General features: G+C 37.2%; 1 long non-coding RNA gene across 2 annotated transcripts; it reads right to left on the bottom strand.

The window, feature by feature from the left end:
- Window positions 1–31,567: 31,567 nt before the first annotated feature.
- On the bottom strand, window positions 31,568–68,301 carry LOC128776484 (uncharacterized). Of its 2 annotated transcripts, none has more exons than XR_008421530.1 (3): window positions 68,195–68,301; window positions 53,474–53,660; window positions 31,568–31,743 (listed from the first exon to the last, which is right to left on the bottom strand). It is a non-coding gene; the product is annotated as an uncharacterized LOC128776484 (long non-coding RNA). The 2 variants fall into 2 exon arrangements; XR_008421531.1 differs by having other exon boundaries at window positions 53,491–53,660.
- Between the last annotated feature and the right edge of the window lie 3,788 nt (window positions 68,302–72,089).

Here is a 72,089-nt window from a genome sequence, read left to right as displayed (position 1 = left end):
TCACCGCTCCCGCGCGTGCGCAGAAGTACCTCCAAGCTCTGCAACAATCCACCCCAGCAGGCTAGCAGCACCATCTAGTGGAGAGAGGAGCCATTACACTGAGCCCCGCCCAACTGGCCAACTTTGCTCTTCAAGAACACAAGTCTCACCACCGGCCTAGTTTACGGGCTATAAAGCGCTACATAGACTGACTTCTAGGGGAAAACAAAGTAATTTCAGTCCTACTTCAATCTGTTAGGTCCATCTATTCGATTTTCTTTCTTTTTTTTCTTTTTCTCTTTTGCACTCCTTTTCTTTTTTCTTGATTAAAGAGAAAAAATTCATTTTTATTTTCAATTTTTATTAAAAATATTTTTCTTTAATTTTTACTATATTTTTTCCTTTTGTGTAAATTTTTTCAAATTCTATTTTACTTCCATCATTTTATTTTAGTCTACTTCAGTGTATTCACCTTTTCAAAATTTTCAAACAATTTCCTTTTTCTTTTTTCTCTTTTTCGTTTCTTTTCTTTTTCTTGAATGCAGAAAAAGAAAAACTTCATTTTTACTTTCAATTTCTATTAAAAATATCTTTAAATATTTTTACTATATTTTTTGCTTTTATGTAAATTTTTTCAAATTCTATTTTACTTCCATCTTTTTATTTTAGTCTACTACAGTGTATTCACTTTTTCAATTTTCAAACGATTTCCTTTCTTTTTCTTTTGTTAAATCTTTTTTCTCTTTTTCGTTTCTTTTCTTTTTTCGTGAATACAGAAAGATAAAAAATTCATATTTATTTTTAATTTTTATTAAAAATATTTTCCTTTAATTTTTTTTCTACTATATTCTTTACTTTTGTGTATATTTTTTCAAATTCGATTTTACCCCCATCATCTCATTTTAGTCTACTTCAGTGTATTCATTTTTTCAAATTTTCAAATGATTTCCTTCTTTTTCCCCCTCCCTTTTTTTTCTCTAATCTGTCAAACCACTTTCAACACCCAGACCAAAACACACCTAGGATCTAGCACCATCTATTTGATTTGTGTGTTTGTTTTTTTTTCAATTTTTAATTTTATTTTTTATTTTAATTTTTTTAATTTCAATTTTTCTACCTGATTAATTCCTTTTCTCCCTTCAAAATAACAAAAACGAAGGAGTTCATCCCAAAAGAAAGCATGAAGAGACAACAGCCAGGGATTTAACCAACACAGATAAAAGCAAGATGTCTGAACAAGAATTTAGAATCATGATAATAAGAATACTAGCTGGAGTCAAAAATATATTAGAATCCCTTTCTGCAGAGATAAAAGAAGTAAAAAAATAGCCAGAATGAAATCAAAAATGCTATAACTGAGCTGCAATCATGGAGGGATACAGCGGCGGAAAGGATGGATGAGGCAGAACAGAGAATCAGTGATATAGAGGACAAACTTATAGAGAATAATGAAGCAGCAAAAAAAGAGGGAGATTAAGGCAAAAGAGCACGATTTAAGAATTAGAGAAATCAGTGACTCATAAAGGAACAACATCAGAATCATATGGGTCCCGGAAGAGGAAGAGAGAGAAATTGGGGTAGAAGGGTTATGTGAGCAAATCATAGCAAAAAACTTTCCTAACCTGGGGAAAGACACAGACATCAAAATCCAGGAAGGGCAGAGGACGCCCATTAGATTCAACAAAAACCGACCATCAAAAAGGCATATCATAGTCAAATTCACAAAATACTCAGGCAAGGAGAGAATCATGAAAGCAGCAAGGGAAAAAAAGTCCCTAACATACAAGCAAAGACAGATCAGGTTGGCAGCAGACCTATCCACAGAAACCTGGCAGGCCAGAAAGGAGTGGTGGGATATATTCAGTGTTCTGAATCAGAAAAATATGCAGCCAAGAATTCTTTATCCAGCAAGGCTTTCATTCAAAATAGGAGAGATAAAAAAGTTTCCCAGACAAACAAAAATTAAAGGAGTTTGTGACCACTAAACCAGCCCTGCAAGAAATTTTAAAGGGGACTCTCTGAGAGGAGAAAAGATGAAAAAATATAGATAGATAGATAGATAGATAGATAATACCAAAAGCAACAAAGACTAAAAAGGACCAGAGAACACCGCCAGAAACTCCAACTCTACAAGCATCATAATGGCAATAAATTCATATCTTTCAGTACTCACTCTAAACATCAATGGACTAAATGCAACAATCAAAACACATAGGGTAACAGAATGGATAAGAAAACAAGATCCATCTATATGCTGGTTACAAGAGACGCACTTTAGACCTAAAGACACCTTCAGATTGAAAATCAGGGGATGGAGAACCATCTATCATACTAATGATCAATAAAAGAAAGCCGGAGTAGCCATACTTATATCAGACAATCTAGACTTTAAAATAAAGACTGTATCAAGAGAGGCAGAAGGGCATTATATCGTAATCAAGGGGTCTATAGACCAAGAAGACCTAACAGTTGTAAACATTTACGTGCCAAACGTGAGAGTGCCGGAAGCCGAGCTATCTAACCAGCCTGATGGCAGGGCCCAGAGAGTGGACGGATTGGGACTGCAGGGTGGCCCCCCCGACAGTAAAGCTTCAGTAAATCCAGGCCTTCCTAAAAGAAAAAGCCGCTTTTATGTAATTTGGCCTTAATAAAAGTACCTGGGGAATTGTCTGTTGGGGACTTGCCCTCGACAGGCCCCCTACAAAAAGAACCATTGGGAAAAGAAATAAGGTTCCGCAAGGAAACTGTGCGGCCCTAGATTTAGCCCTTGCCAACCCCTATAAAGACTCTTCTACCTAAAGGAAGGATAGCCTCATACATTTCCCAGTCAAGGAAGGAACAAATGGATTTGAAAGCCCCACTCAGGTAACTAAGGAGTGTATCTATGGGCACAGGTTACTCCAACCCCTAGACCCACTTGGCCCCCAGAAGGCATTCCAGATGATGATTGAACCTAGTTGGTTAAGGGACGGTATGGTTCATTAGTTCCTAGGTGCATTGTCTCTCTGAGAATATATAAGGTGTGGGTTTCTAAGGCCCTCTTGGCTCCCTCCTAGAACCTCAGACCAAGGTGAACACTTCTGTTCTTCAAAACCATGAATGGTTCAGGGAAACAACTAAGAGGTCATGTCCCTGTAACTGTTCCACTTGAGGTGTTGAGAGATAAATGACCTTTCATGAAAACAGCAAAGCAAATGCTTTATAGATTATAGATAAAGGTAGATACATAATAAAAACATTGAAAGAAATTAATCAATAAGCAAAGGGCAGGAGGGAACATTACAAGGAAACAATCATGTTATTCTTTAATGGGTGATTACACAACGGAACAATTTTAGAATTGGGTAATGCCAGAAAACTTAGATGACGCATGCTATAAGGAAATCGCTAGCAAATATAATGCCACGTTTGCCACAATAAAGCGGCCAGCTCAACACACTGCTGTTGTTTGTGTCCATTTTTATTTTTGTTTTATTTTATTTTCACTTTTTCACCGACACCGTTCATCCTTCGGGAACCCCTGGACCTGCTGGAACTGGACTTCGGCATGAGAGCATCCAAATATGTAAGTCAATTCATCACAATCATAAAGAAACTCATTGATAGCAATACCATAATAGGAGGAAACTTCAACACCCCACTCACAGCAATGGACAGATCATCTAATCAAAAAATCAACAAGGAAACAATGGCTTTGAATGACACACTGGACCAGATGGACTTAACAGATACATTCAGAACATTTCATTCTAAAGCAGCAGAATATACATTCTTCTCCAGTGCACATGGAACGTTCTCCAGAACAAACCATATACTGGGACACAAATCAGCCCTACGTAAGTACAAAAAGATCGAGATCATACCATGCATATTTTCAGATCGCAATGCTAAAAAACTCGAAATTAACCACAAGGAAAAATTTGGAAAGGTAACAAATACTTGGAGACTGAAGAACATCCTACTAAAGAATGAATGGGCTAACCAAGCAGTTAAAGAGGAAATTAAAAAGTATATGGAAGTCAATGAACATGATAACACCACAATCCAAAACCTCTGGGACACAGCAAAGGCGGTCATAAGGGGAAAGTATATAACAATCCAGGCCTTCCTAAAGAAGGAAGAAAGATCTCAGATATACAACCTGACCTTATGCCTTAAGGATGTAGAAAAAGAACAGCAAATAAAACCCCAAACCAGCAGAAGACAGGAAATAACAAAGATTAGAACAGAAATTAATGCTATCAAAACCAAAAAAACAGTAGAACAGATCAATGAAACCAGAAGCTGGTTCTTTGAAAGAATTAACAAAATTGAAAAACCACTAGCCAGTTTGATCAAAAAGAAAAAGCAAAGGACCCAGATAAATAAAATCAAGAATGAAAGAGGAGAGATCACAACCAACACAACAGAAATAAAAACAATAAGAGAATATTATGAGCAATTATATGCCAATAAAATGGGTAATCTGGAAGAAATGGACGAATTCCTAGAAACATATACACAACCAAAACTGAAACAGGAGGAAATAGAAAATTTGAATAGACCCATAACCAGTAAGGAAATCAAATTAGTAATCAAAAATCTGCCAAAAAACAAGAGTCCAGGGCCAGATGGCTTTCCAGGGGAATTCTACCAAACATTTAAGGAAGAGTTAACACTTATTCCTTGAAACTGTTCCAAAAACCAGAAATGGAAGGAAAACTTCCAAATCCTTTCTATGAAGCCAGCATTACCTTGATTCCAAAACCAAACAGAGACCTCACTAAAAAGGAGAACTATAGACCAATTTCCCTGATGAACATGGATGCAAAAATCCTCAACAAGATATTAGTCAACCAGATCCAACAATACATTAAAAAAAATTATTCACCACGACTAAGCGGGATTTATACCTGAGATGCAGGGCTGGTTCAATGTCCACAAAACAACTAACGTGATTCATCACATCAATAAAAGAAAGGACAAGAACCATATGATCCTCTCAAAAGATGCAGAGAAAGCATTTGACAAAATACAGCATCCTTTCTTGATAAAAACCCTCAAGAAAGTAGGGATAGAAAGAGCATACCTCCAGATCATAAAAGCCATATATGAACAACCCAACACTAATATCATCTTCAATGGGGAAAAACTGAGAGCTTTCCCCCTAAGGTCAGGAACAAGACAGGGATGTCCACTCTGGCCACTCTTATTCAACCTAGTATTGGAAGTCTTAGCCTCTGCAATCAGACAACACAAAGAAATAAAAGGCATCCAAATCGGCCAGGAGGAGGTCAAACTTTCACTCTTCGCAGATGACATGATACTCTATATGGAAAACCCAAAAGATTCCACCAAAAAAAAACTGCTAGAATTGATTCATGAATTCAGCAAAGTTGCAGGATATAAAATCAATGCACAGAAATCGGTTGCATTCCTATACACCAACAATGAAGCAACAGAAAGAGAAATCAAAGAAATGCTCTCATTTACAGTTCCACAACAAAAGATAAAATACCTAGGAATAAATGTAACCAAAGAGGTAAAATATCTATACACTGAAACCTATAGAAAAATTATGAAAGAAATTGAAGAAGACTCAAAAAAATGGAAAAAGATTCCATGCTCTTGGATAGGAAGAACAAATATTGTTAAAATGTTGATACTACCCAAAGCAATCTACATATTCAATGCAATCCCTATCAAAGTAACACCAGCATTCTTCACAGAGCTAGAACAAATAATCCTAAAATTGGTATGGAACCAGAAAAGACCCCGAATAGCCAAAGAGATCTTGAAAAAGAAAACCAAAGCAGAAGCCATCACAAGCCCAGACTTCAAGCTATACTACAAAGCTGTAATCATCCAGACAGTATGGTACTGCCACAAGAACAGACACTCAGATCAGTGGAACAGAATAGAGAACCCAGAAAGGGACCCACAAACGTATGGCCAACTAATCTTTGACAAAGCAGGAAAGAATATCCAATGGAACAAAGACAGTCTCTTCAGCACGTAGTGCTGGGAAAACTGGACAGCAACATGCAGAAGAATGAACCTGGACCACTTTATTACACCATACACAAAAATAAACTCAAGATGGATGAAAGATCTAAATGTAAGACAGGAAGCCATCAAAATCCTCAAGGAGAAAGCAGACACAAACCTCTTTGACCTTGGCCACAGCAATTTCTTACTCAACACATCTCCAGAGGCAAGGAAAACAAAAGCAAAACTAATTACTGGAACCTCATCAAAATAAAAAGCTTCTGCACAGAGAAGGAAACAATCAGCAAAACTAAAAGACAACTGACAAAATGGGAGAAGATATTCACAAATGACATATCAGGTAAAGAGTTAGTATCCAAAATCTATAAAGAACTTATCAAACTCAACACTCAAAAAACAAATAATCCAGTGAAGAAATGGACAAAAGACATGAAGAGACACTTCTCCAAGGAAGACATCCAGATGGTGAATAGACACATGAAAAAATGCTCAACATCACTCGTCATCAGGGAAATACAAACCAAAACCACAATGAGATAGCACCTTACATCTGTAATAATGGCTAACATTAACACCTCAAGCAACAACAGATGTTGGCGAGGATGTGAAGAAAGAGGATCTCTTTTGCACTGTGGGTGGGAATGCAAACTGATGTAGCCACTCTGTAAAACAGTATGGAGGTTCCTCAAAACATAAAAATAGAACTACCCTATGACCCAGCAATTGCACTGGGTCTTATCCAAGGGTTACAGGTATTATCCAAGGATACAGGTATGCTCTTTTGAAGAAACACATGCACCCAAATGTTTATTGCAGCACTATTGACAATAGCCAAAGTATGGAAAGAGCTCAAATGTCCTTCGATGGATGAATGGATAAAGAAGAAGTGGGATATATAGACAGTGAAGTATTACTCTGTAATCAAAAAGAATGAAATCTTACCATTTGCAACTATGTGGATGGAACTAGAGGGTATTATGCTAGGTGTAATTAGTCAGAAAAGGACAAATATCATATGACTTCACTCATATGAGGACTTTAAGAGACCAAAGTGATGAACATAAGGGAAGGGAAGCAAAAATAATATAAAAACAGGGAGGGGGACAAAACATAAGAGACTTTTAAATATGGAGAACAAATGGAGGGTACTGGAAGGATTGTGGGAGGGGGAATGGGCTAAATGGGTAAGGGCATTAAGGAATCTACTTCTGAAATCATTGTTGCACTATATGCTAACTAACTTGGATGTAAATTTAAAAAATAAATTAATTAAATAAATACATACATACATGCACACATACATACATACATACACACACACAATAATAATAATATGCTGACTCAGCCTAAAATGACACTGGTTGCTCACACAGCCCCTCAAAGGGTTGTCCCTGAATCACAATGAGTAAAGAAATACTCCCAGTGGAGAGACCTGAACAACAAATCTGTTTGTCTTCTTTGCCTGGAAGAAAAGAGAACTAAAATTTTGGAGCTGCGTGGACATTTTGGCTAATAGCTTAGCTTAAGGTCACAGACTTGGAAGGAGCAACAAGGGAGGAATGAGTACAGGATGCATGGCTGATGCCCAGTATAAGAACTGTGTGTAAAAACTGTAGCTACCGTGAGATTGACCCTCAAAATGCATCTTCTACAGATCAGGCTCTCAGGGATCAGGTAGACAAAAATGATCCATTCAGTAGAGGTCAGTCTGCCTCCTTTCCCAACTGGCCTGGTTCTCACTAAGGGGCCAGGGCAGCAGGGATAAAATGGTTGCACAGTGTTTGTCTTACCAAGGTTGATTTAGCTAACATTACTACGGCATACCCAACATGTTAACCACAGAGAATACAGTTGATTCCTTGATATGGCATCATTTTCTGGAGGGAAAGAACAGCCAACTGATAGCAAATTAAGATTGATTATATTGGAATTCTTCCATCATGGCAGCAGTAGTAATTTGTCCACAGTAAAATAGACACTTATTCTTAATTTATGACTGCATTCTCTACCTGCCTTCATTCTGCCAACACTACCATCCGTATATTTATTAAATACCTTATTCATCATCATGAAATTTCACACAGCATCGTGAATGAATCAGGGAATTGATTGTTTATTTTTTTTTTCTTGTGATAAGAACTTTTAAGAACTTTTATAATAAAATTGTGGAAATGGTTTTAAGTTCAAGAGATTCACAGTCCCAACAGCCTTTCCTACTGGCAAAAAATAAATAAATGCCCTAGAGAAGATGGTAGAGTGGGAGACTCCTGGTTAGATTACAGTAATAGTGAGTAAAGTAATTGAAAGAAATCTGGATTCAAAACAAAGAAAATAGGGAATGCAGGAACTCAAGTAGGTGTAGGTTCCTACAAGAATCAAATAGGCAATTACGCAGTAAAAACTACAAGGCTAAGATGTGACATACATTGGATATCAGTGAGATGAGCCATTCATGACCATACTGCACAGTATTCCAAGTAGACAAAGAGCCGAGAGAATGAGCAGGAAATGTTCACACGTGTGGAAGTAGAAGGGCAGGAGTTGGGGCACAGAGCGTCTAACTCTGCAGCACTTCAAATGACCTGTACTTAAAACTGAGCCATTAAAGGCCTGTATCTTAAGCGTAGAGACAAATGGAAGTAAACAAGCCTTTACGTAGACTATAGCACCACTCTGAGAACAGCAGTGGTCCAGAAAATTCTCATGCTCTGGTATTGGATTAGGTTAATCGTATATTTCTAATAGCCTGAGGTCCCTAAAGGAGGTTAAAAATATTCTTCCAGTTCTCTGGAAGAATATTCCATCATCCAGCACCTTGACATTTATTTCTAAAATAATAATGTTTCCACTAAAATGCTCAACCCACAATCAAAGATACCTAGGGACGTGAGAAGACATGACATCTGATTGGAGACCAACACAAACATATCAAGCAAAAACAGGTGTCCTGGTTCTCCAGAGAGAAGAATTAATAGATATGGCTTGTGAAATAACTATGCTTACTGTGGGGATAACAGGCAAGTGTAAAGAACTTTTCAGTAAAGAACTCAAAGATTTAAAAAACACTGATATTCCAGTTTTGCAAAAGAAACATTATAGAAGCCAGTTTATAACATAACATATAACCACATATATAACAACATTTAATACATGTGTAATTAATCTTGGGATGAATTCAACGTAGTAGGAAGCACTATAATTTCTGCACAACTAAAATATAACTAGCCAAGGCACAAAAGAATAATCTTATTGTTTCTATTAAAAAAAACATACAAAATCAACTCCATGTGGTTTTGATACTGAGGGATTTGAAAATCAATCACAAATTTATTAATTGTGTTTCAACCCTTAAAGGCATTAGTGTTTCTATCAACTACCAAGCACACAATTGTAGGAGCCACAATAATCTTCATCAACACAGCAGTGGTCAAATCTCAAAGCAAACCCCTTCCTTATATTCATTCTTAATCTAATGATGCAGGCCGTGCTTTTTAAAGATTTCTTTATCCCATATGTTCCACATAAATGTATTAAGCCAATGTATTTTTTCTTTTGTTTTGCATTTTGCTGTAATATGGTAATAGGCCTTGAACAATAAGAACAATAGAAATTATTCACTTGAATTTTCATGTGCAAAAAGGCAGTAATTTATTTCAATAATGTTAATGTATCAGAACTTCAGCTAATGTCTTATCTCCATGTATGTGAATGTATAATTTTCAATATGTACTTTTGTACCACTTCTTTAACATAAATAGATGCAAGACAGATTTAATGGGACCAATATTCTCTCCAGAGTTTGCAGGTATATGCAGACCTAATTGATCAGGAAGTAATACACTTACCAGGAGAAGTTTTCACTATCTAATGCAAGAACCATGAATAATTTTTAAATGACTTCAAATTTTATAACAGTGACATCATCCTTTTATCTTGGTAAAATATTTTGAGATCAAGTTGTAAGTAAAAAGAATATTTCAAAAGTCTATGCTGTGTAACCAAAGCTATAAGCAGGGATCTTTTTGGAAAGAAATATTTGATTTATGAGTGTAGCACCTTATAATGTTTTTCACAAATTTCCTCAAGTGATTATTTTTGTGTAAGTTCACCAAATTATGTATCCCCATTTCTTGTAAACACTCCTAGAAGGATCAGAAGTATAGGAAAAGCACTCTTACTTTGTTTTTAAGGAAAATAATCAAATAAACTACATATGTAAACAGATTTATATAATAAGACATTGTATAAAACATGTTATATGTATTGCATGTAGGTAGTGAGAAATATTGAGCTATCTCAATCTATAAAACCTTTGAGACTATGAATGATTTGAGAATCAATCCCCCATAATAATTTGGACCTTCTTGAGTTGGTTTTTAAGAGCTTGGAATGCAATTGCTCTCCAGTAGACACCCCCTTATCCACAGTTTCACTTTCCATGTTTCAGGTGTCTGTGATCAACCATGGTCCAAAGGCTGATGATCCTCCTTTTGATCAAAGAGTGTCAATAGTCTAACGCCATGTCACAATGTCTGTGTCCTTAACCTCACTTAATTTCATCGAGTAGTCATTTCATCATCTCACATAATCACAAAAAGAAGGGTGAGTGCAGGACAATAAGATATTTGAGACAGAGAGAGACTACATTTGTGTAACTTTTAATACAGCATATTGTTACAATTGTTCTATCATATTATTAGTTATTGTAGTTAATCTCGTCCTGAGCCTAATTATAAATTAAACTTTATCATAGGTATGTATAGAAAAAAAAAACCCATAATGTATATAGGGTTTGGTACAGTCAGCAGCTGCAGGCATCCACTGGGGGTCTTGGAACGTATCTCCCATGATAAGGGGGTGGGGTTAGATTTCTGTATTCAACTTTGAAGTTCCTCACAATTCGCCAGTACATTCACTGCTTCTGTTGTTCAAATTGCCATCCTCTGTGCTAAAATGCACTGCACGAATATCCAAATGCCCAGGCTTTGAGTTTTTTATCCCGTCTTTCCAAAAACTATCACCTGCCTATTCTCCACATAAGATACCACCGAGCTGATCAGGATACAGGATAGCCTCCCAGACCAAACTCTTGCTTTTTCCTATCACTTCTTTTCCAAAGCTAATCATAGATTGATTTCTGGCCATTTTAAAATTCTACCCAAATGGTCTGGCTTTTTTGCTCCACATTACGTCTGTGAGAGTCTCTCTGGATGTGGAGTATTGTTTTTCTGTCATTGTTTTCTAGCAGGCTTCTCAACCTAGGCATTGTTCCCACTTTAAACTGAATAATTATTTGCTGTTGGAAACTGTCCTGTGCACAGTAAGATGTTTAGCAGAATTTCAGGCAGAGCTCTATTCATAAAATGCCAATGGCAGTCCCCCAGGTTGTGACTACCAAAGATATCTCCAGAAATTTCTAAATGTCCAGTGAGAAACAAAATTCCCCCCAGTTGAGAACCACAAGCATATAGTTATTCCACTTTAGAAACTTTTTTTTAATTTTTTTTAACGTTTATTCATTTTTGAGACAGAGAGAGACAGAGCATGAATGGGGGAAGGTCAGAGAGAGAGGGAGACACAGAATCTCAAACAGGCTCCAGGCTCTGAGCTGTCAGCACAGAGCCCGACGCGGGGCTCGAACTCACGGACCGCAAGATCGTGACCTGAGCCGAAGTCGGACGCCCAACCGACCGAGCCACCCAGGCACCCCCCACTTTAGAAACTTACCAATTAATTATCTTTAGACTTTTCTCTCATTGAAATTTGGTTGATTAGGGTTTGGGCAACAATCTGGACTTATTCAAGAATATAAGGCCACTCTAATTATCCTGAGACTCAAGTGGTTTGGTATAAAAATTAGAGTTTACACAAATTTTGTGAGAGCCTGGTGAGTGGTGGTGGTGGTGGAGGAAAAGGAAGACAAATCAAAGGAAACTACTGCTAAATCTGGCACCGGCGAAAAAGATCCGGAAGCAGATCCCGGAGACCTCAACCTGGAGACCAAGGCAGGTAGTTGTCCAAGGCCCCAGGAGAGCCACTGCGTCTCGTGAGTCTGGGAGAATGCTCCCATCTACTGTCCCTTTCTGAATCATCAAGTTAGATTTCCACCCTCAAAAATAATAAAATACTTAGGAGTAAATTTAACCCAGGTGGTAAAAGATCTGCACACTAAAAACTATAAGACACTAAGAAATGAAATTGAAGAAGACACAAATAAATGGAATTACATTGCCTGGTCATGGATTGGAAGAATTAATATTGTTAAAGTGTCCATACTATACAAGCCATCGTAGATTCAATGCAAACCTGGTGGCTCATAACCCCTTGGGAACCTTCCTAGACATAATCTGAACCTGGGCCCTAAAACTGGCTGGGAGAGCCCAAAGAAAGAGGCAGGCCACTCCAAGTTGGTAAGTTGCAGTTTTAACAAGCAAAGGGAACTTAGATATGAGGCTTGTCTTGGACAAGAGCAAGACAAGTGGATCCCTGAACTTGCTCCCTGAATCTTTAAAGTTTATACAGAGGCCTTAACTGAGTTGAGTCACCTGTACCACGCAGGTATTCTCAACACTACATTGCTGTCTCAAAGCTATGTCCTTGGAGCAGCCTCTGGGGAAAAAAGCAAGTGGAACCCATATTCCCAGAACAGGAGAGCGGGGAGGAGCCGCCAAGTGCCCGGGTCCAGTTCAGCGGCAGTCATGTCTTTTTGATGACTTTCACCAACAAAACCGTGTCAAAATTCCAATGGTATTTTTCACAGAAATAGAAAAGCAATCCTAAAGTGCAAATGGAAACACAAAAGATCCCCAATAGCCAAAACACTCCTCAGAAAGAAGCACATCACTGGAGACATAACCCTTCTTAATTTCAAACTATACTATAAGACTATAGTAATCAAAAAAGTACACTCCTGGCATAAAAACAGTCACATAAGACCAATGGAACAGAATCAAGAGCCCAGAAATATACCCACACATAAACAGTCAACTAATATTTGACTAGAGGGCCAAGAATACTCTGGAGAAAAGAAAGTCTTTTCAAATGAATGCAAAAGAATCAAACTGGAACACTATCTAGCACCATTCACAAAAATTATCTTGAAATGAATAAAGACTTAAATATAGTCCTGAAATTGCAAAACTCCTAGTAGACAACATAGGGGGAAAAGGTCCTTGACGTTGGTTTTAGCCATAATTTTCTGGATATGACACCAAAAGAAAAGGCAACAAAACTGAACATTTTATGTGGGAGTACCTCAAAATAAAAAGCTTCTGCACAGCAGGAGACAGAATCAACAAGATGAGAAGGAAACCTATGAAGTAGAAGATAACATGCAAATTACACATCGGGTAAGTGCTTTATATCCAAAATATGCAAGGAATGTATTGTACTCAATAGTAAATAATAGTAATCCACTTTAAAAAAAGGGGACAAAACATTTGAACAGACATTTTTCCAAAGAGGATATACAAATGGCAAACAGGTACATGGGAAGGTATTCATCAGGGAAATATAGATCAAAACCGCATGAGATATTACCTCACACCTCAGAGTGGCTATTGTCAAAAAGATAAGAAATAGCAAGGGCTTGGGAAGGATGTGGAGTAAAGGGAAACTCTGTGCATTGTTGGTGGGACTGTAAATTGATATTGCCACTATGGGAAACATTATGAGGTTCCTCAAAAAATATATATGTATATGTAGGTATATATATGTATATATTATATATGTATGTATGTATGTGTATATATATATATATTATATCTATATGTATGTATATGTGTATGTACAATATGTATGTATGTATATATGTATGTATAATATATATATACATATAACATATTATATATAACATTTGTGATATATATGTCACATTATGTGATCTATATTATTATAAGAGATATTAATTTAAATCACATAAAAGAAAATGTGATATATATCACATTTGTGATATATATAATATTGTGTGATATATATAATATTATGTTATAAACTAACATATATAAATATTATTCAGCCATAAAAAAGAGAAGGAAGTCTCTTTTGTTGCCATTTGCACCAACATAGGTGGACATTGAGGCCTTTATGCTAGGTGAAATACCTCAGATGGAGAAAGATAAATACTGCATAATTTCATTTATATATGCAATCTTTAAAAATACAGAACTCACAGAAACAATAGGCTGGTGTTTGCTAGGGGTGTGAGGTATGATGTAATGGGTGAAAATGGTCAAAGGGTAAAACTTCCAATTGTAAGATGTACAAGTCCCAGGCATCTACTATAAAGCATGGTGACTATAGTTAAAAATACTGTATTACATACTTGACAGTTGCTAACACAGTAAATCTGAAAAATTCTCAACACACACACATACACACACACACACACACACACACACACACACACGGAAACCATGTAAGAGAATGCATGTGTTAACTAGTTTTATTGCGGTATTTTGGAATATATACTCATATGAAGCCATCATGTTGCACATCTCAACGCTATTATATGTCAATCACATTTCCATATACGTGGAAAAATCAAAATAAAACTGTAATTCCTTTTACTCTTTGTCTCTATGTTTTCTACTGAAAAAAATCTCCTGTTACTCTTATTTTTGCTCTGTTGAAGAAAATGTGTTTGTTCATTTGTTTTTACTCTGGCTGCTTTGAAGATTTTATCCTTACCTGTGTTCAGAGTTTTACCTAGTCAAGTGATTTTCTTTGTATTTCTTCTGACTGAGGTCCACCCAGCTTCTTGACATATAGGGTGACACCTTTGCTAATGTTGGAAAATTCTCAGGCCATATTATTTCACTATTACTTCTATTCTCTTGTCTTCTCACTCTGACTCAAATGACACACATTTTAGGGTTTTTTTTTTGTTTGTTTGTTTTTCAGTACCTCAGCTGGATCTTTTACACTTTTTTCTGAATTTCTCATTCTATCTGTATATGTTTTAAAAATATTCTGACTTTTTTATGGTTTCCTAATTTTCTCTTTTGCCATATTTAATGTCTACCTCCTTAATTCTCATTGTTATTGTAATTTTTTTAGTTCTAAAATTTTAAGCTGACTTTCTTATAGATTCCAGGTCTCTAGCAAGTCTCCATCTCTTCTCTTTTTTTTCTTTTTTAAACAAAATAATCATGATTATTTTAAGTCTATTGTTTATAAATAACCTGAATATCTAGATCACTTGGATCTATTTTCATTGTATTTTTATCTTGGTTTCTATGCATTTTATAGACATGTCTGGTGATTTTTAACTATAAAAAATACAGAAGTCCTGGCTAATGATCTTTCTCAGAGGAATAATCTTCAAGCCGGCACAGAGTGTTTTGGTGGGGCACCCAGTGCAGACAAGGAAAGGTTTGGGGCTCTGTGAAGTCAGGACTGTGGTCAGCTCCTCCCACCAAGGCACAGACCCTGCTCCTGGGGCGTATTCTTTCTGGGCACTTAACTGAGAATCCCTGAGTCCTCCTTGGGGCCATACAATTTTTTACTCACCGCTGCTTCACTTTCCCCAGGACTAGAAGACTGCTGAAATATTTGCTCCGGTCTTTAGATCTCAGACCATAGCCTGACACTAGGTGTCTCTTCCTGGACACCAACACAGTTCAGGAAACGCCAAAACCACTGGTGGCAAACTTCACGCACTCTCCCACTCACATCTCTGCAGTTACTTTCCCCTTCTTCCGAGAAGTTCAATTCTTCTTAGAGGGACCCAACACCGATTTCTGTCTCCCCAGCACGGTGAGACCTCAGTAGAGTCCAAGGTTTTCCTTTCTGTTCTGACTCTTCATGCATGTACTTGACAGAACCCTGAGGAAAAACAGAGATGAATGGGGGACTCATAAGTCATTTTCTCTTGTTTCCGGAATGTGGGCCTCTCCTATTCTGTCTGCCTTGTTCTCTGATCCTTTCAAAGATTTGTTTTAGGTACTAACCCAGCCTTTATACTTGTTTAAAAAAGGTGTATTTTGAGAGGCACTACCTTGTTAGGTTTGACAAAAGGAATAATTGAAACTATGTGAGTTTTCAGTCATGAGAAATACTCGGTAAACACATGTTTTGAATAAATATGACATCCCTGAATGCTGGAAAATATCTAGTACAGTTATCTCTATGTGTAGAGGTGTCATTTTCTCTCTCAATGGTCTTGAATTTTCTCTCATTTCTTCTTTCATGCTGTGATGGTGGTGCAATCCACCTTTAACAACTAGAAAAGTTACCATATGAAATTAACCCAAGACTTATTCATTTTGAGATAGAGAGAGAAAGAGATAAAGATGGAGATAGAGAGAGAAAGAGAGACAGAGAGAGAGAATCCCGAGCAGGCTCTGCATCGTCAGTGTGAAGTTCGATGTGGGGCTCGAACTCATGAACCGTGAGATCATGACTTGAGCCAAAATCAAGAGTCAGATGCTTAACCGACTGAGCCACCCAGGCACCCCGGATGAATCTGAGAGTTTTTCAAATGACTGTGACATTTCCAACGTCGCACAATACGCTATCCTTCCTGTTGCGGCAGTTCGGGATTTCATAGTTAACCAATTCCGTATTTGCTGTAACAAATCTTAAGACACCTAGCTTATTTTCCTTTAAAAAGTACCCAAGCATTTTTTTAAGGAACACAATATTTGAGCATTTGTGTGGTCGTTTATTGGTGCCCTATTATGCCTAAGTTGAAAATCTATGGGTGAGTAGCCCTCAGGATGTCAGTAGAATATTTTAAGTGCTGTGAACTGGGTTATTTAAAATCTACTCTCCAACGAAAAGTACTTACCTGAAGTGCCTATAACTCAGCTAGCTCAAGACATAATCACAGAGTGGAAGTTTATATTCCATATGCTAAAGTAGCTCATTGAACAAAAAGGTACATTAATGTCTACTAAGCAGAGAAATCTAGTGTTAATTTTCTTGACTCTCAGCCAGTGGAATCTGCTGAGTCTGTTATAGTAAATATGTGGTTTTCAAAGAATTATCCAGAGAAATCAGCCCATAAGAGGTTTCTTTTTTTTTTTTTCTAGAGACTTTCTTACCAAAGAAAATGCTCGCTGTGATGTGGAAGAAGGTGGTAGTGTTGGGGTATAAAAACTTAGATTATTGTACTTACAATTGCACTGGATTTCATTCCCATTCATTCCTATGAAATAGAAATGGAAGTTTATGGGGATGTGTAAGATAGATCAGCACTTTAAATCGCATCTGTTCCGTTTTACTGCAAGCTGATGTCTTATTAAAATCAAACAACAGCATACTTTAGAGCCAGAAATTATTACAAAACCGCCACACCAGGAAAAAACATGAAACAAACAAAACAAGATATAGTGAATAGAACTACTTATTAAGCATGAAAACGATCCTCATCTGGGATTATTTGGATGCAGTGTTGGAAGCATTTTATTCCTCAGATGTCATTCCTGCAATAAATACTAAATTATCATTGTGTTTTTCATAGCAATACACAGACATCCCATCTTAAGGCAGAAATTGAGGGGAGTGTTATAGACTAGGATGGTTTTTATGAAAGAAAGGAAAAATACAAAAGAGATAAATAAAAGTATTGATTTATGAAGTGGTGTGTAAAAAATAAAGGGGCAGGTTATAAAGGATGCTTGTGGAGGGCATCAGAGTATCTATTATGAGGAAACTGTGTTATTTTATTGGGTTTTTTTTCCAAACATGGAGACAGAATAATAGGTCCAATATAGCCTTAGCTTGAATTACAACAGAGATTTCAACTTCTTTGTTTGGAGAAAAAAAAAAGTCTATTGCTCTGTTCATTTCACGATGACATGAAACACAGGCAAGGCTCAAATCCTGACAGTGTGCATTTTTATTTATCGATACATATAATTTTTATGCAACTAACTTTATGCAGGAGTAGATTAAATATCTATTACTGTAATTCTGATGACTTTTAATAAAGTAAAATTTACTTTTGTGCAACACCTAATTATTAATCATTGGAAGGTGTTGTATTATTTTAATGAAAATAAATGACCTGAATAATGTATGAATATATGAATATGTGAATAGTTAATTGCTCAAATGCAATGATATATGAAGTGTTTGGGTCAAAGTCTGTGGTCAAATACATGTACATGGATCCAACTGCCCTGAAATCCCGTGTATTCCTCTCTTTGCCATTTAAAGAATAACAATCAATTGCATTTGGAACTTCACCTTTGTTAATCTTTAGGTTTAATCTTCTTATTAATAACTTGAAAGCTTTCTCTGAATTCAGAATTAATGGACAATTTCCCAGAACACCCTATTAACAGAATTGCATGTATGGAACAACCATAGAACTAATGTAAAGTTGTGTGGTCACACCTGATGGGACTAAACCCACATTCTTCCACTGGCAAAGAGAAAGGGAAACTCAGAGGAAAAACGCTTTTTAAAAAGGATGACATCTCACATCAACATTAAAATCCAGTGAAGGACTGCCTACTAGGTTTTTATTTAATAACCAATGCTTCCATTCATTGTGAGATGTGATTTACCAATATTTACTTACTACCCACTATATTATAAACTAGACTTCTTATATCTCCCTCCAGCCTGCCTAGACCTGTTGATCACCAAATTTTTCCCGTATTTTGTCTATACTCACTTTTTATATTTCTAATAAACGTCTAAGTTCAAAAGAGTGATACGCTCTATCCAAAGATTCTGATCCCATAACAGACTAGCTTCTCTCCAAAATGTAATATATCTCTACATAATATGAAAACATAAAATAGTAGGTATGACTTAGTCTGCTCGGCCTGTTATAACAAAATGCTAAAGACTGAGCAGCTTCAACTACACTTATTTCTCACAGTTCTGGAAGCTGGAAGGTCTGAGATCAAGGTTGCCTGCAAATTCAGTTCTCAGTGAGGTCCCACTTGTAGACAACGTCCTTCTCAATGTGTGCTCACGTGGTCCTTCCTTGGTACATGCACAGGGAGAGAGAGTAATCTCACTGTCTTCCTCTTCTTATAAGATACTAACCCCCCGTGAGAGGCTCAGTCTCATGACGTCATATAATCCTAATTACCCCCCAGTGGCCCAACCTCCAAATACCATCACATTAGGGGATGGAGGTTCAACCTAACCTTTGCCCTCCTCCAAATACATTGGGTATCGAGAAAAGATAAGAATGGAAAGAAAAGTTGGGACCAAACTCTACTGGGCCTTTTTGGCATGCCAAAGCTCTCGGACTGTGCCAGATGGGCAGTGGGAAACCAACTAAGTCTTCTAGATGGAGAATGAGTTAGGTGATCACATCGTTATAATATTAAAACAATAGCTACTATCCATGAAATGCTTTTGATGTACCTTCTCCATACACTTCTAGAAGTTTTACATGCAGTAACTTGTTTCATGCTTATAGTAACCCTCTAAAGTAAAGGTTAGTATTTTCTTCAATTTATAGGTGAGGAGACTAAATCTTGGAATCCCTTGTGTAAGATCACACAGGGTAAAAAGTGACAGATGCAAGTTTCGGTTTTTCTGACTCCAGGGACTGTGTCACTAACCTCTGCATTATATAAAATCAAATTTCTGGTTTACAAAATGCAAGGTACAGGTAAATGATTAAAATTTTGGTGATAGCCTCGTCTTCCGTTCAAATCCCTCACCTTGGACTTGGGATATGCTTGTTTTAGAGGTGGGGGTTGGAGCTGTGGAGGACAATGGACACCGACTGTACTTTTCTAAACATTTTCCTTGTACCTGAAAAAATAAGTAGAAGTGATAAGGGAAAGCTAAATAATACCTTCCATAAAAAATCTATTACTGCACTCCACTGCATTTAATGCTTGCTCTAAAAAATTATTGATATGCTCAATAGCTTCCTTTTAATTCCTCAAGTAACTTCCAGAGAATTTAGGTGAGGTAGATAATAAAAGAGATAATAAGTGGTACATGAAAGGTGATGAAGTTTAAATTTAAGAACATACTTTAAAAACCTTTCTAATAAGCATTGACTATTTCAAAGCCTTTTTTTCAGTTCATGACACAGGAACAAAATGGCAGCATTAACAGAGATTCAAAATAGGTTCAAATTGAAAAAGAAGTTATACGATATACAGCCATAAAGAAGGATCTTATCTCTGTTTTGATGTTCCATTTCTTATTCCTGGTGACCTTGAAACATCATCTTGGTTCCATCACTTTTGCTCTTCGATTATGATTTCCAAATTCAAAACTAGATCTGGTAGTTTTATCCTGGTTCTTACATACCTTCTTCTTTCTGGAATTTTTTTTTCATTGTGAAACTCCTTTCTCCTGACCTATGTTTAAAACCCTGACACAAATTCATCATTCTGCTCCCCTCTATTTAATACTTCATGAAAGAAGGTAACTTTTCACCAAGGGTTAGCACTGTCATCCAACTGGATTGTGGAACTAATAAAAAGCCCATATCAACAGACTCTCAAGGTATCCAAGAGTTAAGTTACACAAGTTGTAAACAGTATGATTATTAGATGACAATATGTTATTATTATCTCTTACAAATATTTCCAGTTAATAACCATAACCCTACAAATCGACAATTTGACAACCTAGAAAATTATTTACACTACTGTATATTTTTACATCAAATTATTATTTCAGTAGGCACCTAAGTTGTATATACAATTCTAATCTGAGAACTTAACATAAACCTGAAATTGCAATGCGTCATTCAAAATTAGAAACTCCAGGTATGTATGGGAATTTCCCTTCCTGTCACAGTAATTTGTCTTCTCGGTCCCCATATGCAGTTAGGTTACTTAAGTTAGGGTCGCCATGGAACAAGCACCACTAAAGGTAACTGAAACAAATAAGCAAGTGAGTAAGTAAACAAATAATCTCCTTGTGAAAATGTAGCATTTCTATTACACTAAAACATCCACCGTCCAATTATCAGTCCACTTTACTATTTTCTCTGTAATCCCTTCTGGTATAATGGCATAATTTAACAAATGGATCAATAATATTTAGCAAAGGCAAAACTAAGGTATTTAAAGTTCATAAATCAAATCTAAGAAATGCGCAATTGATTATGATATGAACATTTCCTATAATTAATGTGCTCCAGTGAAGGGAAACTATTGGGATTTGACTTAATTTTCAGATTTGAACATGCTGCATTTGGAGTGAATATTTCAACCATAATACAAAGAGGCATCAGCTTATACCTAGTTAGGGTGAGAGTCATACCATTGTATATGGCAATGTTCCACATACTTTATGTCTATTTTTAAATACCCACAGCTCTTTAGTATGGAAATTTGAATTCCAGGCCCTAAGCAAAATAAAATGTTTATCGTTATCCGATTGATTTTTTTTCCAAAACATCAAAAACATTTATCACCCCTGAAGTCTTTCATACCAAAATAAAAATACTTTCCTATTTTAAGACATCTTACATGGATAAGGCACTTGAGTTTAAAATCAATGTAAACTGCCTAATTAACCAATACCACACATTCATAACTTAAAAGGGAGAATTTTAGGGTTTGGCTTAATGTGCGTTTTATACTAAAACTGTGATAACACATAATTTTGGACTGATGTTAGCCTTTTATAATTTGGTGGCAGAGCCTTATTTGATCATCTTTGGAAGTATTCAAAAATCTGGGTAATAGAATCCAAGTGAAGATGAGCTAAAATCTTAAAGGATGTTTTATGTAGAATTATTGCATGATGATATAAATCCATTCACATATAAAATTTTACGTGGAATTGTTGCATAATAATGTAAATCCACTCACATATAAAACTGTATATGCCGGGGCGCCTGGGTAAGCTCTGTCGGTTGGGCTTCCAACTTTGGCTCAGGTCATAATCTCGCCATCTGTGGGTTCGAGCCCCACGTGGGGCTCTGTGCTGACAGCTCGGAGCCTGGAGCCTGCTTCAGATTCTAGGTCTCCCTCTCTCTCTGCCCCTCCCCTGCTTGTGCTCTGTCTCTCTCTCTCTCAAAAATAAATAAACATTAAACAATTAAAAAAAACTGTATATGTCTGGATATACATAAATGTATTTTTTTTTAAGTCAAAGGAAAGTAGTGAAGGATTACATATCAAATTCTTAAAGGTGATTCCTCTGGAAAGAATGGATGTGTATGCATATATATCTGTAGGTTTAGAAAGAATTTATACTCCTCTATTTTCATTTTTTATAAAAAAATATTTATTTATTTATCACTTGTGTAATACTCTTTAAAAATGACTTCAAGTCAAGAATGTATAATTTCTCATATATCAGAATGAGAAGGTAATCAAGACCATTTTCAGTCAATTCTTCTATGTTACAAATTCATTGAGGGCAGACAATTGGTTCCATTTATATATGCACTCCCCTGATGCTAGTGAAATAATTTATACATAACAGGTTCTTGATAATGACATATTTGGTGAGTGAATAAACAAACACAAGCCACCAGCAGGTAGTGATCAGGAAATCTGTGTCATTATCACAGAGAAGCCACTGTGAACTGTAAAAATAAGGACATGTGACAGGAGATCATCACCATGATTACAGTCTGAGGGCAGAGTTCCAGTTCTCGGGTTCGAGGAATCGGAAGAGAAATAAAGTCCTGGCGAAACCAATAGAGAAACTCAGGCAGGGGAGTAAGAAGACATAAATTCTGTCCCTACAACTCTTAAGCGGATCTTGAAACTGAAGTCTGACTATAATAAAGAGGGTTTAAAAAAAATAAACATCTATCTACAGATGGCATTGATTCAGTGCTGAGCCCAAAGAAAAGAAGAAAGTTCTTTTTGTATTACTGTTCCCAGTAATTCCCTAGTCATAGGGCCTTGGGTCAATGTGAAGCCAGTCACCAGAAATTAAGCCGTTGCAGGAAATATAACAGGGTAAAGAGACAAGAAGAGACAGACTCCAAACCTCAAACGTATGAGATATAAGTAGGAGAACCATGGAGGATTTCGAGGTCAAACTATTCTGTGTGACGCTATAATGGTGGATACATGTCATTCATTATACATTTGTCCAAACCCACTAAGGGTACAACACCGAGAATGACCTTAATGTAAACCACGCAATTTGGCTGATAATGATGTGTCAATACAGGTTCATCAGTTGTAACAAATACACCCTCTGGTGAGAAATGCCGATAGTGGGGGGTTGTGGGGAGTGCAGAGAATATATGGGAAATCTCTGTCCCTTCTGCTCAATTGTCCTATGAACCTAAAATGGTGCTAAAAAACTAAGTCTGTTGCAAAAAGAAAGAGACAGAAATGGGAAATTAGCAGTAGAATAATAAAGATGAGGGCAGGTGATTCCTTTTTTTTTTTAAGTTCACTTATTTATTTTGAGAGAAAGAGAGAGAGAGAGTGGAGGAGGGCAGAGAGAGAGGGAGAGAGAGAATCCCAAGCAGGCTTTGTGCTGTCAGTGCAGAGCCTGACACAGGGCCCAATCCCACAAACCATGAGATCATGACATGAGCCGAAATCAAGAGTCAGATGCTTAACTGACTATGCTACCCAGATGCACTGAGGACAGGTGATTCTAAGAATTTTTCATTGGTAAAAATGTTCCATACCCTAGAATAGAGGCTAGAGGCAACCATTTAATGTTTTGGACGTGTCCCAAGTTTTGTCATTTTTTTCCCCACTTCTATCACTATTTTCACAATTCAAAGCTAACTCTCTCTTGACAATAGTATTTCAATCATGTACTAATTGGCCTCTCTGGGTCCAGTCTTTCCCTCTTCCAGTTCATATGCCATACTTCTTCCAGATTTACCTTTCACAAATTTCTAACATCACTGTCCGATTTGAATGTCTCAGTGACTTCGTATCATGCGCCGAAGGAAATCCAATTTATTAACATGTCTTAGTAGGTCTCAGCAGGTTAAGTGTTCAGTCACCACTTAGTTTACAATAAGGGAATAAATAAAACAATAAGATTATAAGTACAACACACACACACACACACACACACACACACACCTTAGTGTATTCTTTCAAGAAATGTTGATTATAGTAAGGAAACAAGTTATACAAAGTAAATACATCTTTTTAATTAGTGCTTTCATTGTCTTTAGGTAAAATCCCAGTAGTGGAATTACTAAATCATAAGGTAGTTCTTACTTAATTTTTCAAGAAGCCTCCATACTGTTTTCCATAGTGTCTGTACCAATTTGGATTCCCTCCAACAGTATTATATTTATTTACAAGAGTTAAGATATGGAAGCAATCCAAGCATCCCTGGAGAGGTGAATGGATAAAGAAGAGGTGGTGTACACACACACACACGCGCGCGCGCGCGCACGCGCACACACACACAATGGAATATTACTCAGCTCTAAAAAGAATGAAATCTTGTCTTTCACAACAACACGGATGAACCTAGATGGTATAACGCTAAGTGAAATAAATCAGAGAAAGACAAATACCATTTGATTTCACTCAAATGTAGAATTACAGAAACAAAACAAATGAAGGGACAAAGAAAAAAAAGAGACAAACAGGCTCTTACACATAGAGAACAAACTGGTGGTTTCCAGAAGGGAGGTGGGTGGGAGGATGTGGGAAATAGATAAAGGAGATTAAAAGTACACTTACCATGATGAACACTGAGAAATGTGTAGAACTGTTGAATCACTATATTGTATACCTGAAATTAATATAACACTGTATGTTAATTATACTTGAATCTTAAAAACAATACGATAAAATCTGGTAGATAAAAAAAAATTTAAACAGTAAATCAGAAATAGAAAACAACATGATTAATTCTAAGGAAGAGACTGTCTCCTGATGAGTGCCTTATAAAGAAACATGGATATGACTGGCTTAGAGGCTGAAAAATTATGCCTGACTGAAACAATTACCTTAAAATATGTTCACTTTAAGAATCAAAGTAGACCATATAACTAATTTGGGGCCAAACTGAAGAGTATATACAAAATAGATATAACCTCTTAAAGAAGAGGAAATCTCAGTTAGGTTTTTCTGATCTAGTCAAATGATAAACTAGCCGTCTGCAACACAAATATCCCAATGTGTGAGTTCTAGTTACATCTTGAGTTGGCCAGAGGAATTAAAGGTAGTGGATTCTGTTTACTCCAACCTGACCAGATGGCTATTTATGGGTATAATAAAATCAATCCTAGTTTTAAACTAATAAATTAATAAATAATAATAAAACAAGGATATGAATAAAAAGAGGCCGGGGAGGCCGGTAAATAATGGCATTACAGCCTTTCCCCATGCTTGCTACAAAGGACTATGTTCCCAGTCGGAGCATCTTCCCTCAGGATGGGTGTGACTGGTGGCAGACGATGTTGGTGGTCATTGGATTATGATTCTGCTGTCAGTGATTATCTTCAGTTTCTAGTACAAAAGGTCCAAGTTGAGGCTCAAAATTTATGCACACCAGAATATATGCATTCGAGTAATCCCACTCCACAGACTCTTTCTGTTACTTGCACTTCCCTTTACTACCACCGGGGGGTGAAGGTTGATTTCTCACTGACTTATTTCTTCTTTGGTGACACTTATTAGAAGCCAGTCCCTAAATGTTAGTGGCTCATCATTTTAGTAAAACAGAAAATGTTTAGAAAAAAAAACTAGATATTAAAATGCTCTAAACTTAGCACTCATTGATTATTCCGAGGTGGTCATTTTTTCTCTTTCATTCTACTACTTAGAATAGGCAAATTTGATCTTTGCTTTCCTTTACCTCGTGGCTAGTATACTATAATGCTTAACATTATGGACTCTAAAATCAGACCACCTGAGGTCAATCTTTGTTCATTTACTCACTGGCCATGTAATCCCATGGCCAAGCTGCTTGTCCTCTGTGATTTCAATTGTTGTATCTCTAAGGTGGCAAGAAAGATAGATTCTACTGCCTAGTTTCTTTTAAGGAGCACAAGAGTCAATACTTGATAAAAACTTCAAGCATTGCCAGGCATATCAGATAAGACCTCTCAAGGTGAGAATTTCACAAATTGCAATCTAAGGGTCCTCTATCAATATTTAATTACTTCTATTAACCCTTCTAGGGAAATAAAGGTTATCAACAACCCCTACATTGGTACAAGCAATGGTCAAGACATCATCTTACTTGACGCATCAGGACTGGGAAACTCTCTTCCCACTTGGCTTCCTTACACCCACTCTCCTGGACCCCACCTACCATTACTTCCCTTAGTCCATCACTGATTCTCCTTTTCTCATGATATGCCGACAAGGGGGTGTCCTAAGATTCAGTGCTCAGACCTTTCTCTTTTCTCCCTTATTTATCTCATCCAGATCATGATTTCCTAGCCCTTTATCAGACGATGTTTCCTAAATTTAAATCTCCCACACAGAACTTTCCCTTGAACTTAAAATTCACGTATCCACTTACTCCCTGAAAATCACCATGTGGACGGCTAATGATAGCCCACATTTAAATTTTTCTTCATGGAAAATCTGATCTTTCCCAAAATCTGTTTCACTCACAGTTTTTCTGATGTTATTGTACAGCAACAACATCCTTTTAGTAGTTTTCGATAAGAGCCTTGGAAACATTCTGGGTTCCTCTTTTCTCTAAAGCCATCTATCTAAACTGTCAGTAAATTTTGTTGCTTCTGTTGTCAACACACACCCCAAATCTGACCACCTCTGTGCACTGCAACCAGCCTGGGCCAGGCCGCCATCATCTCTTGCTTGATTACTTGGATGGCGTTCAAATTAGACTCCCTGCTTCTACCTTTCCACCATCAGTTCACAGCTTAGCAGTGATTAGTGCTTCTAGAATATAATTCCACTCATGACACTCCTCTGTTCACACTCTGCTGATGACTGTCCTTGTCACTCAGTGTGAAAATCAAAGCCTCTTCCTGGTGCTGTAGACTGCCCCTGACCCACTCGTTACCTCTCTGAACTTCTCTTCTTCCTCTTCTAACAACTAAGAAGAATTAATATAATTCCGTGTATACATAAAATAGATTAGCCAATACAAACAATTTATCTGTAACATAAAATGAAAGAACCAAACATGCTGTAATGCTTTGTAGAGGTTGATGGGGGATGGGAGGGAGGGGAGGGTGGGTGATGCGTATTGAGGAGAGCACCTTTTGGGATGAGCACTGGGTGTTGTATGGAAACCAATTTGACAATAAACTTCATATATTGAAAATAAAATAAAATAAAAAAATAAAGCCAAGGAGACAGGAAAAGAGCTTCTGTCCCCTCCAAAATCAAAGAAAAAAAAAAAAAGAAAGAAAAGAAAGCTGATGACATTATTTGAGTGCCTGGACAATGATGACCAAAGTTCACTACTTGAACTTCCTAGTTATATGAGCCAATAAATTTCTCCACTTACACCTTAAAAAAAATGTGGGGGCCTTCTTAAATGTACATGTAGAATGTATGGAATATATAGAAATTGTATTCAACTTTTTCAATAACTTTATTGATTTTCTTGAAGACCACTTAAGGGAGTAATACATTAAAATGGCTTTGAAAAGGCAATTAAAGTTTTTACTACTTTGTCTTTCTTATGCTCTCTTTGCAGAAAACAAGGGAAGGGAAGGGAAGGGAAGGAAGAGGAGGGAGGAAGAAAGAGAGAGAGGAAGGGAGAAGAGTATGAAGAGAAAGTGGGGGGAGAAAGAGAGTGAGCAAAGAAAGAGGAAAGATCTGTAAATATAAATAAAGCTGTATGCCAACATACATTGAATTATTTTACATGATATTCTTATTTTTGAAATACATAGCGCAACAATTCATTCCAAGACAAATTACAGTCACACAGGAATCCTAAGTGTTTGTAGAACCACTTACACATTCAAACAAATGGCAAAGCATGTTAAATTACACCAAATATTTCAATATTGATACCTACTGACACACCACAAGAGTTCCCTAATTAAGGAATTCTTGCTGATGATGACTGCCATAATAGCTAACATCTTCCAAAATGAGTTATCTATAAACAGAGAACCTGCATACAGTTGGCCAATGTACACTTCTACTTATGAATGATTTTTATTTAGAATCCCATATAGACTGGTCAGCCATATGCAAGTATGTAATTCCTGATGGGGTTGTTTTCTTTGTGTTTGAAAACGAGAGCAATCCTGTCCAAATGCCATACCTGTGGGTTATTAATTAATTTCACATTCACCATTATTAAAATATGATTACCCATGATTGAATGTGTTAATGAAAAATAAGTACTTGTCACTGGCAAATGGTATCAAAAGAGCAAGAGGGCATTGAAGGCCACATAACCAAAAATATAATCCATTTGTCTTCTCTTTGAAGAATCCAGTAATGCTAGCAACATGCCACAATATAACTAAATAATCTTGGTTTATTTGCGGGAGAAACATAAAGGAAAAGCAATGACAATGTTTTGGTTTTGATTTTCTTTAAATACTCAAAAAATTCTTATAATACCAAACATGTCTAGAAACATAGGATAATATTCCTCATGTATGGAAAATATGAGAAATACAGCTAAATTAAGAAAAAGTCACATAGTCTGATAAAATACACTGGGGGAATTAGTTCAGGCCATAGGATGAATTGATCACATAAATCTCTAGCAAAATATATTAATAGCTACAGTAAAATCCAATAAAACAAAATTAGCATCCTATGCCTCAGGGCACATTCGACTTCTCTTACACATCCATTTCCAACACCATGTCAGCTTGAGGCCCGCTGTCTGCCAGGAAAGAGTTTGTGTTCAAGATATTCATTTTTCTCAAATGAGGAAGCTTTCTAACATTGAAAAACTCTGTATTAGAACTGTACAAAGCTTGCTTCGAATCACCATGTGGTCATATAACGAGGGAAAAACTTTATGTTTACTCGCCTTCCTATGATGAGTCTAAGAAAAAACTACAACAAAAATAATGTTTTTAACTGTGGTATAATATCTCCAGGGGTATGTCCATTAAATGAAAGAATACAGTGAAGATATTATAAAAACTGTACAACACTAAAATGTTAGTATGACTATCATTTTATTTACAAGAAAAAAATATAAGACAGGGACTTTGTAATGTAGAGTTGGCCAACAAAACATTACTACTTGTCCTAAAATAAAAGTTTAGATGAACGATCAGAACTCTGGTATTTTTACAGAGTACTCTTTTGCTGATATATTAAACCTTCTGATAGTGTTATTAAATTATTATTCAAAAGCTGACTTAAGTTACTGAACAGCTAGTCTTCAGAATGCTTTGCATAAAAGATCTACATTAGTTGTCTTCTACAATGAGAACAGAATCTGTACCTTCTCAAATAGCTCAAGTAGAGTTTACAGAAAGCCATTTTGTTTTTTCTTAAATCTCATTATTTAGGGTCTGGACATCAAGTACCCCAGGCAAACTGAAGTCATCTCTTGGTGATGAAATGAAAGGCTACACTACCTCTAAAGACCAAGACATGTCAGGAATATTCACTGTCAAGAACCTGAAGGAAGAGTTGAGTAAACCATGGAGTTGATGCGATTTTTCCTAATTGTATCTTATTTGTATTTTCTTGCCCTCTTTAAACCTTTAATGAAGTCCTATCAAAATATTGTAGCCTGGCATACACTTTGCTACAGAGAATTGAGACTGGTGTCTCCTTCCAGTACCCACTTCTTAGGCCCAAAGTAAACCTTCCCTCACATCAGGAGGATGGTGACAGTGGTAATATACGGTCATAATATTCTCCAAAAAAAAAAAAGAGGGGGGGAGACAAAAACCTTTCTGACACACAAGAAAAAGAGTATCAGTATAATATGTTATTAGTAGACAAGCAGGGGCAAAATAGACAAGTAGCTTTCCTTCCAGCAAAAGAAGACAACTGGGTTTTGATGGAAAAGAGTTGGGTTTTTTTTTCTTATTTGTTTAAAGTAGGTTTTTTCATAACACCCTAAATCTAGATGTAAAGTTAGTAAGAAACAAGACTAGAAGGAATTTATACATGTACGTATTTGGAATCAGTCTTTCATGGTTTAGCATGTGATTTGGACAAGCTGAAAAACAATGTTTGCAGATTGAGGACAACATCCAATTCATCAGGAAGATCTTGGGCTGCACCTTTAAAACATATTCAGAATCCAAACACTGATCAACAGCTTCCCTTCTATGGCCTTGGTAATCTACTGCAAAGACCTCCTGATGGGTCCACTTCCAGTCTGTTTTAAGCATGGCAGCCAAAATGATCACTTAAAACGGAAGCCCTGTCATGCCATTCCTTCAGCGAAAACCCTGAAATGCCTCATGGAAGCCATATGATCTGCGCACCCTGCACACCCACCCCCCACCCTGTATGTCTCTACCTCCCTCATCTACCACTCTTGCAAATGATGACTTTATTCACTCACTCTCCTCCAGTGACAATAACCTCCTCGTTCTTCCTCAACTGTGCCAAATAGGCTCCCATCAAAGAGTTTGTCTTATTGTTTTTCCACCCAGAAAAATCTTCTTTCCTCCCACATATTTATAAGGCTAATTTCCTCCTTCAAGTATTGGATTAAAGTCACCTCCTCAATAATACTATCCAGATCCTCTCTCCTCGCCTACATCCAAATCTTTCTTGTTCTAATTTTCCATTTTCCAAAGAACTTATATTTTTTCTATTATGCTACATAACTGCCTATTTATTATGTTCAGTATTTATCAGCAATTCTGTCTATCACTCACTACAATATAGGTTCTACAAGGGGATAGACTTTTGTTTTCTTTACTACTACATTAAAGCATTTAAAACAATGTCAGATAGGTAATAAGCACTCAGTAACTTGTTGCCTAATAAATTTAAGGAAACAACAGAAGACGATCCAGATAAGACCAGAAAGGACAGCATCTTAATCCCAACAAAAAATTCCAAATTATTGCAAAAAAAGAAGGGGTTTTTTTTGCATTCATTCTTTTAACCTGTATGTATTGGGTCTAACTATGAGTCAGACAGAGTTGTAGGTGCTGGGGATATAATGGGGAGCAAACAGTAACATGCCCCCTAACTGCTTGAACTTGTGTACTAGAGGGAGAAACAAAAATTAAAGAAACACAAAATCTCATTTGTCGTAATAAAATCAGTGTCTTACAGGGAGATCTGACCTAGGGAGAAATGCCAGGGAGGCTTTCATAAGGAAGTAACAATTGAGCTTAAATCTGAGGGATAAGAATGATTTAATAGAGAGGAGGAAAAATCATTTTTGTGAAAATTGTGTAGCATGCTCACTCTGTGGTGAAAGAAAACACAACACTTACAAGGCACTGAATTCATGCCATTTGTGGCCAGAACTTAAAAGACAAGGTGAGGGTAGAGAGCTAAATAGTCCCTAGTCATGTAACTTGACAGGTCTGCTCATGAACCTTGTAAATCAAGTTGAAGATTTTCATCTTTGGCTGAGAGAAATGGGAACCTGTTCAAGGGTGTGTCTGTGTGTGCATGCAAGTATGTATGAGAGGAGACAGCGGCTAGTTGTTGATAAGATCAAGTTTTGTTTTGAAAATGGTACTGTGACAATGGGATACATGTCAGAATGAAGTCGAACCCCATCCTCACACCTTATACAAAAATTAATACAAAATGGATCGCAGATCTAAGTTAGATCTAAGTTAGATCGCGGATCTAACACTTAGAGGTACCTGGGTGTCTCAGTTGGTTAGGCGTCTGACTTTGGCCCAGGTCATGATCTTGTGGTCCGTGAGTTCGAGCCCCACATTGGGCACTGTGCTGACAGCTCTGGAGCCTGGAGCCTGCTTCAGATTCTGTGTCTCCATCTCTCTCTGGGCCCTGCCCCCACTGGTGTCTCTGTCTCTCGCTCTCTCTAAAAAATATAAATAAACACGTAAAAAATTTTCAGTGTAACACTTAGAAGATGATATATGAGTAACATGTTGAGGCACCTGGGTGGCTCAGTCAGTGAGGCAACCAACTCCTGATTTCGGCTAAGGTCATGATCTCATGGCTTCATGAGATCGAGTCCCACATCGGGTTCTGCACAGTCACTGTGCACAGAACCTGCTTGGGATTCTCTATCTGTCCCTCTGTCTCTGCCCCTCCCCAGCTAGATTCTCTCTCTGTCTCTCTCAAAATAAATAAATAAACTTAAAAAAAAAAAAGAGTAAAACGTTATGACCTTGATTTAGGCAAAGGCTTTTTTAAACATGATATCAAAAGCACAAGGAACAAAAGGAAAATTTGATAAGTTGGACATGGTCATCAACATTTAAAACTGTGGAGATTCAAGGACTACCCTCAAAAATGTAGGAAAAAAACCTACATTCTGGGAAAAAACAAAAGAGATCTATATGTAGAATACACAAAATTTATAACTCAACAAAAAGACAATTGGATTTAAAAATTGGCAAATGATTTGAATAGAAACTACTCCAAAGATGATATGCAGGTGGCTTAGAAGCAAAAGCATGCTCCACATCTTTCGTCATTAGAGAGATGCAAATCAAAGCCACAAAGAGATGCCAATTCGTATCCACTACAGTAGCTTCCATCAGAAGGCTCATAACAAACGTTGGTACGGATGTGAAGAAATCAGAAAGCTCACAGGTTGTTGGTGGGAATATAAAATGGTGCGTGCTTTGGAAAATCTTCCACCATTTCTTCATAAAATTAAATAGAGACTGTATTATCCAGAAATGTCCCTCTAATGTATACACCAAAGGGATTTGAAAACATACATCCTCACAAAAAGTTGGTCACAAAAATACTGCTGTCCTTAGCAGTATTATTCATAATAGCCAGAAATGGGAAAAGATGTCTATCACCTGATTAACAAATAAACAAGTATAATATAATCATACAATGGAGCACGATTTGTCCACACATGATATGCTACATGCATGAGCATATCGTGGATCAGTTTTTTAAACATCATGCTAAGTGAAAGAAGCTACTTACAAAAGGTCACCTATTTTACGATCTTATTCATGATGTGCCCAGAACAGGCACTTACAGAGCCAGAAAGTAGTTTTGTGGTTCCCAGGGTCTGGGAGGGGTTGGGGGGAAATTCAGAGCGACAACTAATGGATACAGAACTTCTCTTTCTAAACGTCTTCTCTTTCTAAATTGATTAATGTCTGGTACATCTCTGTGCATATACTAAAATAACACTGAGGGGTGACTGGGTGGCTCAGTCAGTTAAGTGTCCGATTTCAGTTTGGTCATGATCTCACAGTTTGTGGGTTCAAGCCCCACATCGGGCTCTGTGCTGACAGCTCAGAGCCTGGAGCCTGCCTCAGATCCTGTGTCTCCCTCTCTCTCTGCCCCTCTCTGTTCCCGCCATGTCTCTCTGTGTCTCTCAAAAATGAAAAAATGTTACAATTTTTTTTAAATAACAAAAAAATAAAATAAAGTAGCATTGAGTTGTACGTTTTAAAGTGAGTGAATTGTATGGTAGGTGAGCTATAGCCCGTAAAGCTGTCATATTGTTTAAAAGCTACTGGTTGATGGTCCAGACGGTGTCCAGACTGCCCGGTTGTGAGTCCTTCCAGCGCATCTGGCTGAACGTGGGCTCTTCACTTAAACCGGCTGTGATTGTGGTACCTACCTCGGAGGCCTGTGGTTGGGTCTACAGGAGAGAGCACTTCTCAAATGCTCTACTCCAGTGTTACCCTAACCACGTTAGCAGTCACTGGCCTCCGCACTTGAGCACCCTCAGCAATGCATGCCTGTACTAGCCAGCTCCCTAAAGTGCAAAATACCATTTTGCAAACATCACAAATCGTTTTAAAATACTACTTTGTTTCTCACATGCAACTATGTAAATAAATTCTCCACCCACGTATAGACAAAAACCCACAGCGAGAGAGAAACTTAAAATCACTATGTACACTGCTCAAAATAGGAACGTCTATGAAGAAAAACCAAAAACATTACTGGAAAATAAAAAGTAAGTCTTAGCTAAATGGAGAGATTTACCGCGTGTCTGGATGAGGAGACCAAACACTGTAATTTTTTTTTAATAGTATGTGTTTCCAATACAATTACAAGTCACTTCCTTATTTAGCTATAAACTTCACCTGGAAAAATAAAGAAGCGATAATAGCTAAGAACATTTGGGAAGAGTAATAAGGAGGGACATGCCTTTCTGGATATTGAAGGATTGTAAGCTATAAAATAATTAAAACAGGGCTGTACAAAACAACCCGGTCTAATAATTCAGTACAATAATAATCTGGTGCAATACCAGTTTTAACAGGCAAATTAATAGACTACAGTAAAGTGCCATAAAATAGACCTTCACTGTTTATAAACATTGATTTCATGCTGAAGAAACTATCACAAATCAATGGAGAAAGGACAGACTACTCAGTTAATAGTGTTAACACTTTAAACTCAAATCTGTTTCAAATTGACAGAACAGTGAATATTTAAATAAATTATTTAAAAAATAAAATTTAAAGAAGTATTTAGCTCACTGCTGAACTGGAAGCAATTTGCTAATGACCAAAACAACAAAAGCAATTACAAAAGATGTGAACACACAGTAACCAAAGCTTCTTAATGCCAAAAAAGAACATTACATAAAATTTAAACTTGGTGTAAAAATAGGAAAGTATGCCAAGGTTAATGTTGTTTGTATACACACACACACACACACACACACACACACACACACAATTTTAAAATATGTGAAAAATAGAAAAATGTAATAATAAATAGGTGATTGGGCAGAAAAGCAAATAAGAAAATATAATTGTTTAATGAACAAAAATCTTCAGTTTCTGTAGTTACTACAGTGACTGAAGAAAAACATACTTTAACATACAAAATATATTTTTTAAAACATTATCCAGGGCTCATGAGGAGGAACAGGGAATATAAATTAGTTTGAACATCTGGAAAGCAGTCAGCAGTTTGTATCAAGAGACTTTAAAATGTGTGTAACTTTCAACTTAATTATTCTAATTCTGATATCTTTTCTAAGTATATCATTACATACGTAGACACAAAAATATGTTAAAATATCCTCATTACAGTCTTCTTACTGTAATAACAATCTTGTTATGAATTATATATATAACATATACAAGATATATAATTTATATATAAATTATAAATTATACACACACACACACACACACATATATATATATATATATATATATATATATATATAACAGTCAAATTTTCAATACTTAGTAAATAGTTCATTTAATTAGGGCAAATCTATAAAAAAATTTTTTTCAGTACCAACAATGGGTTTCTGAAGAATTTTCATGTCACGAGAAAATTTTCACAATATATTAACTCGTGAGAAAAACACTATGTGAACTAAGAATTCGATCGCAGCTTGGGCATAGGAAATATATTGAACAGAAATATACAAAATGCAAACATGCTAATGATGTCTATGTTTGATGAGTATAAAGTGATTTTTAGTTTTTCTTAATCTGTTCTCTATTTTCTACAATTAGCAGCTATTCCTGCCCGAACACCGCAGCGGAAAGTAGCTTTTCTGAATATCTATTGTGCTCTTGCTTCAACAATTTTTTCCTTATTTTCTGCTACTTTGCGATTATTAAAATGTGACTGTGAGATGCAGAATTACTTTGAATTTTATTTAAAGGACAAAACAATTATTTTGGCACTAGCAAAATTACGGTGAAATTGATTTTTATGTTGCCGACTGTTATCAACATGGATGAGTTTACGATTCATAAATAGTAATTTTAGAGTCTATAAGTACATCCACATCATGATATTTTCCCCCAACTCTGTCAAGCAATAAATGCTCAAAGAAATAAGTTTAAAAATTATGATTTACCCTTTCTTTAATTTCACACCTTTAATTGGTACTGATTAGGGGGGATATGTTCAAAAAGCTTATGAACAAACTTGAATTCGAAGTGAAATTTGTGAGCTTGAAGTACACATATTTAAATTACGGACACATACAGGAATACCTTGTTTTACTGTGCTTCCCTTCATCGTACGTCCCAGACAGCGCATTTGTTACAAACTGAAGGCGTTTGGCAACCCCGCTTTGAGCCAGTTTTCAGAGCCATTTTTCCAATAGCATTTGCTCATTACGTGTATCTGTGTCACATTTTGGTAATTCTCACAATATTTCAAACTTTTTCTTATTATTATATGTGTTACGGTGATCTGTGATTAGCGATTATGACCCACTGAAAGCTCAGATAATAGCATTTTTTAGCAATAAAGTATTTTTTTAATTACGGCATGTACTTTATTTTTTCAGATAAAATGCTATTGCACACTTAGCAGACTATAGAGTAAACATAACTCTTATATGCACAGGGAAACCAAAAAATGCACTTGACTCATTTTATAAGTGATATTCACTTTATCGTGGCGGTCTGGAACCAAACACGCAATTCCTCAAGGGAGGCCTTGAAATCCGTCTGGACAAAACCACTTTGTAAACAGCAATGAGGTAGAATGTAATACTAATTAATTTGCATTTGCTTAAATTCAAATGCAAATTAAGGACAGAGGATTTCCTCAGATCCCTGTTTCCATTTTAACTAACAATCATCACAATGATGTGACATGGGCATTTTGCTCACATGTGATATTACTTTCAAATAAACAAATACTGCAAGAATAATTTATACAGAACACTTTTTGGTTAAACCATGTAAGTAAGATAAGTGACAGATAATCATTACCTTTCCTGTTCCTTTACCCCTCCCAACCACATCCCCCACCCAAAGCCAAATATTTTGGGCAAATTTAAACACTAAAATGAGGGTAATATTTAGTTGAAACCCCCTCCTTCTCCTAACCCTAAGCCCTTTTTTTTATTATTCAGTAGAATAGCCATAATAGCCAAAAGGATTGAAACAGTATCAACAGCTTAATCTAATCTAAATTTAAGTCCCTTGACTCGCTTATCGGCCTGCATTCCTTAAATATTTGGTTAGAACTTGCTTTAATGAGAATAAATGTCCAAGCATGATTTTTAAAAAGACATTTACACATTACGGTGAAATCTTGTGAAAGATTGGTTCAGCAGACCTTTACAGTCTTTCATTATCATCTAAGCTATTTCAGAAATTGGCTATTGCCCCCCCCCCTTTTTTTTTGGTAATTTACAGTGCATATTGTTACAAGTTAGATTGTTTTGCCCATCTCGTTTTTATTCCAAGTCTATTTCCCCTGAGCAGTCAAAACTACTGTAGTGTAACATTTATTACCATCTACTTTTTATTACTCCTCAATCCCATAGCTATGCATCACTTCTTTGAATTTTTCTCATTAAAATTAATACATGTATATGTTTCAATCCTATAAATATGTTTCATGTCATATCCTATTGGACTGGCGAAAACGATATTAATAAATTGATTCATGTTTGCAGGGTTTCCATCCCTCTCCTTTTTCTCTCTCTCTTCCTCTTACTTAACTCAGCATCCTTAAAGTATAGAAATGATCGGATTTTCATTAAGTCTGCTAACTACGTCTTTCCACGTTACAATGAGCAGCTATCACTTAGAAAATGTCAATAACCTTAGAAGTCAAACCATGCTGATTCGTTTCCATTGAAGCATGGGAAAAACTATTCCTCTGGATTTATTAGCTTGGTCATATTGAGAACATTCAAAAACAATTAAGCTTTTGAATACGGACAAGAGCCATGAGGAGTGTGCAAAGTGCACTATGTTGAAAACTGAAACTGTGGCTTCTCTTCATGGCTCTATCCCTGACCGACTTTGTGAGCCTTGAAGACAGGCCCATTTTCAGGTCTTTCCGGGATCTGGGATTCATCTGTAAAGACAATATTTGATGACGACTTCAAAAATTTTATTCGATTATTGTTGGGGAAATGTAATCAGAAACAAAATATTTCAACCCACAAAAAAGCAGATAACATAAATTTATATCTATCTATCTATAATATCTAGATATTATATATATATATAAAATATATATATATAAATATAAAATATATATATAAAATATATATATATAAAATATATATATGGGTTTCCTCCACTATCTGTTCCTATGAAAATGTTCATAAGCCAAAATGGCAAAAAGCAAAGAAATAATTACCATTAATTAATCTATATGGAAAAATATTTGAGTGTTCCCAGACTCAAGAAGAAAAAAAAAAAACACCCCTCTTAGGTTTTTACCTTAGATCACCTCTTGCTAATGGACACACAAAACAAATTGAGACAAAGCAGAGATGCTCACAGAGATTTCAAAGCTCTGGTGGCCTGATGCTGAGGTGCTGAGTGTATGTCCCCAGGTACAGAGCTTGGTGGCACTCTCACTGCCCCACATGCACACTGTTTCTCTAAAAGTTCATGCCAAAACCAATACTGCACACCATTTCTGCGTTCTTTTTTCATAAAAGGAAAAATCCTCTTTGATTTATTTTGGTTGGCAAAACAGGTAATAATGTAGGTCTGTCAGAAAAACAAAGTGGCATAACATAAACTTTCAAAAGCAGGGACACCTGTATATTATGTATACTGGGGGGAAGGCAGGAGGGAGGGAGAAAGGAGGGAGAGAGAGAGAAAGAGAGAGACAGAAAGAGAGTTACTATAGGAATTGGCTCCCATGATTATGGAGGTCAGGAAATCCCAAGATCTGCCATCTATAGGCTGGACAATGAGGCAAGCCTGTGTTATAATTCAGGCCAAGTCCAAAGGTCCAATAACCAGAAACAATGATTCCAAGGGCAGAAGAAGACAGATGTCCAAACTTAAGAAAGAGAGCAAATTCCTCTGCCTTTTTGTTCTACTCAGTCTCTCGGTGGACTGGACGATGCCCACCTGCATACGTGATGGAGATCTTTACTCAGTCTACTTATTCAAATGGTAATCTCTTCCAGAAATATGCTCACAGACATACCTAGAAATTATATTTTACCAGATATCTGGTGTTCCTTAGCCCAGCCAAGATGACATATAAAATTAATCATCACTAGCACAATAAAAATAAAATGTTCTTGCCATGGTCTACAATGTCCTAAAAAAAAGTATAAATGTGTCTAAGAAAGAAACCTGTGGAAGAATAACAGACTGAAAATACACAAACACACCAATAAGAATCTGTCAGTGATGGACATATCACAAAAGGTCCAGTGTGGTGACAAGACAATCAGGAAGTAGGTGAAAGGGAGGAAGTATAAGGGAGCCACTCTAATCCTTGAAAGCTCAGTGATAATTGTAAGACTCCTTGGGCTTTCAATGAATCATAGGTCATCACTGAAGTTGCTGGGAGTACTGACCTATGTTCAATTACACCTGTCCTCTTTCTAAAATCTTAGATTCAATAAAGAAAAAAATCTCGGTCTGTTATTCACTTTTCATTGACGAAGTAATACATGTATTTGGAAGGACAATGTGATCATGTAGAAAATTACTGTGTCATTTAGACAGAAAATGCTACCGAACCCCTAGGGAAGCATACAGCCACTCCTTTCTAGGATCTGTTTGCATTACTCTGAGTCCTTCTTTTCAAAGAAAAAGATGGGCTTATTTTAGTCAGTAAAGTGCAGAACTATGCACTCAATAACTGCATAGTTGATTTCTTATAAAGTTTTTGAAGTACAGGTGTTGTTTTCTGTATTTTCTGTGTGTAATTTTGCACGAGGGAATTCTGGTGCTTGGGTCTATACTGTCCCTTTAGCATCATTTCTGCTCCTGTTAAGAACTGCATGGAACCTGAAGAAAAGAGAAGGTATTCACAGTATACTGCCTAACACATTTATGGAAATGCATTGAGCTTTGATTGAGATAAATTTGATTTAAACCACATCACGATGACCACAACATCAACACACATTTACCCCACCATGCCTGCAAAAAAGGAAAAAGAAAAAAAAAAAAAGGTAGTCAAAGAAAATGCTTTATTACATGTTTTACTTACTTTAAGGTGCTGACTCTTGGATAATTCTGCTGCCTCAGAACTAGGTTAACTACTTCAAGTTGTGTAAATGTTACTGATTATTTCTGTTGCTTTTTCATACAATTAACATAAACTTGATCTATGTTGGTAATTTTAAAAAACACACACAAAGGATCTTAGGCAGCATTAAAAATGCTGATCTGCTATTTGCTCCCAGGAAGGCAGAAGATCATTCTCACATACCCTGAGGGTGAGTAAGTTTAGGATATTTTAATAAATTCACACATTAAATTATATAAAAGAGAACCATTAGAAGTTAATGCTAAACTCTAAACAGGTTTGGATGTACCGTACTAGATCATAAGTGATATCCAAATGTTTCTTTTCAGAAAAAAAAAACTAGCATAACTTATAGAACTATTTTCAAACTATAGGCACCTGCAGAACTGCTCACAAAACTACCCTTTAATTACTGTTGACACGCAAACAAAGAACAAGGGATTTCTAGGGGCCTTCATCCAAAGGGTGGTTCTCAAAACCATTGGCATATAAAATCACCTGGGGAGTTGCCAGAAACTAGTGATCACTGTGACTGACTCCCTGAAATTCTTCTTTAATTAACCTGAGACAGGTCTCTGATCTGGAGAATGACTGGATTGTGCTTGGCATGTAAGCCTGGAATATTCAGACCTTGGCATTACATACATCGTTCCTACATCCCCATATACAAAATACACTAAGGACAGAGAATAACCAAGGAAACCAGCTTTTTTTTTTTTTTTCGATGTTTCATAAAAATACTGTCCACCAGAACCATTAGAGCTTCAATTTAAAACTAGCATTGGAACTTTATGCTAAGTCAACACTCTGAGGGGTACTGAAAAGAGAAGGAATGGACCTGGGACCACATACTCCAGAAAGTTGATGTCCGCTTGGCCTCACCTCAGAGGCATTTTCCCATGGATGAGCTATGGTGAAACCATTTCAGCTATGGTGAAAATCTCTGAAACCTCCAATAAGAGGGACTTCTTGGTCCAGGAGACTTTTTGCCTCTCTCCAAGGTGTTTTATGTCTATAGCTGAATGACACAAATTCCAAGTCCAATTTTATTGGTTCACCAACTGGCTCCTGTACACAGAGGGCAAGGAGATGTGGAAGACAGAGGCAGACAACTCCAGGTTTGTGGACAGCAGATTTAATAAGCAAGAGGACTTTCTTCTGAGGCTTGTCCTGGCCAAAAGAGGAGTAGATCTCTGCACCTACCACCAAATCTTAAAAGTCTGAATAGAGACCCTAATGGGGCTCAGTCATGGCTACTGCCCAGATGGTCTCAACAACACATTGCTCTCTCAGGTTGCATCCTTGAAGTGGATCCCAGCTCAGGAATGTGGACCACATGTTCCAAGAAAAGGGGAGGGATGAGACACCTCCAATTGTCCAGGCCCGGCTCATAGGCCAACCAATGGTCACATCCTCTTGATGACCTCCTCCAACAAGTTTCCCTAATTTGAGATGGACATTTAGAAATAGACACAAGAATGAAGCCACTCAACTCTTGAGGTGAAGAGAAAAAGGTTTGGTTTTAGATACCCTAGAGCAGAACTACTAACAGAGTAAGGTACTATTCATTTGTACTAACCCTAAAATTGTATGCCCCACTATCCAAATTCTAGTTCCTATCAGCATTCAAAACTTGGAAACAGATTAATGTTAGGTATACAGAAACAAACCCATATCAAGGCTGGAGAATAACTGAGTATTTCCATCTCCCATCCCCCATTATTTGGGCACAGATACCTTCCTTTAATACTCAAACATGGAGACTTCTGCTTCAGGCCATTTTAGATTTCCTAATACTGAAATTTCCTTCCTGCTGTTAATAAATAGATAATTTGACAAAGTATGTAAGGAAACTGTTCTCAGAGAGTGGATAATCAGCAGCACAAGACTGCCATCTCTAAAGGAAAGAAAACAAACATGATGACTTCTACCAAACCTCAGCTTTCTGCCTAGAGGCGAATCAGTCTCTTTTAGTTGAAAAGAAAGAGATCAGAGTTTAAGGAGACTGAGACAGCTGGACCAGCATACTGAAGAAGCAAAATCTGCACAGAAAAAGAGCTCCAAAAATCTGCTTCCTTTTCCCTTAAGTTTATTGATGGAAACTAAGAGGCACAGGCAGAGTGAAACTCCATGAGGCCAGGTGAAGGATACTAGAAAGCTATGAACTAAACAATTCTCAGAGCTCAAACAGCAAAAGGGGGCATTTTAGTTCTAACCATTCAGAATAGAAAATCCTCACTGAACACATGAGGTATTCAGTAAGGACCACAGACGACTAGCACCTTAATAATAGGTTTAACATGCTCTACGTGAAGATTACACTCTATCCAACTATGGTAGGTAGAGCTCCAAGGTCCCTTCCAGGACTCTTGCCCTCTGTCATACAGGCTTTGTTTGGTCTCCTCCCCTCGAATGTGCACGGAACACTATCCATTTAACAAAGAAGTTACACTTATTTATAATTTTAAGACTCTCAGCAAAATAGGAATGAAAATAAACTTTCACCAAAGAGAAAAAATCAATAAAATAGACAACAAACAGGTAACAATGAAAATAAATTCTCTGAAAAAAATCAATAAAATTGATAAAACACTAACTAGATTGATCAGGGCAGGGGGGAGAGAGGACGCACATTATCAATGTCACAAATGAAACAGGTAACATCATTGCAGATGCTAGACAAATAAGGGAATATGAATAGGCAACAAGCCAGTAAACTTGATAAATTAGCTGAGTTAGATTTTTAAAACATACAAAGACTGACTCAAGAAAAAGTAGAAAATATGAAGACCCTTATATCTATTAAAGAAATTTGATGCTCAATTTTAAAAACCTTCTCATGAGACAATAAAATAAAACTTAAATCTTCTAGGCCCATATACTTCCCTGGCAAAAAAAAAAAGAAAGAAAGAAAGAATAAACCTCCAGTAACCATTCATGATTATAACTCCCAAAAGTTATACATAGCGGAGAATTTTCTTACCTTGAAAAACAGTATGAACAAAAAACCTAGAGCCCACATCACACTAAAAGTGGAAAGACAGTAATTTCCCATTAAGATAAGAAATAAAATATACACTCTCCTCTCTTCTACTCAATGTTGTTATGACGCAAGAAGGGAAAAAAAGAAAATAACATTCAGACAGAGTAGGAATGATTTCATGATCCTATAGAGAGAAAATCTAAAGGAATATACAAGAAAGTTACCAGTATTAACAAGCAAATTTAGCAAGATGCAGAATATATAGTCAATAAAAAAACAATTATATCTTTATAGAAAAGCAGGGAAATAAAACTGGAAAATTGAATTTAAAAACGGATTCATCTTACAATATCATCCAGAAGCATGATATTTAAAATAAGTATAATAATTTTGGGCAGATACGTACGGTGTAAACTACAAAATATTATTGAGAGAAATTAAAGAAGGTTTAAGTCAATGAGGAAATATACCATATTCAAAGACCAAAGACTGGAAATTGTTAAGAAGCCAATTATCTCAAAATTGATCTTTAGAATCAATGCAATCCCAATAAAACATGTTTTATTTTTCCCTCCTCCCTTATTACTACCATCGATTTGCTTTCAGTATTACAGGTTGCTGAAGAGTGTTTCTGAGTGTTTGGAGCTGGGGTCGGGGGAGAAACAGGTAGACTAGAATAAAAGGAATAATAATTAGTGATTTATTCCCAAGAAGCATCAATGTTCAGGACACGGGAGAAGAAGAGACACTAGTGAGTGAGGGTAAGGGTAAGTTACCAGAGAAATCATAGAACAATTGGAGGGTTTCAAGAAGAAAAGCAAGGATGAGTATCATTTGCTGCGAAGAAATCAGGAAGGATAAAGAAAGAAGGCGAACAAAAAGATCATCGAATATAATAAGGAAATGTCTGTGGCGCTGTAACAAACACCTCTAGAAACGTGCATGCAGTTTGTGACATCCCTTCCTTTGAGAATCATCCCTTACCCCCCTACCCAGAGGGCTGTGTGCCTTCAGTCATATTCCTCCTTGTCCCATCAGCATAAGTTGATGATCGATGCCAATAAACTTCTCTCTCCAGATAAGTTGGAGTTGGAATTCGTCGAGTTCGCTTACTCAGTACTGAATTACTTAGAGGACTTAAATTTTTTAAAATACAAGGTTAGCCTGTCATTGTGCCTGTCAGCAAATTGTCAGTATCAAAATGTGTCAAACTAGATTCCTGAAACTGATCATAACCTCCAACTTCCTATCTCAATGAATACCACTCCACACACAATACATAACATTTACACCTTCATTTATTCAACCTTGTTTAAGATGTGCACTCTATTTGGCATATATTAATAGTTCTCTTAATTACATTGTTCGGGCCCTCAATTGCTTCGTTACATTTCATGTATTTGACAATAATTTAAAGAGAGTGGTTTATTAATGACTCTTCCAGTAATTGTGCAGTTTTCAATTTACCTTAGATTTGTGCAGGCTTTTGTAATAGATATTTTGTTGCTGTATTATTTGGCACATAGTTTAATGACTGGATTTTCTTCATCACGAGGAGTTAATGCATATAATTAGCCTTCTGTAATCCACACCACCCACAGGCAAAAGCGAGTACTTATTGTCTCACCAATAAAAAGTTACCCCTCTTTGGCCCGTTTTGTTTAAAAAGTGCTTTTTTTTTTTCTAGGAACACTATGCACTCATCACTGTGTCTGGCCTGTCACTGTGTCCCTGAAGAATTCACATTTCGGTGAGACTCAGTATTACAGCCTTATTAAAGAATGCAATAATTGTCTATCAATATAAAAATTACTGTCTTTTTAGTCTGATAAATGTGTACCCCTTCCTTGAAAACCTTCAGTGTAACTCTGTTTTAGGTTTTTCCATTGTTAGCAGCATACAATTGAATTTACTTGAGTTTTTGTTTTTAAACACAATCTGAGAGCATTTTTGTTTCAGTAGGGAGCTTTATCCTAGGGCCATTTAGAGGAATAACTGTTGATCTTGGTTCTGTTTCTATTGTTTTATATTTTTTTGGTTTATTAGACCCCCTATTGTTTCGTTTATTTTGTCTATTGTAATATGCACAAAACTCATCTTTTACTCTTCCCAATGATTAGGAAGTCAACCTGTGTTTAAATGTCCAGGGCTCTTTGTCTCTAAGTTTTCCAAAACCTACATAAGTCGACTTCTCCAAACACGAAAGTTAAGAAAATACACAAAAATGTTAGTCTCCTTTCCCTCATACTGAAAGAAAAGATATCTGTGGCCTGTCTACCTCTTACCTCTCATTTCTATTTCCTTATGAACTGAATCTTGAAATGTCAATCCGAATAATCAGTTTTATTTTTCACACCTCATAAGTAGTGCCCTTTTGTTTTATGGATTCCAACGGGAACTGATTTAGATTTGTCTTTTCATGTTAATATTTCAGTCATCCTGAATGCGTAAGTATTTAAATATTATGAGCCACACATTCTTAAATTCTTCCTTTCTATTTGCCTCTAAGTCCTTTGTTCAGTAGAAGTTGAGTCTTTGAGACATTCACTCTCCTGCTGTTACCTCAACATCTAGAAAGCCATTACATTGCTGATGAATTTATATGTAAACATCAACTTGCCTGGGTGTTGACCTTTGATTTCAAAACCGTTTACTCTCAAAATTTTAAGCTTGGCCATTCTACTGTCTTCTGGTATTTTGTGTTTTGGAAGACTATTAATACGAGACTTTTCAGTGTTGTTGTTGTTTTAGTAACCAAGTTGTATTACCTTGGTTAATAACAACCAAGGTTGTTTCTCTGGTTGAGAGCCAGTCAGATTTTATCATCTGCTTGAGACTGAATATGCCATGCCTACTTCTGTAGGTGACGGTCTTTTCCTCAACTATGCCTAGAGAACAGCAATCTCTTTCAGGCTTGAAATGGTATGTTTACTTCACTACCGTTGTTTTCATTCATACTACATTCATTCTGGTTTTTAATTGCTTCCGTTCCATTCGTTTGGTTTCTGATTCGGGATTTTATTCTTTTACAAGCTTAATACAAAACATTTCTACTCACTGTCTTACCTATCACTATTTTATCTATTTCTCTGCCTCTGTGTTCTGAGTAACGTATAAAGTACCTCATGTGACTCACTCACTCAATTTTCTGTCAAGAGCTCTCTACAGGTGCCTGTAGTTCTCAGGCCTTTTGTTGTATTTTTAGGATTCCTTGCTCTTCTCATCTCAATGTCTCTCTTCATTTCTGCCCACCTCACAGCTCAGCCTTTTTCTTCCTCTGGATTAAAAGGTTTCCCAACCGTGTGTGGGTTCACTGTTCCCTTCCCCAGACTGGCTTCCCTGCTCAACATCCAACTTGGCCTTCGTGGTCCCTTTGCCACAACTCTGTACCTCTGGAAGGCAAATCTGATTCTTCACCCACAGCCCAATACACGGTTTTCTTCCTCTATTTCTTAACTCATTGATAAGCACATACTGCAGATCGATGTGGACACATCAAAGGTCGGATATGATATGCCTTTGCCAAATGGGGTCTGTCTCATATTAGAGTGAATTTCCCCTGGTAATTGTTCCTGAGGAATCATTTTAAATAACTATTTAGCATATACAACCTAATATACAAGTAGAGACTATCAACAATACTATCATATTTAACTCCTAACAGTTTACATGCATGAATAATAATTTTAAGTAAATCACATAATTATTTTCAGTAAAACTCAATGCACTTTATCTTTATAATTTAGAATCCTTTACCTGTAAGTCTTCTCGAATTACATCATGAAAGTAGGACAAGTGGAAGGACATCCAAAAATAAAAACAGGTATCATTAATTCCTCCATGAATTTTTCTCAGGTCAAAGTCCCACGTAGTACAGAGAGAGTAGGTATGGAGCCTCCAAAGTTACCATGTATAAAATAACATATCATGAAATACATGCACAATATAATATTTTTATGTTATAAAAGTATTTCCTATCTTGCACGCAATATGCCTATCCTATAATATAGTCCCTGTTATGAAAAGTACTTGTTACTAAAGTGAAGGGTCAGTATTTCCCGAAGCTACTTTGGCCGCCATATTGTTCTCTGAGCCTTCTAAACTAACATTTCTCTGCATTCCCCCAAAGATCACACGCAATCAGCCTAGTCTCCCTCTGCATCTGAGACACACACATTTCAAAATTAAACGTATCTATTTTGAAATGCTTTCACTGCCTGAGTGGGGGTGAATGGGAAGCAGCGTGATTTGAATTGCATACTGTGATTACTGAAGACGTAACACGTGAATTTTAATACCACCTCAGAACTCCTCTTAATGATGCCGCATACAAAATATTTGAAAAACAGTTACCAAAGTAAAAAGCATCAAGCCATGCATATACTTAATATACTCAGAATACTATGTGATTTGCACACATTCATTCATGTTCTGCTTGTCTCTCAGTGAACTTGAAATCATGGTAACACAACTTCATAAAGTATCTCAGAGATAGATAATCCCAGGTAAAATCTTTTTAAGAATGAGGATCCAAATGATTTCTTATTACTTCAGAAGGACCTCTACGTATATTAGATGCATGTTTTTTTTTATGAAGAAATATGCTAACCCACTGAATTTCAACTCAATCCTCTATAACTCTTAAGCTTAAACTCCATATTCTGCTTCTTCTAAATTGGTTTATATGTGATTCCCAGAATCGAAGCCTGTGAACTAGGGATTGTCTGTTCTCTTTTACAGTGTAGACAGGGCAACATTTTTGTCTATTTCAGTAAGAACATTAGGTCTCTTTGGGGGGTTATTCAGAGCACTGCTAACCCAGGGTTTTATTTTAATGTTGAAATCATTGTTTTGCTATTTTGTAATTAAAGAGATTTTTCTTGATGCAAATATTCAGCAACATCCTTTAGGGACATTTTTAAGCAAATGTTCACATTTTGCGTGGTGTAGCAAATGAAGTAATTCTTGTATTTTTCCTATTATATTGTGTAAGACTGTGAGACAGCTTTGCAAGAATGCCCTACTACGGCTATAAGCACAGCGGTGTGAAGAAAAGCTTTGAGAATACAGAAACACAATTTGAAACAATGTGGAATAACTGTCGACTTTTGGGAGAATAACAACAGCAGACAGACCGACCTGGCACACAGCAATCAGAAATGAGGTCATTCACATTTAGCAAAAGCCTTGGGCCTTTTAAGGGAAGAGAATAGCCAAAAACAACCATTTCCCCGAGCCAAAAGATTCTTCAGATATACAGCAAAAAGGCTCCCGATTCCATAGGGATCCTTGCAGGTACCTTTATGCCGACAGCTAACAATGACATCAGTCCCCATATTGTCTTCAGATATGGAGTCCACCAATATCATGTATGAGTGGGGTTTCCACAAATTTCAGTTATTTGACCAAGCTATTCAACATTACTCTCTCCATTTTCAACTGCTGACTTTAGCATTCTTATTCTCCATAGTTATTTCTTCAAGTAATTCTCTACATATTCAGAGAACTGGAAAAAAAAAGTTTATTTGAGAATTGTGAATCATATTCAGCTAGCTAGTAATTGAAGTGCCTTCTAAGCACACACTTTTCAGTAGGGTGTTGCTATCGGGGAAAATCTACCTCCCGTGGATTGTCTTCAAAGCTATAAAAACTCCTTATTTTGTTTTCTTATGCTGAGGGTGGGGTGGGGGGTTGATGTTACATCCTCATTCAGATCAAATGATTTTTGTTCCATATGTTCTGTTTGAAGGCCTGTAATTTCACCACTGTTGATGGTGGAAATGAAGTTTGGTGGAGGAAATGATGTGGAAAGTCGCATTTGATATTTCTGGGCTGTCCCAGTGAGGTTGAGAGTGAGCAAGCTAACAGATTTTATACACAGCATCTTCCATGCCATCAGAAAGCTAAATATCCTTTCCTTTTCAAAGAATAATTATTTTGGTTTGATTTATCAATAATGCTTTCGCTGTAATTATAACAGAAATAATGAATGGATCTTCTGTCTCCTAAGAATTATGCTCTCTTGTATGGAGCTTGTTTGGTGGGCTCTACCAATAAGTCAAACAAATTTAACATATTAAGGTTGTTATGCACAGTAATTTTCAGCAGAGCAGCACGGTAGCTCTATTTCCAGGCAATGGTTTCTTGTAACAAATTGACATCAAAACAAATGAAAAGTTGGAAAGTTATTTCTGCTAATACAAAAATATGTATTATATAATGAACCTGTTTCCATGCAGGTTTATGGTGAAATCAACACTTCATCTCGATGCCTAGTACAACGTTAAAATGCAGAAATGAACCAGGCTCAAGTCGAATGGACATGGAAAGCTCTGAAGTTGATGGTAGAACAAAGCAGAAGTTCAAAGACCATCATTGCTATTTTGATGGGCTTCCCCGCCTTCCCATTCTCTCTCCTTCCTTCCTTCGTCTTCTTTTCATCCTTCCTTCCTTCCAACAGACCTTACTAAAAAATGAATGTAACCCTTTGAATGAAATAATGCCACATGATTTCTCAATCACTTAGCCTTTGCTTGGCCATTTGGTGTGGTCACGCCTGTCACCTCATGGCTACATGCAAAAATGAAAATGGACCTTTTAATTAGTTATATACAACACATAATGGCTGCAAGCCTCTAACATCCTTTATGCAAATGATTCTTTAGAGATTATTAATTAGTTTTTGAGGAATATTAATTTCTCTAACCCTCCAAAATTATTACTACTGGGAAATAGGCCTGAATTCATTTTAACTATGATAAAATTGCACTCAGTGACAATTAATCGAGCACAGCAAAAGAGACCTTGGCGTTAAATGAGAAGTGCACTCGCTATCGCTGCTTGTGAAGGCTTTTAACTTGTAGGCACAAACATGACTTTAAGCACAGTAAGTATGATCTCTGGTCAAGCAACTGTTTTGGACAGCTGTCTTGAAAATAATTTATATGCAGAAACACTGATTTCAGAGGTGATTTTATAATCAACATGCGTATGTTTACATATAGCTTTAAAAAGAAAAGTAGAAAGTCAAAGCACGCCCAGAGGAGCTGATAGTGTTTTGCAGGAACACTATTTAAACTCAACCAATAGGATTGTCACATGATGCCAGGGGTCTGTCTTTTCTGACTACAAATGAGGCCCTTTGTTTTAACTAGAGATACCTTGGGGCAAACCTTAAAAAAAAATACATAAAACCCTGATGAAGCACAAAGTTAATTTTATTAAAATTAACAGCATTTTCTCTTCTACCAATTTACTACCAGATACAATACCTTAGGCAATATTATGAAGCAATCTATATTCAAATTCGTGGGTTAGGTATGTCGAAAGTTCCATTTTTGTTTTCTACCTTAGTAGAAAGTGAATATCATTACAGAACTCAAATATATTTTTTCAAATATATTCTCAGAAGACAAAGTTGAAAACTCCACATCAAAAAAAATGTTTAAAAAAAAAACAAAGCAAAACTAAATATTGTGAACCGCATGTTGTGATTTATTTTTTCCCTATATTACATGCTAGTTCAAAAGATTAGTAACCGTGACCTATTAAGAGAGGAAACTGACAAGAGAACAATTCATTTTGCAGAGAAAAATAACCCATGAAGATTTGGAGATTCTCAGGGAAACAAAGGACAAGCTGTATTAATGAGTAGCAAACAAATGTTTCAAGGTGTGGCAAGCTGTTTATGTAAAGAGACACCACAGCATATGCACTGTGTATGTATGTATATACATACGCAACATACATCAAGCAGTAGAGTGACAAGAAGACAATAGCAACCATTGGAACTTTTCACTAATCTTTTCATGCATGCATATGTGTGGACTCCATTCAAAAGTGGTTCTGAAGTCATTAAAAACAGGTCAAAGGTATCTAACCTGTTGAAAGATCTCAGATCCCACCGAGAATGTGAGTAATGCTTTGGACTATTTTTCCAGGAAAATAATAGATATAGTATACATATAATATGTATCTTTACACACAGGTATGTGCCATTGTTGCAACTATTTTTAATGTCGTATGTTCTTCACAAACATGTGGAACTCTGCAGGCAATTGTGGAGTCCTCTTGTAACCCAAAGATCCATGGTAACAAAGTATGACTTAACCAGTGAAAAGCTTCAAAAGTTGCTGAAAAACTAACATGTTTTCTTAAAAAAAATCTGAAAACATTACTCTTATTAGTCTGCCTTCATGCCTAAAATGATCCACTATTAATATTACAATATTATATCTCAAAAATTATCCACATGTATGATAACTGTAAAAACATAATATTATAACAGCAATGGCAATTTTATCAGAATACTAGGGTATAACTTTATCAAGAAAAGCCAGGTAGATGTTCAGAAAAGTGTCTACACTGAGGTTTAAAACAAAGTGGACAAATAGAAACGCAGGTCCATTCAGACCCAGGTAAGGTGCTGGGGGAACCAGGGAGAGCATGAGGGCTCTAGGGTCCTGGGGAATGGTTGGGGGCAGGAGCCTCATAAGAAAGAAGTAGAAGAAGCTGAAGGCCAACATTTCCTCTTTCAAAATTTCTGTACTGAATGTGCCTAGTTTTTGATAGAGCTGATGTGCTGCATATCATGCATTAGGCTGGTGACCATACAGAACTGTATGAATCCAGAAGCTTGAAAATAGGCTAGTGTTTTAAAAACCGTTATCCAGACTGAATCATTTCAGTACTGAAAATTCCCAGGAAAGAAGCTTTGTTCTTCCTGTTAGGAAATTATTGGGAGACATTTCCAGTAATCAGAAATGTGGCCTACTGATCAAACAAGGGCAGAAAATCAGCTTAATCAAGCCCCTGAGCCCAGTATGCCTCAGTAGTCTGTCTTTGTCATTTCCATTTCCTATTAAAATAAATAAATAAATAAATAAATAAATAAATAAATAAATAAATAAATGTATTCACTGCAGGATATGTTATTCATTCACATATACTTATCTGTAACTCCAATCTTTCCCCCTCTTTTTTAAAAAAAATAAGTTCTACACCCAACATGGGGCTTGAACTCATGATCCTGAGATCAAGAGTCACATGGTCTACCACCTGAGCCAGGCAGGCACCCCTCCTTAACTCTAATCCTAATACTCTATGGTAGGTGATAGAGACATAGCAAACTCCCCCCAAATTAGGAGGTAATGATTATAAAGGAGTGGACTAACCTGCAAAGAAATAATTCTACCATGATAAAATGAGGCTATGGTGTAGAGAGCTAACTTAAGGGGAGCACATGTTGAGATGGAACGCTAAAGCAAGTAGGATTTCTACACTTAGAGATTAGAAGCCTGTAAGCAGAGGGTGAGGACACAGAAGGAAGAGGAGAAAGGTGGAAAAATGTGAAAGGCATTAAGTCCAGGAGGCATTTTGAAACCCAAGATTGCCTTGATAATTCACTCTCTTCATGATTCAGAGTAGTATTGGAGGTATCATGAGATCCATCTAAGAGATGGCCTGCTACGCTATTACTACACCAACAATAATCTGGGAAATAAAAATGGATGGTTGTTCCTCTGAGATGAAAAAGTACGGGAGAGGAAAGAGCGATGAGGCCGTTTTAAGGCAGAGCAGAAAGAGGTGGTATTAAATAGCCTTGGTCATTTTATTAAAACCGAAGAGAAAGTCATGTAATGAAAGGGAAGGCAGCTCTTGATGGGAATAAATGAGCTGAGGATAGCTAATGTTCAGAATTCAAAGGCGAAAAAGAAGTGAAAAACTTTGTGGAGCAGCAGGAAGGATCCAGTTAGTGCTGAATAACACGAATTTGAATCGAACTCCATCAGTTCCAACACTTAACTTGCCATAACATTTGTCAGAATGGAAGAGGAGGCAGTGGAATCAAAACTCAGAAATATTCGGGGAAGAGAATTTTTTGAAAGAAACGTGTTGATAAGCTACTCCAAGGGCAAGGTTAGCCGAATTGACCAAGGACGTGATCTTGTAACAAAGGGTGGTTTCAAACCTAAATGGCACTTGGGTTGCTGAGCGCTGGCATGAGTTGCGGTCAGTAAGTCTGAAGACAGAAAGCAGGTGGAGTAGAATAGGTTTCCGTCATATAGAAGAACGGCACTTGGCTAGGTGATAAATGACTGACTATGCAGCGTGAAAAATTTGCCCTGTCTTCATAGTGTGTTGGGAAAGTGCCAAGGAATGAGATGATAGAAACAGAATGCCCCTAGTCTTTAAGCCCTGTTAAGAAGTACAGCCCTTTTAACACAAGTACTACAAGGATATTGAAGAGCTTAGTGGGAGCCTCTAATATGGGGGGTCTCCATGTACAGCAGCCTAGGTTGGGTTGAGGACAACTCAGGCAGTTACACTTAACTCTGCACAGTCTGGAATTTTACCAGGTAGGTGACACAGAATAGTGACCGCACACAGGGAAGAGAAGGAGGGGATGACAAGACTTAGAATCCAAAGGACATACAGAAGAAAGTAAAAACAGAAAGTGCCATTAAATTGGATAAATATGGAGGCAACAATAGATTGAAATATCTAGTTTAGTCCCTGCGGCTGTTTCCAATGTTCCACTTTCTCTCCAGCTGCTTTTGGGGAGGGGTCCTTTTCCCGTATTCTCCCCCCCTCCCCAGTCTCCATCCTCTCTCCGCCCGCAAAAGCGGTTCCCAACCCTCCGTGGCTTCTCGCTCCCCAAATTCACCTCTCCGCGCTGGGTACCTGCTGAATACTGTGGTTCAGGTTGTGCAGATTGTTGTGTTAATCCTCCAGTTTTCTAAGTGTGTAGGATGGTTTAGTGTTGGTCTGGCTGTATTTCATGGACGCGAGACACACAAAAAACTTCCATGCTCTTCCGCCATCTTGGCTCCTCCCCCAATAGATTGAAATATCTAAAAAAAGAAAAGAAAAGAAAGAAAGAAAGAAAAAGAGCATACTTAAGAACAGCTGAGTAAAAACTGAAAGGATGTGTTTGGATTTTTCTCTCAACTTTATATTAGCAATACACTTTCTTCATGAACCTCTCTTCACTCAAAACAGTTCTGTCCATCCTACTACACACATACAGTGGATACTTAAAATATTCCAATGGCATTACACATTAAGGCTTTTTCCGTCTCTGGCAAAGCTCAGGAGACTTAAATATTTCTGTTCTTCATCTTATCTTCATAATCTCAAGGCTCTTACAAATGGATTTGCTTATAAAATGGTTTTAAAACAGAGTATTATTACCCAGTATGATTTAAATCCTTGCAGTCCCTTCTGTACATGGGGGAAGGGCTCCTGTTTATATATAAATATATATCTATATAAATATATATAAACGTATATATAATATAATATATAGAAGTGTGGCCAATCAATTTTGTATTCCTCAAAAGAATGGTGGAAAATATATCTCTAGGTCTTTTTTTTTCTTTTTATCGATGGCCTATTATTTTATACATGATATATGAAAAATGAAAAGCACGGGGATACCTAAAACTCGGTGAGGAAGTGACTTCAATGTATTATGGGTACTACTCTTTAAGACACCTGTGGGAGCAAACTTAGATGAGTTTGTAGCTTCTTCAGGGGACCCTGGAGTGTCTCGTGTAAAAATGTCATTTTAATTATTTATGCAGGAAAAAAAAATTCCATCATGTACGTAAACTTTTTTTTATTAGTTTCAACGCACTTGTAGAAAGAATGAAACTATGGGTTTATACAGTACATTTTGCCTTAGGAATACGAAGTGTTTTGAAAGCGTTATTGTAGGTTTTCCAATAGAGTGAGATTTGATGCCTATTTTTATTCTCGCACACAGGGTAGAAGATTAACGTGGGCAAAGTTAGCCAAGTTAGTAAAAGATCTCAGAATTAAATTCAGGACTGTAAATTCCAAAACAATGCAGTATCAACAAGGATAAATACTCCAAGACAAAAAGACTTACTCAGAGGAAAGGAGCACAGAATTTTTGTCCTTAAAATATACGTTATCAGATGGATCTTAAATAGCTTTTGAAAACCAGAATTCAAGACAGGATATACTACTAACATCATTCTTAGAGGCACATAAGGTAAGTCATCAATGACCCAACCAGTTTAACTAAAATACGCAATGCCGAACAAATGCAAAGTAACCATTTTTCATTTTTCTCAGGAATTAAGCTTAATGACTTAGGAATCATGAAAACACGATTTCCTTCGACAAGAACACAGTGCTGCTTGTTTGGTCTTGCTTGTCATTGAGACTGAGGTTGAGATGACTTTGCTGATTGGGTGACGGCAACCTTAATAAAAAGAAAAGTTCTCTGCCTTACATTTTTCTTCAAAATAAACACATATGAGCAAACAAGTCATTCTAACCCCAGAAGAGGGTTCTAGGGTCAGCATTCTCTTGGTCCTCCATTGGAGTTTTCACACTATTGCAAATACAACTTCTGGAAACATTCAGCAATGGTGTCCTTGTGTCTTTATTCTCCTGCTATCTAGTCACATACTGGTGCTTCCTTTACAATTTTGGAAATGTTTTTAACGTAGTAATCTGTTGGCTCAACAGATATTTATTAAATGGCCTGCTCTGTGTCAAGTTCTGGGGACATGGAAACGAGGGAGAAAGTGGTTCCTACAGTCACAACCCAGGGAAGAGGGCAGTCACATAAACAAGTATTACGCCATGTAAGGGATGTGTCAGCAGAAATACTTATGGAGTAAACCGGAGGAAGCAGAAGGACGGCTGAGGTGCAGCAGAGAGAGCCTTGCCTCTGTTGTGGGTGCCTGGGCAGGCTCCGTGGGGAGGAGCAGACAACCATGGGTGGAGCTTTGGGTGAGAGAGGTCACACTGGTAACATCACCATGCATCCTTTCTAAGGCTGGAAACTATATTTCCCAGAAACAATTTGGCTTAAACAGTGTGGGTTAGAATCTGCCCCTGGGAGGAATCTGTGGAAGATTTGCAAGGAAGAAAGAAAGCTTAATGTCAACCATTAAGCTTGACATTTTATAGTAGCCTGTGCTGCAAGATTCTGGATCCCTCCACAAACTTCCAGAATCAACAGCATCCTCCAGGCAGACATATTGACTATTTCTCTAATCTCCCAGCCTCAGCCTTCTAAGGCTTTTGTCTCCCAAACCCTACCATATTCAGATAAACTCTAGTTCCCATACTAGAGGCTACAAAGATTCCTGCACTAAATCACTCCTCTTCCTAATACTCATAGACAATCTTTGCCTGACTAAACTCAGGTGATGCAGATAATTTCAAAGAGAAGTTAAAACTTGGACAGGGTTTTGAAAGCGAAATAGGAATTGATCCGGCAAACAAGCTATAGACATCATTCCTGCAAAACTGAAGAGCCATGGGCATCGGATGCAAATTAACCGTTATAAGCCCATGAGAGAACAAAAAATAGTCATGTCTAAATACCCGCAGAAAGGTCCTTGCCTCTAGCCACGAGGACAGAGGATGCATTTTCCTGCTTAGTCTTAGCTCCTTACCCAAATTCTAAGGGGTGGCCCTGCCTTGGCAGAAAGGCTTCAGTCATCCTTCACCCACATCACCACATACAGATAGTTCGTCTGACAACAAATCCAAGAAGGCAGCTAGAGCCGGACAGCCAAGACTGAGTCCTAAGTGAAATTGGTTTGTCTCTTGGATTTCTCAGTTGTATAAGAAAAATTTAAAAAAAAAAAATAAAGAAAAAAAGAAAACCTTTTTTTCTATAAAAACACTTTGACTTCAAGTTTATATTCACTCAGAAACAAGGGCCCTTGTCAACAATACAGTGAGAAATGTACACAGTTGAATAACATCGAGATCACTTCTTGGGTTTCATACCAATGCTGCAATTACTACAAACTGTACGGGAATGAGGCCTCACAACTGTAATTCGTTTTTCAATTAATATTTATTGGGCCAAATTGTGCCTGGCACTGTACTGGGTACTAGGCATTCAAAAAGACAGGCAAAGATGTTAGCCCTCAAGGAGCTTAAGTTCCCCTGGGTAGAATTATAAAATAATTGGAAACTTTTCATAAATAAGTATGTAGCATACCACACAGATGTAATAGATTTGCCCTTCCTCAACCACAGGTGACGGAAACAAGAGAGTGTCACTAGTTTGTGATGTCTGAGTGACGGCTGCTTGACACAAGTTCCCTTTGACCCAGGGATGCCCCCAGCTCCTATCACTGGACTCTCCCCAGTTCCCTCCTTCCTTAAATGACACCTTATAACTCAGTTGATAAAGGGTCCTTACGACCTGCTGTGATAAATTTAGAAGAACAAATGTCCTTTTTGGAGACACCTGCAAAGGCTGGTTAAGGTTCAAATCCCGTCAGGTGATGACTGATAAATACAGTCACTCCTTGATCAATACATAAATTCTATTCCTTCTATAATCCTGCATTTCTCTGATGACCCTGTCACCGCCAATCTCCAGCTGTAACTCCTATCGTCTTCTGGGAGTCACTGTTGGTATGTATATTAATAATAAACCTTGTTCTCTTATGCTTGGGGTTGGTTATGTCCTTAGCTCAAGCATCTGGTACCTTCCTCAGTGGGAAGAGCACAGTGAGTTTCGGGGTTTCTCTAGGTCTCTCTAGGGTTGACTGAAACATGGTTTTATTATTTCACTTATCGGCTCACATCCCCAAATCTCCTCCTTCATCCTTCCATCCACACCTTTAGTTAATGAATTTACTCATACTTTACAAAGAAAAATGGGACAACTGCAAGGTAACATTTAACAGACTCTCACCACCACATCTATCACCTACCAGCATCCTTCTGTTCTCCCAACCTGTTCTCTTAGATGAAACTTCCATAATCCCATCCAAAACCAATTCCTACACTTTACCCAGGATCCCCTCTCCTCGTGAGGCCTCCAGGACATCGCTGCACCAGTTTTTTCCTCATTTTCCTACATCATTCTCAATTTCTAAATGGTTTATACTGATAATACACAAGTATGTAGTTATTTTTTCATGTAAAAAAATATGTGTATATATACACATCATTCTCGGGTGAACTTGAAAAGGAGCCTGAGAAGAAGGAGCCAATGAAATAGGAGGAAAAGAAAGCACATGTGATTTTGGCAGTTCATGTGAAAAAAAAAATAGTGTTTTAAGGAAAAGGAAGAAACCGTCATGCCACTGCCGGTAAATCAGACAAGATAAGATGATGACGTCTCGCAGCACGAAGGGTGGTATTAACACAGAAGTCACTGATGAGTCATAAGAACAATTCTGATGGAAAAGTGAGGGTAAAAACTTGATGGCACGTTTCACAGAGGCTGGGACAAGAGGATAGGAGCTAGAGTGTCAGCTCCTTCGAGGAACAAAGTGCTGTGATACTGACAAAGGAAATGGAGATACTGGTTTTACAGAGTATCACAGAAACTCCTTCTGTGGGAACAGGAAAGAAGCAATCAGGCATCAGCACAGGAGACAGAGAAGGAGCAGGGAGAGCCTGTGGAAGGACTTCTCTGACTGTTTCATTTCTTTCAGTGAAATAGAAAGTGAGCCCAGAGCGAGGATGATGAAGGAGACTTTGAGGTAGAAAAATAGAACACATGGGGACGCCTGGCTGGCTCAGTCCATGGAGAGTGTGGCTCTTGACCTCAGGGCTGTGAGTTCGAGGCCCACACTGGATGGAGAGATAATTTACTAAAATGTTTTTTTTAAAAATAGAAGCTGTGAAGCGGTCTCCTTGGGAGAATAGACTCTGAACACACAGTATGATCCAAGCAGCCTACTTGAGGTTCATGGTCATGAATTCCAAGTGAGATCAATCAGCATGGTTGTGTGTTGTCTTTAGCCCCATTACAATAAAGGCACGGAATTAGGTGGAAAGTCGAATTTAATCAGGACTTTAGGTTTGCTGAGCCAGTACAAGCAAGAAAGGTGAAAAGAAAAGTTGAGATTATATGCAAAGGACTTACAATAGTGATTGACCATGAAATTCGTGCTGGCTAAGGAATGAGGATGGTAAGCACGTGAGGGATGGTTAAATGATAGTAACACCAGTAGATTAGTGATCTGGGCGGCAGTGATAGATTTCTAGGCTAAGGGTGAGCTATCATTTTAGGAAGTGTGGTAAGGAGAACAAGACACATGAAATTTAGGTTTTAGAGAGGTTATAATTATTGACAAAGTCTAGTACCATTTGCGGAAGTAGATGCCGAGGAAAAGAACGAAAGGCAAATACGATAATTCGAGTAATGTTATAAGGTCTTTATCTTTAAAATTATTGGGCAGCTTTTTGTTATTTGCAATATGAAAGTCACAGCGTCGTAGCACATGACACAGGCTCCTTAGTCTTTAACTCTCTCCCTGTCCTATCTACTCTAACCGCCCCCCCCACCTCTCCCTACTGCACCTTATCCATCAGAAATGCTGAACTACCTCAGTTTCTCTGAATATTACTTTCACTGAAGCACATCTTTGTATATAAACATTGTTCCCTCCACCTGTAATTTTTTCCCCTCCTTGCCTGACTGATAAATTCCATTAAGCTCAATCATCTGTGAATTTTTTTCCTGATGAATGTATATATACACATATATATGGGATTTCTCTTTTTAAAATATGACTTTTTGAGAAAAGAGCCAGATTACTCATGTTTGTACATTTTGGCCTCATACCATGTCTGACACATAAAATAAAAATATCTGAGATGAATAAATGGAAAGATAAACATTAATAGTTTTTCTTGTCGATAAAGGGTTCATACTCTATTCCCTAATTCATTTGACACTTTCACTTATAGATATTTAATCATGAAATCAAAGGTTACTGAGTTGATTGAAAGGCATGTGCTAATATGAATATAGAGAGGAAAAACAAATTAAGCTTCTCTTCCTCATATTCCTCTGTGAGCCAAATATCTTCAGATTGCCCTAATCCAGAAGGTCCAAAACTCCGATAGCTCCTCTCCTACATAAACTAAGCCACACATTTACAAATCATCCTTACAATATATTTGGAAAAACCTTGCTTTACAGAAGTCTATACACAAGACATTATGCTTTGTTATAATAGGAAGGGTCATATTGAATAATGTTCTTAGTTTTTCAAATAGAAAAATAATGTTATTGGGCACATGGGCGGCTCAGTTGGTTAAGCGTCCGACTTCGGCTCAGGTCATGATTTCACAGTCTGTGAGTTCAAGCCCCGCGTTGGGCTCCATGCTGACAGCTCAGAGCCCGGAGTCTGCTTCAGATTCTGTGTCTCCCTCCCTCTCTACTCCTCCCCCGCTTATACTCTGTCTCTCTCTGTCTCTCAAATATAAATAAACATTTTTAAAAAAAACCTTTAAAAACTAAATAAACAGAAAAATAATATCGTTAACTGAATGTTGTAGCTTAATTAAAAAGACCCCCGGGAATACAAGAAGATATTTAATAATTTCTGAACTCAGCAACTAATGCACGTTTTGATTTAGGGCAAAGGGAGTGTGGCTTGTAAGGAATGGCCACTCCTTCCACTAACCTCAGAAGGAGAAACAACTAAAAGATCTAAGACAGCCAGAAGATGTGAATCAGAGTAACCATAACTGGGCTTGTAATGTAACAGAAGTCTCCCCAAGTCACTGGAGGGTCTCCAACGGGTGAAATTGTAGCAAAAACAGTTATTTTGCAGTTCAGCCCCTTTCTCCAACTGAAAATATAGGCGAGGTCCTCAGGATGTGTCCTATCTGCTGTGCTGGTCCTTCCCAGTGGCAAGTGCCTGTATTTGACCATGACATTTACAAACTGCCCAGAGAATCCAAGCCTTTTTCAAAGAATACAGCAACTGTTGTTTCTCTATGTACAGATTATGGGTGCAACGTTATTTCACATTCAGTCTTTGTGGGGCCTGGGAACCAGAAAAGGGCTACCAGATACCTTTTATTAGCCAGGTAGTCCCAGGAGGTTCCTGCTCCAAACAAGATAGTAAAATCTCCTTCACCTCCTCTGTGCGGACCCTGGGATCCCTCCACCAAGCAAGTAAGCTTCTTTGTTTCAATTCTCTCCCACTTAAGAGGAAGAAGCCCTGGATGAAACCATGAATAATCTCTCAACACAAAACTTTTATTTAGAAAGGCGTAAAAACAGTGGTGTGTATGTGTGTGTATGTGTGTGTGGCATCTGTAAGTAAAGACACGGCTGATTAGAAAAGTATAAAGAAATCCTCAGAAACCAGCTCATGATTATGCCCATGAACGGAGGCTGTGATTGCCTGAGAAACTGTGGTGCTATGGGTAAACTAGGGCTTGAGTAAAAGCCACAAACCAGGACGGGCAAAGAGGCCTTGAGGAATTGTTACTACGAACCCCACATATACTTTAGATCAAGACTCAATACAAGTATATAATAGGAGGAAAAAAAAGGTTCCCACTGACCGAGGAAGACCAAAAATATTTTTTGCCTGGTTTAGCCTGGGCTCTGGTCAGGAGAATTAAAAATCTCTTGGAAATTCATAAATACAATAGGCCTGAGGCCTGAATTTCAAGTATAATCTAGGAATCCCTACTTCAAGAAGTCAACATTAAATGCAGGCTGAACTGAGAAATCTGTAGCACCTGAGAAACACAGACAAAAAAAAAACAAAAACAAAAACAAAATATGCTTCTGTTGAGAAGCATGCCCTCTCTACAGCCCCAAAGTTTTACTGCAAATAAATTCTCACTGAAGATTTTCTCACAAATCTTGTGGAATGTACTAGAAAACAACCCACTGTCAGCGTGAACCAGGGCTCAAGAGGTTGAGGAAGAAATACTTAGGAACCACAAATAATAAAACTATCAGATATAGGCAATATAATGAGTTCAAATGACTAAGACATAAAAGAATTCATAAAAAAGAAAAATTCCAGATCAACGGACTATTAAAAAAATAGGCATACTTAAAGAAAATAGAAGTTTGAGCACTGAAAAATATAGTAATTGTAGTAAAAAAAGTTAATTGAATGGGCTAAGCAGTCAATTAGAAAGCAAGAGAAAAATGGTGAATTTGAATATTAATCTGAGAAAATGACTCAGAATTTAGCAGAAAATGAAAATAGACATGAAAAAATATGAGAGTTTAATAGATACAGAAATTAAAATAAGAAAATCTAATGAAGGGCTAATAAAAAGCTTTTTAAAAAAATTTTTTTTAACGTTTATTTATTTTTGAGAGAGAGAGAGACAGAGCATGAATGGGGGGGGGGGGTCAGAGAGAGGGAGGCACAGAATCTGAAACAGGCTCCAGGCTCTGAGCTGTCAGCACAGAGCCCGACGCAGGGCTTAAACTCACGGACCTCGAGATCATGACCAGAGCCGTAGTCGGACGCTCAACCGACTGAGCCACCCAGGCGCCCCAGAAGGGCTCATAAAAAGCTTTAACACTGAGAGAAGATGGTTGCAATCCAGGACACGGACACAGTGGGTTCCTGAATTCACCTCCTCCCAGAGACACACTGAACCTACAGCAACACGCAGAATAATTACCTCTGAAAGAAATTCTGTGCATTGAGTAAACAAATAAACAAACACAAAAAGAACCCACACTGAGTAGGATAGGTGAGATACACTCTCACCTTAAACCTCACCCCAGCACAGAGACATATAATCAGGAAAGAAATCATCAACCCCAGCTTCTTCCTAAGGAGTGACAGGTTTGAACCCCAACTCCCAAGACTTCCGCCTGAGGGATGGGCCCCCAGAACACCTAAGCCTGAAAGTCTACAGGGTTTGTTTCCATGCAATCCTCTCCAGAGGCAGGCGAGACCAGTGGGCACCATTTTCGTGTCATCTGTCTGGCCCACTCCGGGTCACTGATATCTCTCTGAAAGGAGGTTATGCATCTATCTGACAGTCCGGCTTTTGTGGCTACCACTCAAAAGACACACCTGTTGGCTGCGTGGCTGTATGGCCAGTGAGTCCTGTAGTGGCCACAGGACCATAGCAAAGAAACAATTCTTAACCACTCAGAAGATGCCCCTGTTGACTGCCTGGCTGTAGTAGCTAGTGGGTCCTGTAGTGGCGACAGGACAGTGACAAACAATGAAACAATTCACCTATTCCCCCAGGGCTAGCTCCTACACAGGAAAAATAATGATGAGCAAAATAAAAATGCAACCTACAAAAAAAGGGGGGGGGGGATATTTGCAAATTGCATATTGGATGAGGGATTAATATCTAAAACATATAAAGAACACTTACAACTATTTGGGGAAAAAAATAAACGGTCCAATTTAAAAAATGGGCAAATGAATTGAGCAGACATTTTTCCAAAGAAGATATCCAAATGGCCAAAAGATACACGAAAAGGTGCTCAACATCCATCATCATCAGGTGCAAGCAAACCAAAACCACAATGAGATAGCACCTCATACTTGTTAGAATGGCTATCATCAAAAAGACATGAAAAAGCAGGGGCACCTGGATGGCTCAGCCAGTTAAGCATCCGGTTCTTGGATTTGGTTCAGGGCATGATCTCTGGGGTTCATGAAGTCAAGCTCCACCTTGGACTCCATGCTGACAGTTCAGAGTCTGCTTGGGATTCTCTCTCTCTCTCTCTCTCTCTCTCTCTCTGCCCTTCCCCCACTCGTGTGCACACTCTCCCTCTCTCTCTCAAAACAAATATATCGACATTTTTAAAAAGACTTGAAATAGCAAGTATTGGTGAGAATGTAGAGGAAAGGGAACTCTTGTTCACCGAGAGTAGAAATATAAATTGATGCAACTACTATGGAAAACATTATGGAGATCCCTCAAAAAATTTAAAAAAAAAGAAATACCATATGATCTGACAATCCCACTTCTGAACATTTACCCAAAGAAAATGAAATCAGAGTCTCCAAGTGATATCTGCATTCCCTTGTTCATCGCAACATCACTCACAATAGCTAAGATACGGAAACGACTTAGGTGTCTGTCAGTGGATGAATGGATTAAGAACTTACGGTATACATATGCAATGGAATATTATTCAGCCATGATAAAGAAGGAAATCCTGACATTTGCAACAACATGGATGGACCTTGAAGGCATTATGCTAAGTGAAATAAGACAGAGAAAGACAAATATTTCATGGTATCACTTATCTGTGGATTCTAAAAGAAAGAAAGAAAAAAAGAAAGTAAGAAAGTAAAACCCACAGAAACAGAGTAGAAAAGTAGTTGGCAGGGCCTGGGGCATGGATAAGGAGAGTTTGGTAAAAGGGTACAAACTTACAGCTCTAAGATGAAGATTGTCTAAAGGTATAATATAAATCATGGTGACTACAGCTGATTTAAAAGAGGGAAAGAGGTAATAATATTGAAAAGGATAATCTTAGAGAATTTTCCTTAAACAATAAAAATATATGATTCCTCAAAAAGAACATGATTCCTCATATTCAGAACAAAATATACTACATATGGATTTATTTTAATGGAGAAAGAAAGAAAGAAAGAAGAAAAGGAAATAAAGAGAAAGGATCTTAAATGTTATAATAAGGCAGATTACTTTCAGGGGAACGATATTTAAACTAATGGGAGGTTATTAAGTACGCAAAATAACATATAAAGACAATGGAAAAATATCACCAATGTACTAGTGAAGAAAAAAATCAGTTGTAAGTCTGGGTATGTTGTATATCTTGACTAAAGTTTTGGCTTTGCAGATGTATACATTTGTCACAATGTCTCCATTATATAGTTTAAGTTAATGCAATTTTTGCACTTAAATTATACTGCAAGAAAGTTGGTTTTAAAAATCCAACAGGATCGCGTTTCCAAGGACATCAGACAGGAGGACGGAAAAAAAAAGATTCAACAAATTCAGCAGTATTATGGGCTGAATGGTATCCCCCAACTCCTATGTTGAAGCCAAACCCTAGTACCCCAGAATGTAGCTATATTTAAATATGAGGCCTTCAAAGGGTGATTATGTTAAAATAAGGAGCTTTAGGACAAGCTTCAGTCCAATCTGACTGTTGTCCTTGTTAGAAGAGATAAAGAGAGAATTAAGGCATGAATGTGCATACACAGAGGAAAGTTCATGTGAGGACAGAGAAAATTTCACTGCAAACCAAGGAGAGAGACCTCATGAGAAACCAACCAGCTGACACATCGATCTCAGACTTTCACGGTCCAAACTCTGAGAAAATAAATTTCTGTTGTTTAAGCCACAAAGTCTGTAGTTTTGTTTTGTTTTTTTTTTATGGCAGCCTTAGGAAACTAATACAACCACGTTTCGTGATTAAATATAAAAATCATAAGTACATTTCAGTGGATACATAAAAGTCATAGGACAAAGTTCAAATTCTTTACATAACTTTAAAAGGAAGTTATTAGCAAAATAGGTATAGAAGGACACTACCGAAAGTGATTATAGGTATCTTTCCAAAAGACCTTGATCAAACATGACACAGATAGAAGTTTTCCTTTTAAAATTCAGGTGCCTAGGTGGCTCAGTCAGCTAAGCGTCTGACGTTGGCTCAGGTCACGATCTCACAGTTCATGGGCTTGAGCCCCGCATCAGGCCCCGTGCTGACAGCTCAGAGCCTGGAGCCTGTTTCGAATTCTGTGTCTCCCTCTCTCTCTCTGCCCCTCCCCAGCTCATGCTCTGTCTGTCTGTCTGTCTGTCTCTCTCTCTCTCTCTCATAAATAAACATTAAAAATTTTTTAAATAAAATATAATGATAAAATAAAACAAAATTCAGGAATTTACAAGGATTCTTACAATTACTACATTTACTCAGGATTCTACTATAGTCCCTAAACAGAAAAATAAAAAGAGTAAAATAAATAGAACCATAAATACTAGAAATAAAATAGGAAAACTCATTATTTGCATATGTTATAATTGTATATATGGGAAATGTAAACATGTCTACAAACTTTTAGAGCAAAAAAAGTGAGTTCAGCAAGTTTGATGACAGAAACATTGTAAAACATCGATTGCTTTCCTGTAACATAGCAGCAACAACAAAAACAAATCTTTAAAAATTCAACTTTACGATAAAAAATGCAACTAGAATTTATCTAGGAAGGCCTCTGGCAAAGATATGCAGTATCTTTGTGGAATTGTAAATACAAGAAGTGGTATATTAATTGAAGATTCAATATTGGAAAGATGTCAATTTCTCCCAAAATTGGTCTCTAGAGCCAAAACAGTTCCTTTCTACATTAAAACAAGTAATTTGTATTTTTTGCTATTGTTTTGGAGAAACTTGACAAATTGCCCCAAACAGTATATGAAAATTGCAATATCCAAAAATGGCCAAAATTCTTAAAAACAACAGTGGAAGGAGAGGTAGTGATACTAAACAGTCATATTATAAAACTATATAATAAATCAAAGAGTCTGAATTTGTCAAACATAGAAAAGAAGACAAGGAGAACTCAAAAATGCTCAGAAATGGAGCCACATATTTCTGGAAACTTGATATCAGGTAGATTTATCAGTGCAAATCAGTGGGGAAAGAAATAAGGCCTTTTTAAAGTAATCTGTTCTGGGACAGTTGGGTATCTGTGTGTAAAAGGAAAAAAAAAATGACATTAGATCCCTATTTTCAAGCCATACACAAAAATAAATTCTAGGTAGACTAAAGATACATATGTGGAAAACATTTCCATACAACTTTTGGAATATAATATGCAAGAGAATTGTATGATTTCAAGAGCAGAGAGGATTTTTATATAAGGCAAAAATTCATTAAACTTAACATGAAAGATTGAGTAATTTCTGTAAAACAAAATTCAATGTAAACAAAATAGAAAAGAAACCACAAACTGGAAGAACATATCTATAATCTATGCAACCAAAAAAGAGTAAGTATCAACGTATTTAAATAATTGCTTTAATAAGAAAAAGAAAAACAATATATATATATATATATATATATATATATATATAGGCAAAATATATTAATAACCAGTTTACAGAAAAGGCATATGGCTGTCAAGTACATGTGAAGTGTCTTCAACTTACTAGTTTTTACAAAAATGCTAACTCTAACAATAATGAAATACTGCTTTGGGATTTTTTAGATTTGTCAATATTCAACATTTGATGAGATTTTTAAAATATAAAAGTTTAGCAATACCAAGTGTTGACAAAAATAGGAAGTAATCAGAACTCCTGCAAACACCCTGCAGGAGTATAAATTAGTACGACCTTTTTGGGGAAATATCCGAATATGCAATTTCATACCCATTTACAAACCACTGAAATAATGTTTGCAAGGAGAGCACATATATATATGAATCTTCGCACAGCAGGGTTCAGTGACATTCCTTGGGTCACTCAACTAGTAAGTGGTAAAATCATAATTCAAATCCGAGAGTCTGACTCCTGAGTCTCTAGCCTAACCACACCACTGATGTGTAACCTATCAGGATCATAAAACACTCAGTGGCCATTAAAGAGAATTACCCAGCTCTGTGCCTAATAATATTAAACAACCTCTAAAATATACTGTTACACAAAGAATCAATGCTAATGAATGTGAATAATGGAAAAGTATCTACAGATGATATATGAGAATAAGTGAGCTTGAAAAATTTGTTGGCTACTAGGTCAGTATGTAAAAATCATTTTTATTTCTATGCACCAGCAATTATTACAAAATTAAGGGTTTTTTTTTCAGTTTATTCATTTATTTTGAGAGAAAGAGAGAACCAGTGGGGGAGGGACAGAGAAGGACAGGGACAGAGGGCTCAAAGTGAGCTCTGTGCTGACAGCAGAGGGTAAGATATGGGACTCAAACTCATGAACCGTGAGATCATGACCTGAGCCAAAACCAGACAATCAACCCGACTGAGCCACCCAGGTGCCCCCAAAATTAAGTTTTAAAAAGGGATACCTTTTTATAAGCACATACAAAATAAAATACATAGGTCTAAATCTAAAAGTGTACAATTATTGAAAGAAATGAACAAATCCTAAATAAATGTGTGTGATAATATATATATATATGTGTATATATATATACACATATATATATATATTAGCCATAAAAGAAAAGACTGATAAATTAGAATATAGGAAAATTTAAAGGTTCTATTCATCAAAGGTACTATTAAGAAAATATAAATCAAATCAGGTAATGAGAAAAGATGCTTGCAATACATATAACCAACAAACAATTTGTGTACAGAATACAAAAATCACTCCTTCAAACCAATAAAAAGTATATATAACTCCATCATAAAATGGGAAAAAATGATATTATCTCACCAAAAAGATATACAAATGACTATTAAACATATGAAAAGGTGCTCGCCCTCATTAGGAATCTGGTCAATTTGAAATAAGACTTCCATGAGAATGGCTTCAGTTAAAATGAGATTTACAGCCAGGTTTTGGTGACCGTGTGAAGTAGCAGGAACTCTCATTCAGTGCTAGTGGGCATGTAAATTGGTACACCCACTTTGCAAAACAGTACTTTATCGAAGCTGATCTATGACCCAACATTTCCACTTCTAGTACGTACCAAACATCAATGCATCTTCGTGTGCTCCAAAAGACATCTCCTAAATATCTACAAGCAGTTTTGTTGCTCATCTTCCCAGACTAGAAAACAAATCCATCACCTGTGAAATGAACAACGAACTTGTGATACAGCCATATAATAAAATCCCACGCGCTACTAATGCAATGAAATAAAGTGTCGTTACAAACTCACAAGCATAAACTCACAAAGATCACTTTGAGCAGAAGCAGCCAGACACAAAAGGATATAGGTGGTGTTATTCCAGTTGTATAAGTTTAATAAACAGGCAAAAACAATTTTCTGTGATATTCCAAGTCAGCAATGGAGGGGAAAGTACACCTTGTTATTGGAAGGGCACCAGTGGTTATGGTTTGGGGTTCGGGCAAAGTTTGAATTCTTGACCTTGGGCATGGGTACATTGGTGTTAGCTTTGAGCATTCTTTGGGTTGTATATTTATATGTTGTACACTTTTTTAGAAGTTTATTTATTTATTATGACAGAGAGAGAGAAAGAGAGAGCGAGCAAGCAGGGGAAGGGCAGTGGGAGAGAGAAAAAGAGAATCCCAAGCAGGTTCCATGCTGCGGAGCCCGAGGCTCAATCCCACCAACTGTGAGATCATGACCTCAGCTGAAATCAAGAGTGAGACACTTAACTCACTGAGCCACCCAGGCGCCCCTTTGGTACACTTTTATATGTGTGTATCACACTTCAATGAAGAAAGGTTTTTTTTAATTCAAAAAACATGCATTTTTTAAATTATCTGCCTATATGTGCAGAGTTTATCTAGATGTATTACTTAACTGATAATGGTTACATTTGAGAGTAATGCAGATAGGTGAAGGACAGGGCTGTCCAACATATTTGAAAATCTTCCCCACATTTAGATAACTCCCACTTGAAATGGCAAGATAAAAAACCTAAAACTTGGTTTTATTCTATTCAGACTCTCTGAGCTTCCGGGTTGGTGAACAGGAGACACCAGGAGAGTGGCATACCTGATGAGGGCACCACATGTCTCATCTTCTACATCTTTTCCATCTGGATGTTCATCTGTGTCCTTTATCATGCTTTTACGTGAAACCGGCAAACAAAAGAGGATTATCAGGGCAGGGTTAAGATGGCGGAAAAGTAGGGGGACCGGGATTTTCCTCATCCCTCAAACACAGCTGAACTGAAATCAGATCACTTGAAATATCCAGGAAATCAATCTGCGGAGTGGCAGAAGGAGACCTCCACAGAGGGAAGGAGGAAGCTTGGCAGGATTGAGGGTTACTTCAACAAACAAATCAGAGCACCCCTGGTTGAAGGCCCAAACACTCCACCACAACAAACTCTGCCGAGGACTGACTAGTGGGACAGAGCAGCCAAAACGCAACAACACAGTGCACACAACATACACCAAAAACACTCCCTGAAGTGACCGACCCTGGCCAGTGTATGACCCCTTTTTACTACAGAACTACTCACAGGTTCAAGACGCGTAACAAGCTATTAAAACACGAAAAAGACAGAAACTTAGCCAAAATGACAAAATGGAATAATTTTCCCCAGCAGAAAATTCAGGAAGAAATCACAGCCAGAGAATTGCTCAAAACAGATATAAACAATATATCTGAACAAGAATTTAGAGTAACCATCATAAGACTACTAGCTGGGCTTGAAAAAAGCATAGAAGCAGAGAGTCTGTTGCCGCAGAGATCAAAGACCTAAGAAACAGTCATGATGAATTAAGAAATGCTATAAATGACATGTAAAATAAACTAGATACAGTGACAGCAAGAATGGAAGAAGCAGGGAAGAGAATAGGTGAAATAAGACAAAATTAAGGAAAATTATGAGGCTGAAAAAAGTAGGGGAAAAAAATTACTAGACCATGAGGGGCGAATTGGAGACCTAAGTGATTCCATGAAGGAAAACAATATCTGTATCATAAGAGTTCCAGAAGAAGAAAAGCGAGAGAAGGGGGCAGAAGGTTTAGCTGAACAAATTACAACTGAGAACGTCCCTAATATGGGGAAGGAAACAGGCATCCAATTGCAAGAGGCACAGAGAACTCCCTTCAAAATCAACAAAACAGGTCAACACCACAACATACCATAGTGAAACTGGCAAGACGCACGTAAGAGAGAGAGAATTCTGAGAGAGAGAGAGAGAGAGAGAGAGAGAGAGAACGTAAAGAGATAATTTTGAAAGCAACTAGGGACAAACAGGCCTTAACCTACAAGGGTAGGCACATAAGGGTGGAGGCAGACCTGTCCACTGAAACTTGACAGGCCAGAAGGGAGTGGCAAGAAATAGTCAGTGGGCTAAATAGGAAAAGTATGCAGCCAAGAATCCTTTATCCAGCAAGGATATCATTCAGAATAGAAGGAGAAATAAAGGCTTTCCCAGACAAACAAAAACTAAAGGAGCTCATGACCACTAACCAGCCCTGCAGGAGATTCTCAGAGGGACTCTGAGTGGAAGCAGCAAAGACGACAAAGGACCAGAGACACCATTACAAACACGAAATCTATAGATAACACAATGGTACTAAATTCATATCTTTCAATAATCACTCTGAATATAAATGGACTAAATGCCCCAATCAAAAGATAGAGGGTAGGGGCGCCTGGGTGGCTCAGGCGGTTAAGTGTCCGACTTCAGCTCAGGTCACGATCTCGCAGTCCGTGAGTTCGAGCCCCACGTCGGGCTCTGGGCTGATGGCTCAGAGCCTGGAGCCTGCTTCCGATTCTGTGTCTCCCTCTCTCTCTGCCCCTCCCCTGTTCATGCTCTGTCTCTGTCTCAAAAATAAACATTAAAAAAAAAAAAAAAAAAAAAAAAAAAAAAAAAAAAGATAGAGGGTATCAGAATGGGTAAAAAAAAAAAACAAGATCCACTGGGGCGCCTGGGTGGCTCAGTCAGTTAAGTGTTCTGACTTCGGTTCAGGTCATGATCTCATCGTTCGTGGGTTTAAGCCCTGAGTCAGGCTCTGTGCTGACAGCTCAGAGCCTGGAGCCTGCTTCGGATTCTGTGTCTCCCTCCCTCTGCCCCTCCCCTGATCACACTCTGTCTCTCTCAAAAATAAATAAACATTAATAAATTTTAAAAAAACAAGATCTATCTATATTCTTCCTACAAGAGACTCATTTGAGACCTAAAGACACCTGCAGATTGAAAGTGAGGGGATAGAGAAGCATCTATTTTTGCTATCGGACATCAAAAGAAAGCTGCACTAGCCATACTTATATCAGACAAACCAGATTAAAACAAAGACCATAACAAGAGATGAGGAAGGGTATTGTATCATAATCAACAATTATTAATAATATAATAATATTAATAATGACAATTAAGGGGTCTATCCATCCAGAAGAGCTAACAATTGTAAATGTTTATGCCCCCAACGTGGAATAACCCAAATATGTAAATCAACTAATCACAAACATAAACAGACTCTCCAACCACCTTGGAGAATCTTCAGGCTCTCTGATATCTTAGTCACATCCCCTTGCTCCAGGAAGAACCAGGGTGGCATCTGTTGCTTGCGTTGGAGAAATAAAATTAAACTAAACTTAAATGGAACTTAATAGAATGAAAGAATGAAAGCACATCTCCCAACTCAGAACACCTCCCATGAAAGTAGAAGAGAAACAAACCAATTTTATTACTGAGTAAGCAATAAGCCAGAATGTGATGTGCGTCACACAAAAGCCTGTAGATTACAAAGACAGAAGGAAATCTCACCTTTTATAGAGCCAGGCAGATACAGTCTATTACACACAAGTTCTCAAGATAAACGATAACTAGCCCTCACGTCAGAGGACTTGACAAGACCATATGTCACACATGGTTCATCCACCCCTAGTTGGGGCAACCATCTGTTAGTTAATTGGCTCTATTCAAATGAAAAAT

This window comes from Panthera pardus, unplaced genomic scaffold (genome assembly GCF_024362965.1).
Source record: "Panthera pardus isolate Hobbes unplaced genomic scaffold, ASM2436296v1 HiC_scaffold_13, whole genome shotgun sequence".
Taxonomy (NCBI): domain Eukaryota; kingdom Metazoa; phylum Chordata; class Mammalia; order Carnivora; family Felidae; genus Panthera; species Panthera pardus.
This window is presented reverse-complemented; position numbering and strand designations above follow the sequence as displayed.